At 41.4% G+C, this 60,948-nt stretch overlaps 1 protein-coding gene across 2 annotated transcripts; it reads left to right on the top strand.

Annotated features, from left to right (window-relative positions):
• The first annotated feature begins 687 nt into the window (after window positions 1-687).
• On the top strand, window positions 688-41,819 carry hipk3b (homeodomain interacting protein kinase 3b). Of its 2 annotated transcripts, none has more exons than XM_073463931.1 (16): window positions 688-998; window positions 10,219-11,551; window positions 24,478-24,601; window positions 29,453-29,572; window positions 29,998-30,084; window positions 30,740-30,924; window positions 31,014-31,173; window positions 32,700-32,823; window positions 32,912-33,033; window positions 33,120-33,244; window positions 33,572-33,739; window positions 33,827-34,159; window positions 34,253-34,399; window positions 34,517-34,782; window positions 35,888-36,027; window positions 36,932-41,819. In XM_073463931.1, the coding sequence occupies exons 1-16, from the start codon at window positions 926-928 to the stop codon at window positions 37,400-37,402; spliced, it is 3,978 nt and encodes a 1,325-aa protein (XP_073320032.1). In that variant the 5' UTR covers window positions 688-925; the 3' UTR covers window positions 37,403-41,819. The 2 variants fall into 2 exon arrangements, with proteins under 2 accessions (XP_073320032.1, XP_073320031.1); XM_073463930.1 differs by having other exon boundaries at window positions 33,572-33,748.
• The last annotated feature ends 19,129 nt before the right edge of the window (window positions 41,820-60,948 follow it).

The following is a 60,948-nucleotide window of genomic DNA, read 5'->3' as shown; positions in this document are numbered from 1 at the left end:
CTCTGATCATAGCGATCAAGTCCTTTATTCCTCTTGTCTTTTTAAGTACCTATAATTTAACATTTCACAGTATTATCCAAGTTTCTTTTCTTTTTTTTTTATACTTTATTGTGTTCATTTCAGTTAATTTGACACTTGCTTTACATAATCACATAGTCTGCATTTCTTTGAACACATTTTTGTTTTTGTTTTTATGTTAATATAAAGTATTATCCAAGTTTCAAGTGTTTTATTGCCAGGAGCACAACAAGCACTGGCTGTGGCAATGATTTTCTTAATTGTCAGGCTCCCTTCAACAATGCTCAAACAATATGTATATAAAGAAAGTAAAAATTAGAATTAAGACATAAGATGAGCAGAAGTTAAATTATAAGAATGGAATAAACAATATACAAAAAGTTTTGTTATAACAACAAATTATAATGTCATAACCTAACAAGATAGTAAGATAGTATCACATTATAACATGAAACATCTCATATAGCAACATGATAATTAGTATTTTTCAGATTTTTCCTCTATTGTTTTGCGCTGTGATCCACATGGATGCACCTCGGCATCCTGGATCTTTGTGAATGCGTCTGCTCGATGATCGACTACTCTGGTCTGACCGATGCCGTCAGTTCACAAACATTCGCTTGCAGTTGCTAGAGAAAAAGGGACATGTTAGAGGCTGGCAGGCCCGCGGAGCCGCACGTCTAGTCGGGGTTACGGACACCCTTTCAGAGATGGGCTACTTCGCCCAAAGAGGACGGAGACGAATTTGAACTGCGTAGCTACAACCTGGGCTCGGTGTGGTGTTTCTGGACGCTCGTACGCAGGAGTTATTTAATGTTTAAAATGTGGGAGATGGTGTCGTTACCGAGAGCGAGCTCTCCCTTCCTGTCGTCTAGGACAAGATGGCAGCAATGCAGGCGAACTGTGCATGGTATGGATTTATAAGTCCATAACATGTTCAGAGAAGCCCTGGATTATACTTATAGTGACTCTATGTGAAGGTAAGTGGTGTAGCGGAGGCTGTGAAACGTGATATTTGTTAAGTTTAACATACGAAACGATACTTTATATGTGACGTAGCTAATACGAAGTCATAAGTTAGCTACAAACTTAGCTAGCCAGCTTTTGGCTCTATAATGTCTCAACTGTTTCAACATGAGCTTTGTACGTAGCTAGCTCTGTCAGCACTTTGCGGTCATGAATTCACTGGTGGTGAGTTATTTTTGTTATCCTGCCAAGCAGCGGTAGAGATGACGTTGGTGGTTATTATGAACGTGAGTGCAGTGTGCAGTCTGGTGTTTGTTATTTCTGTGTTGTCACGGAGACCCGTTGATTTCTTGCTCTTGCTAAGTTTTATCATCAGCTAACTATATTAACTAACCAAGGTTGGTAGATTATTACCATTATCCTGAATGTACCACATGGATCGAGTGACTTCACTTGTGAGTGCTGTATTACTTCATATGTGTGGACGTTAGCTAACATCAGACTTCGTAAGTGACTCCGTTAACCTAGCGAAACATTGCAAGATCATTATGACTCAGTCATAGTTAGACATGTTAGGTAAAAACAAGAATTACACGTTATTGGTCTTAAAATGGTCAAGATGCCTAGTAATGTCACCTGTTACTAAGCTAACTATAGATATCAAACTGTAAGTTCAATTGTAAAGCAGCATTTAAGGGATCTCATCAGTGCTTTTAGTATCTGTCAAAACTTTGCTCAGATTCTGGCTAGGTTACTTCATTTCTCAGTGTGGAAAACCAAGAGTGGCTGCCAGCGAAATCCTGGACAATGTTTCAAGTGCCTCTTGATATCGTCAAGTATTTTGGTCACATTTTTAGACACACAACTTTAAAAAAAAGTCCATTCCTCTTCCTTGCTATCTCATCCTAGCCAGTTTAGCAGATAGAAACACTGGACGTTGGAGTTAATCTCATGTTAATCATACTTAACGTGGCTGTAATAATCAACTTGGTCTTTTATAGTGGTGGTTTCGTGTTATAGAGGAGATATAGGGTTATTGGTTGAGCTCCTATATGAAGGTTTCGACATCACCGTCACCTACCAGCAAAAAAAAAAAAGTCCCCTATATGATTATAGGAAAGATTGTTTTGGCTACAGACTATATATGTGACAGGGAGTCATAACTTGGTGTTCGTAGGCCCACTGAAACTCCTTTTTTTTGGTGAAATGGTGAAACTGAAAATAGAAATTTAAGACTCATTGTGCTGTGGGGCTCTGACGTTGTAGTCAATGTACTTTCCCTGTCCTGTATCATGGTAGCACTTCTTCTTTTGTAGCCATGGAACTAAGGAATAACATAGACCTATTGTGGGTTTTTGTTTTGCTTTCCTATGCTAAGCTGAAAAATTCCAGTGGTTATGAAGCAGACATGGCCGCTTAGTTTTGTCCAATAGGGAGCTTTCCTTTTTTTAGATGCAGTTCTTGTATTTGGAGCAAAGATACAATAGTACCAAGGGGCTATCTGCTAATGTTCACTCAGATTTAGTCCAAGTTACGTAATAGCATATATCCATTCTCTTAAGTAGAGATAAGCTGGTATTCAAGTTTAACAACTTACAGTTTGTAAAACAGTCGTAAAGCTGCCACCCAGTTACTATCTGTGAATACTGGCAGCCTTTGAGTCGACACCGTGAGTAGAGTACGCCACAGTACTACTCTTTGTTTCATTCCCCTTTGCATAGATACTCCTGTCTGCTCTACATGTGTCACATTCAACAGCTTATCACTATCAAGGCCACCAAAGCAAGTTCGTAGGTGATAATGAGTACAGTACTGCCGGAAGAAAGTCCGCACACAGTGTGGCCAATAACTTAAGGTGTAAACTGTGATTTCCTCTAGAATGATATGTATTGGTATATAGGGCTGCACAATATGGTAAAAAAGTGATATTGCAATTATTTTGACAGATATTGTGATTGCAATATAATTCATGATTATTATGGATGATTTGTTTTTACAACACAATTTTTCATTGTCATTGAAAAACTAGTAAAATCATGATGGTGTGGCATTTCTTTTTTATTGCATCTTGAGAACAAGCTTTGTAGGCCAGAGCATCTCTGCAGCACTACAGAATTTTATTAAAACACTGTTTTGTAACACATTTACCTTTATAGAATAATTGCAGTTCTTGTGATTTGGATATTGCACTTAGTCATAATGTGATTTCGATTATTTTGCGATTAATTGCGCACCCCTATTGGTTCATAATGTTGGATGTTAATGGGGTCATTGAGGCAATAGGATTTGGGAAACTGTGTTGCCATGTCATGTCATGTCATGTCATGCTGCACTGATCTGCAATGCTTGGGGCACACGCTCATCTGTATTGTATTGTGGCCAATTTAAGTGTCGTCATGTTGAGGTGTGAGCCCAGACACGAGGCAGTAAACAGAACAGAATGATTGCGAGTTTATGGTGAGAGTACCGTGACGAGAAGATGTGAGGTAATATACGTGAAATTACAAAAGTGATGGGCGGAAAAAAGTCCAGTATCCCAAGAAGTAAACATGTTTTCCAGCACATGGTACATAATTACATACACGCATCCAGTGATCTGGTCAGGGCCCTGGATTTTCATGGTAGATGCTTTTGTGCAGTAACTGGTGAAGAAAGACTATCTTGTTTCCAGTAAAACTGCTCCCTCTGCTAATGTGTTCATGGCTGGTTAAAGGAGAAGTGTAACAGTTTGTGTGGCTCTATGATCAATGTTTTGCTGATCGATATACAGTAAATGCTTGATGTTGCGTGTCGTATTTCGGTGTGTGCAACTTGAAGACAGTTGTTCATACACGTTTGATAGAAGTGATAATGGAGTGGTATTAACATGTGCCTACAGATTCATACAAGCATAATTTAAGTAGACTAACTGATACATGCTTTTATATCGCATTCACAAGCCCTTCGTCATAATGGTTGACTGCACAGTGTATTTCCTGTGTACAGGGGCTTATCCAACAAGGAGAATACTGCTAAATGATAGTCATAAGTTCACAGTCAAAATACCATGTGGTCACATGCTTGAGAAAATAGAGGGCCTTTTTATCTAATGCGCATGGAAGATCATGTTCACGAGACACAGGCAAAGCACAGCAGTGTGTAGGGAGGTTGTGCCACTGTGAGTTAACACACCAGCCCCTGCTTACACTCAAGGGATAGCAACAGCAGGAAGCGGAGAGGAACTGAAATTTTTGCTCTCATTTCAACCATAAACAGTCTACATTTGGTGTCCTCATTTGACCTGCGCACATTGAATTATTTCATAATGACTAACCATTTTCTGGGTCACACTGGGTGGGTAACATTAAAATCATGAGTCGCCAGAATGAGTTTATTCTTTAAACCGTAATCCAAAAACGTCAGAGGAAATTCCTTGTTGCTGACCACTCAAACAATCACAGCTCGACCCTTATAACGACTACTTTGTGAGACTCTTATTTGTTGCCTAAGTTAACCAAAGATATGACGATGTTTACCAGCACAAAACAAAGGATTAATGCTTTGTCAAACAATGCTACTTAAAGCCTTCATGGTGTGCTTAGAAAACAGTTGTGCTGACTATGGATAAAGTGGAAAAAAAAATTTGCCGTTAGGGTTTGATCATATTTGGACTAATGTTCATGTGTGATGCTCCAGAAGCATAATAAGGTTATAAGCCACTTGTTTACTTTAGTAAGCATACTAGCTCAATTCTGTTGTTCTACTCATTTGGACTTGTATTTTAATTGTCATCTGTATTCTATTTGCTTTTTGTACAGAAAGCTGAGCTACCGAACAGAATGCATGATGATGTTATCACCCAAAGTGTGAATGCTTAATGCGTCTGTTTTGGTAAGCTGTAGGATGGCAAACATTTATAGCTCACATGTTCCAGAGTTTAAGCTCCACTGACAACAGCAACACTGTGTTTTGTTCTTAGCTGAGAACTCAAGCCACATGGCCATGAATAGCTCCTGACTGACTTGCGGTATACAGCACACTGGCCTTGGGTCTGATTGTCTCTCATCTGTGACTATTACTGATGGAAAGAACGTTTTGAGATAAGCAGTGATGTTGAGGTGCTGTATTCATCTGCCTCTATTTTAAACACATCAGTAGTGTTTCACCCACACTCAACATTTAACCACGCCTTTGCTTTGCCTGACTGCACATAAACTAAATAATACATTATATATGGTATTCATGTGAATATTCACAGTACAGTAGCTCATTAAAACAGTGATACAAAAAGTATTTTATATTGTTGACTTTTTTGGAAAGGTTTTTTAAATTAACACAACATTTAAATGGAAACACAACCTTTGTCTGCAGATTAGATTTGGCCCGTTAATTTGTTTTTCCCCAATGGGGGAGAAAATGGGATGGAAGGATTACTTTGTTTTGTGTTTGTTTTTCCCTCACAACATGGTGTGGCTATCATCCCGCCTGTTTGTCTTCTCACCTACTCTTATTTTTGTGTCTTAAGACATTGTGGACAGGTGTCTAGTGTTTATTTTCTTGACAATTTAATTTTGAATGGGTAAGGGTCAGAAGTTCAACCGTGAGCAATTACTTAGCAGCTCAAGGTTGCTGGAAAGGTTCTTCAGCTTTGAAAGTAATGCGATGCCACAGGAGGAGCCTCATGGCTGACCAAGGGAGTATCTGGCTTCAGATGGTAATAATAGCAGCAGCTGCCATTCTTTTGCCTTTGAAACAACAAAGGCTGTCTGCTTCACATCCTTGTGTTAGAATTCTCCTGACCATTTAGTGATTGTATTTGTGTGGCCAGGGAAATTAACTGATGCTCAAGTTAAGTTAAGTTTAGTTTTAAATTCAATTTGGGTGTTCTGTTACACTGAGCCGGTATTCAGATCTAGACATCTTGATTGCTCAGTTGGTGAGAGTTATCCAAGTGCAGACTCCCCCTGTCTAGGGACTCTGGCACCAGACAGTACACTCTCCATCTCTAGACCAGTCAGTTAACATTCCCTGAGCATTGAAATGAATCTCACAGTAATGTTGTATTTCATTTGGAAGTTTAAAAAAAACACACACTTTGCATTGGCTCTGCAATGTTGACTTTGGCCATTGCGATATCACAGAGAAGAAAACATGAGGCAAGTTAAGTAAATGCTGTAATCTCAGATGTTCTGTTGGTAATCTCTATTTAGCAAGCACATACTTAAAAAGAAAGAAAAAAGTCCAACACAGCTCGTGGGTCTCTATTCATGATTTGGTACTCAGGTGAGAGATACATTGCATCCCAAAACTGAGCTCTGTCTGCAGAGTCTTCACTTTAAGTGTCTTGGGTGTGTTCTGTGTAGGGATGCAGTGAATATAGATTTTAATGGTACAATTAAAGTCTGAGGAAAAATCCCAGTTTCACTTTGTCACGATTATAATGAGTTAATTTTTGTCAAAACACTATGGCTGTATAAAATCACATGAGCATTTTTGATCAAATTTGATAAAAAATTTTTGTCCCCTCAATATTTCTTTGTTGGCTTTTGTTTTTAACATTTGCTGTCTTTCGAGACAGAAATAATACAGGAACCAAATAATACAGTACAAAATAATAGACGTAAAGTAAGTAAAGACAAGGTGTTCGACCTTTAGAAGCAATGTTTTTCTGACAAGTTTAACAGATTGGAAATCCGTGCTCTTGAACAACTGGCTTTTCATTCTTTATGCATCCCAAATCCTCATGTATTGATGATTTAAGGCTTTTTTTGTTTGTTTTTTGGTAAAAACATCAGTGTTGGGTCCCCTGGCCATTTAAGCCAATGCTTTCTCACGGAAACTTGTGACATCTACCCTGCTGTATGTTGATGAAGGTTCTCAGTCATCCAGGTCATAGCACTTAGAATTACTCTGCTGTATGTGTGCGCAATCCACAACAGTTCATGTTTATTACGTGAGTTGCGTTCTCGTCTGTGCAGGACTTCCTAGTTCTGTCTAAAACTGTCTTTGGCCCCATGGACAGATCTGCAGTATTCACATGGGAATGCTTCTGTAGAACAAAAAAAAAACAGGAAAAGCCCCATGTTACCCTGTTACAGTCCCTATTTTGCCTTTGTACAGCATGTGTGGTGTTTCCTAATAGTGTTCCTTTCTCATATTTAAAAATGCATGGGGGGCTATCACAGGTCAACGAACCAATCACCAACAGTGAGCCATGCTCAGTTGGCGTAGCCGGATGTTTCAAATTTAGAGAGGCACACAACGGGTCTGCACAATTACGTAACTGCAGAGGTTTGTGAGAGTGCAATTGTGGCGCCCAGTGTAAGAGTATGTTACCCCCAACCTCTTTTTGAATCATCGGATTCAAGTACAAAAACACATTCTCTCTAAAACTGTCTTATGATTCAAACACAAATGTAGTATGTGCTGTAGGCCTGACAGCTGCCTTGTGTCTGTCTAATTGAGACCCAGAGTCACAGCAGTAAAACATATGTTAAAGCGTGAATGGAAAATTACTGAAACCACTCCGGCAACATAATTGACTTCTCCACTGCTTCTCCATTTCAAACACAAACCATTAGCCAAATACACCATGTGCTACCATCATTCTGTTGTTTCCTCATATCTCTTAAACTTTGATGGAAGTAGCCTGTTGAACAAATTATTGGCAAAGTGGTAATTGTTTGAAATGTATGAGTTTACGGATCAAGAATTGTAATACTATGACGCAGTGTGCATTGCTATCCGTTTTTTTGAAAGTCCAAATTCTGAATTCTACACATACTGGCTTTAATGAATAATGGAGGCCACTGTAGGGCTCTAAAGTACAGGCGACACACCATAAACAAAGGTGTGATAGACGCTTCCCCAAAAATAATTCAGCTATCTCAGGGCTAAGACAAACAAAGAATGGCAAGATATGCATGCACACATGAACGGGTCATGTAGATTCTCCAATTCATCCATCCTGCATGTGTTTGGACTGTGGAAACCAATGCTGGCACAGGGAGAGCATGCAAACTCCACTCAGAAAAGCCCTGGCCAGCCATGCCATAACATGATAATTAAAACGTGTTAACGAACAGTCTAGTGAGCACCATTACAAATCTGTTTCAGCTGTACGGCGTATAGAGTGAAAATGTTTGTGACACTGTGGTAGGCTTACAGACCAGACAGCCAGGACACTCATTTGTAGGTGTGCGAGTGTGGCCAATCTCAATTTCCCCATGGAGTGTTTCCAATTTTGTTTTTATTCATGACCAAGATGGTTGCCCTTTTGAGCCCAGCTTGGGATAATTTGATAAATTGCTTCTAACAGAGAAGATGGTAAACAGGACAACCAAACAGTAACACAGGGTGTGATTGAGCAAAGAGCTGTCAAGGGAATAGGCTGACCTTATCTCGCTGCTCAGAATAGAGTCAAAGCTCACAGCACTAGTGTTATCACAACACAAGTGTGTTTTCCAGCAAGGATATTTATTTTAGGGGCAACAGTCCCAAACACACGTGTGTTTTTTTTAGATAGATTTCTAGAAACATATCTTGTTTGAATGAGTTGGGGAAATAAGCTATTAGAAATGATGGTGGCACTTGTTCATACACAGCACTGAGAACACTGATTAATATTGATCTAATTTGGTTTTTACATCGGTAAACATAGTTCTGTAAATGCTCTGTTGATTAAAGTATGCAAACCTTTGCAGACGAGCTGTTTCTGTCTCAGTGAATGTGCCCGGAGATGAAAGTAGGTCATTGGCTCCAGTATGGCACACAGTCAGTGTCTGATAAGGTCACTGTGCCAGTTTTGAATACAGGGTTTGGTCAGGATCACATAATTGAGTTTGAGAATATTTCAGAAAGATGTGATGGTCTCCATGAGCATGAAGTGCTTCATCCTCTGTCAAACATGCGCACATATAGGCACACGCATAATGGGGAGAGAGGGAAAAACAAACCATGTCTTAGGTAATTGGAAACGTGGGCCTGATGATGCTTTGCGACTTCATTTTTCTCTCTTTGTCTGTCTCTTATCCTCTCTCCCTCTCTATTGGTTGCCTAGAGACCCACAGTAGGATGCATGGAAATGGCAGGAAAAGGTCAGGCAAACCTTTGAGAAGTTAGTCATCTACTGTGTGGAGGTGTTGGTGGGATTGCAGTGGATGGGGCAGGATGGTGAAGGTGTTCTAAGCACTCCACTACAACATGTTATCTTGCCCTCATCCATTTGGCGTATGTGCTTGGGGTAATGGGTGGATGGAAGTTAGTCAGGCATGACTAATTGTAGTTGTTATGTTCGTACACAGTCTTGAAAGTTTGGGAAATGCTTTATTTTAACTGTTATGTTTTCAAGGTTAGGAATATGCTTGAATTTGAATATTACCCATAAAAAGGCATATTTTTTAAAAATATAATCACAATCAGGTGTTTCATCTACACAATCATGCATGTAAATGAAAAATATTTGAATATTTGAAATGAAACAATTCTGTTGTCATATTTGTTTGTTGTCTAACACTAACCCAGAATAATCATGGTCAGAAGACACATTCAACGTTAATATGAAGAGCTGGTAAAATAAACAAAGGCAAAATATACACCAACATTGCTTGCTGTTGGTATAAATGAATTCTGTGAACCTGATTTTTCGCTGTTGAATTTATAGTAATTTAGATGTGATGATTTTAAAAACCTGGAATTTTTTGTTTAGGTTCCTTGAAAATACTTAAAAATGAATGAATTTTAATCTTAAAAAGCCATGCGAACCCCGGATTTAAACAACATAGTGGCATTGATGGTATCTGTCAGTTGTTTTGGACTGAGTAACTTAAACTCAAGCAATTAAAGACAGGAAAAACACTGGGAGATCTAGACTGTTTCTTTAGTTTTTCAACTGATCATGTAACTGCTAGTTTTTTGCAGTGCAGTTAGATTGAAGGGGCTTGTGGAACTTTAGTGTTGTGCTGGAAGCCAGTCATTTGTTTATGTTATCGGACTCCATCTCTAAACTAACATTAGCTACTGTTGCAGAGTGGAGAGAGACACTGAGACAAGGGACTTTTCACATCATTAATGAATCCTAACATTTGATACATGAATAAAAGAGTGATTAATACATAAAAAATTGATACAACTTATGACATTGAGCCTCTTTTAAGTGAGCTCCTCATTGTTCATTAAAAATGGCCATTTTTTGTAAAATCTTTATTTATCAGGATCCAAGCTAATGACCTGTTGCTTTATTCTCTCTCTCTGCAGGTATGGCCTCACAAGTCTTGGTCTACCCACCACACATTTATCAAACCCAGACAAGTGCCTTTAGCAGTGTGAAGAAACTCAAAGTCGAGCCCAGCAGCTGTGTGTACCATGAGAGGGCACATCCGCGGACTTATCTGAACAGCAGAACCCTTGGCATTGTGCACCCAACAAAACAAGCCCACTCGTTTGTGAGCCGAGACTTGGCTGTGGGCGTGAAAGTGCGTGGAGGACAACAGTACGCGGTGCAGACGGTGGTGGTGCGTGGCGTACAGAGACAAGAGCCCGGTAAGAGAGGAGGAGGAGGAGGAGGAGGAGGAGGAGGAGGAAAACCAGGCCCCGCTGCGGCCCAGCCGCGACAGGACGCAGGGGTTGTGCACTTGCAGGGCAAGGAGCAGCAGCAGACAGACACAGCAAGTGGGGGCAGCAGTGGAGCAACAGGGGCAGGAGGAGGGGGAAGGGGAGAGGGCTGCAGTGGAGGAGGCAAGGGAGGTGGAGAGGAGGAGGGTGACAGAGAAGAGAACTGTGGAGGTTTGAACTCAGCCGACAGCTCTCAGAGATGTGGGCTGAAACGTAAAAGTGAAGAGCTGGATAACCGAGGGAGCACCATGCAGATTGTGGAGGAACTGTCAATGTTGCCTGCCATGTTGCAAACAACAAATGTGGGGAACGCAACCATGACCGCGCCCGCGGCCGTGGGGGCTGGAGGGGGCCCCTCCAAACAGGGTGTAGGGCCCGGGGGTGTGGGTGCAGCAGGGGGGGCAGGAGGAGTGGATGGGGACTATCAGGTAGTACAGCATGAAGTTCTGTGTTCCATGAAGAATACTTATGAAGTGCTGGATTTTTTGGGACGTGGCACATTTGGCCAGGTTGTAAAGTGCTGGAAGAGGGGCACAGGTGAGGTGGTGGCTGTGAAGATCCTGAAGAACCACCCCTCATATGCACGGCAGGGTCAAATCGAAGTTGGCATCCTCGCTCGTCTGAGCGGGGAGAATGCAGATGAGCACAACCTTGTGCGAGCCTTCGAATGCTTCCAGCACCGCAGCCACACCTGCCTGGTGTTTGAGATGCTCGAGCAGAACCTGTATGATTTCCTGAAGCAGAATAAGTTCAGCCCGCTGCCCCTGAAAGTGATCAGACCTGTGCTACAGCAGGTAGCCACAGCGCTGAAAAAGCTGAAGGGCATGGGTCTGATTCATGCAGACCTCAAGCCGGAGAACATAATGCTGGTGGACCCAGTGAGGCAGCCCTACAGGGTGAAGGTGATTGACTTTGGCTCAGCTAGTCATGTGTCCAAAGCAGTGTGCTCCACGTACCTCCAGTCTCGGTACTATAGGTGAGTACAAAAAAAAAGATGATTTTTGATTGTTGTTGACAAAGCAAGTTTGAGTTCAGTGTCTTTCAAACTAATTTCAGTCTCTTTTGGTGTCCAGACCGCCATAGTCAGGTTACAAAAATGTCCTTCCTCTAGCAAAACAAGGAAATGTCTCTGATACTGCACAACATCCTGCCTATTTAGGAGCCACATACCACAGACACTGAAAAAATGTGACCCTTACTAGCAGACTACAGACTGACTGTTCATGTCCCCACTGCCTGAAAAAGAAAAGGGTTTTATTCAAGACCTTAAAACAATAAGAAAAAGTAAATGTTTGTTTGACTTTCTGGTTGTATTTGCATTCAGGGTGAAGCAGATTTTGCCTCATGAGATGAAAGGATTTGCAGAGATTATATTATGAAAGAAAAAAATGAAATGCAAATATTTGACAATAATATACAAAGTGTAAACACATAGATTAAGTCACGAAATGTTGGGAGAGGAATTACTGAAGGCCATTTCAAACACATGTATGCTCTTACAGGCATGACATGACATGACAGTAGGAGCAGTGCATAATGTTTATGTTAGAAAGATGACTGTGTTTCCGACAGTTTTGGATGTGCCCTAGGAAAACCAGAAGGACAAATTACCTTTGGCAGTATGTTATGAGAGCTTTGGTTTTGATGAGAAAAACAGGCCTGAAATGGTATCAGCTGTTGAGTAAGAGGCAGGAGTGACCCAGTTCACTGTTTGATTTGTTCCTTTTCCTGGTTTGCATAGAGACTGAGGTGATATAATGTAAGCCATTTTGCCATTGATGACAATAATTTACATGAGGTTTTGTACAAATGCATGTCTATGTGTTTCTGTGTGTTTCATAAATGGTAACTTGTTTTGGCACAGTAAAGACGTGCACACAATAATGCCACGTCCTTCTAGTTAAACGCGACACGTCATTGGTCCCACAGACTTTATCTGATCAATTGTGCATGAGGAGGAATGCTTCTCGTCACCCAGTTTTTACATAGTAAATCCTAGCATCTAGGATTTTGATCTCGTCATGGCTATACATGCTTGTTGCACAGGTGGCGTGACTAATGGTTGTTAAATCATTTGAATTAAAATCTTGACAGCTAATGTCCTCTCTGTTTATTAGAGGTAGTGATTCAACCAAGTCATATGATAACTGACTCACTCCACTACATCGTCATTTTACCCTCTTTGGACATTTCCCAAGACGCAAGGAGTGAACTGTGACTGTCAATATTTGCCCTGCATACATACAGTTGCGTAAGTACTGCACTGTGCAGTCCCTCTGCTAGTGACCCACTGCTGCGAGGACACAGTGAAATGCATGTAATGGCACCATGCCACATCTGAAGCATGCTGCAGTGAGTAAACAGAAAAAATGTCACATTCAAGAAAATCTAGTAACTGTCACAAAATTTTGTTTTGACCAGCTGCTTTTCAGTCTTCCAATCTGAAAAAACAGACTTCCTTTAAAGCCAGTGCACCTGTTTACACTGGACTGGTAATGTCTCATGCTTCACTTGCACTTAAGTCACACTTTACATGCATAACTGTAACCTAAAGTCTATAGATACAATGCAAGTCTGGATATAGAATGTACTGATATTATACATACTGTGGGTAGTATACTAAAGTATACTCTTGTTGCTCAATGTCTGTGAGTCTCTACAGTTGGCATGTTAGGAATTAGCAAACCAAGTATAAAACTGACTGAGTGATTAGATTAACAAAAGAAATGGTGAACAAAATACCAGTAAACCTTGTTTAGGGTGAACCCAAGGGGCTCTCACATACGTAAAATGAATATTGCCAAAATACTCAATCTGAAATCTAGCCTAAACAGATACAATGGTTAAACAATGAAAATAAAGTGCGATTGAGCCTCTGTTGGATCGTAAAGATTTCTGGCAAGGAAGATGAGCATGTTTATCTTTTGAAGTTTTAGTGCATTGCGGTTTAGAGAAATGCTGCCGGCAGGACTAAAAACATGGTCTGATTCACACTGGTGGCACAGATCCACACCAGCAGGCCACATTTGCCATTGGAGGAAAGCAGCCCTTGTTCTTTCTCTGTCATGCCAGTTGGTTTTCCTCTCTGATGACAACCTGTGATAGGTATGATGCTCTGTGAATGATTGATGTAGATTGTGGTTATACTTTGCCAAAATATTTTTTGTTTACAGCTAGCTGGCCTGTTGATGCTCATGTGCCATCTTGAGCCTCCTCCACTCTCACAAACTCTTTGTACCTTGCCCTCCCACATGGCAAACGCCGTCAGTTTCTAAAAGTGTACATTAATTTCGTAGTGTCATCATCAAATTTGTCATTTCTGAAGTTTGTGGCAAAAGTGGTATCACCCTCTTACTCATTGACATTTTCTACCTTTAGAAGTGTCAATGTGAGCAGCAGTGGGAGAACATTCACTCCACTCCCCTCAAACTACATCAGTGAAATTGCAACTGGTTTGAGTACCCTTTATTGTCTCTAACAAGGAGGGATCCTGTCATCCTAGTTTTGGCAGGGGTTGGCGTGTTGGATTTTGCTGTGTAACACAGCTAATGTTGCTGTCATTTTATGCAGCATTGAAGCAAACATAAATGGGTTTTGGCTTACCAACTAAATTACTCGAAGTTTGAACAAAAGTTGAAGTTAATTTAGATCTAGGCTTAAGACTTATACATTACAGCAGTTTGTGTTAATCATGAACCTTTGATGTGCACTCTCCCTGTTAGAAATGTCTGCACATTATGTTTTCAGATAACAGTTTCTTACAGCTTGAATATCTCCTACTTAAATGGTGAGATTAAGTCAGTTGATTTTGTGGTACATACTTTATTTTTAGTGCTTTTTTGTCTTAAATCTTGGTTTCTGAGGCTGGGAAGAAGTAAGCAGGATTTGTGAGCTACATTCGGGTCAGTGCTAGGCTGTTTTAATGAGAGGCATTTACATGGCATTTGAATAATTCTCACTGCCTGCACACTGAGCCAGTGAAGCAGTTTGCTCTGCAGGGAATTAAAATACTGTAGATGCAAATAGATTTGATGTCTGTCTGTATTTGCATTTACTGTAGATTTTCTCACTCACTAAACTGAGAAGACAATACTTGATTGACTTGTTTCCTCAGCCGTAGTTTTATGGAATCAGCGGGAAAAAAATACTCGTCAATGACACAAAATTATTGCATTCCCTTTCTAACCCACACATAGATCAATTCATTTGTGAACATTATCATATTGTTTTAAATGTACTTTGTTTCAAGAAGTTGCTCAAAATAGAGCTGTCACACTTTGCCTTTGTGGGGGAGGAAGTGAACACTTCAGCTGTTTCAACTCTATTTGTCACTTTTGTCAACCTCAAGCTTTGGTGGCCAGCAGTTTCTCAGAAGTCTTGCATGGTGTACCATAATACAACCTACATCAGTATCATTGCTGGCAAAAGAGTGCAAAATGAAGGTCCTTCTGGGTACAAATCATTTACACCAGTAGGCTACTATAGGCTACGAGCAGAGGGCCACTTTCCTTTAATACGGACTTCAGTAAATACTATATGTAATGTAAGAACTGAATATTTTATTTCTGATTTGATTTTCCTGTTATGACAAAATTGGTATGATTACAAGCACTAATAAATGGAAAATACTTAGTAAAAGCTGCATTTTTTCCCCCCCTGGCAGACTGGGGTATGCAAAGTATACTGTGAGGGAACAGCGTTGCTGAGGGTAAGAGTGAAGGGTTGCTTAAAATAGCTCATGGGACGCCGGCCAGTGGGCTTTGACTTCTATAGATGGTGAAGCACATAGGCAGCCAGAATGAAATAAGGACAGCTTGAAATACAGGAGAGCTCTCACTTACTTGTTCAAGGTCAACCAGCTCTAACGTCAGCTGTTTTGATTTCATATGTCCATTTGTGTTTGTCTGTTTGATTATGTACGCAGCACAGAATACGTGTTGGCCAGTAATCTAAAGTGGCTGCTGGATAACTTAAATCTATCAGCCACTCAAACCTATAACTTTGACAGATACGCCAGCCGCTTCCACAATTTACAAGCATTTGGACCGTGGGTTCTTGTCATTTGCCACCCTGGTTTGCACAGTCAGCTTAGTTGGGGCTCTCAGAAGTGACCATTTCCATTATGGTCTTAGATCCATATTCCACTTGAAAACAATCTCTTCATTTCCTTTATTAAGATTCTGGTTAGTGTTTGTTATTCAAGACTTAAGTTTTTTAAAGATTGTAATATTTTGTCAAACCTTCAGCTGATATTCGATAGTGACCTTTCACTGTAGTCAGGTTTAAGCCAAAAGTTCACACATTCAGCTTGGCTTTTAACAAATACTAAAAGACAAAATCATATATCTCCTGTTTTAGTCTCTCTTCACTGGTTATCAATAAGTTTTAGAATTGATTGTGAGATATTATCTTTAAAGCACCAATTGGTTTAGTTTTCAGTTATATTTGCTGAATGGCTGCTCCCTTATGAGCAGGAGCTCAGCTTCAGGACCCTTGTGGCTGTTCCTAAATCTCGGCTCAAGATTAAATGTGATTGGGCTTTTGCAGACATAATAGTAAATAATTTGGATGTGGATGTGCATATGGAGTGTGCTTAAACTTTTAAATTTACTTTTAATGTGACAACATATTGAAAATAAATTGCATTAGACATGTAATAGCAATATCACAGTAAACATGTGTTGTTGGTCTTATGCAACAGTTTCCAGTTTCCAGGTATTCATATGGCCGCAGTAGCTTGCAATCTGTCAGTTAGAAAGCACTTAAATTATTCAACAAGGTTGATAACATGATACTGTTTTTGTGGATCATCTTGTGTTTTATTAACACAATGTTATCAATTAGTTTTCAGTCCACTTTGATGCCTTGTCAAATCTGCATCCATACTCATTTTTGTCTTAAATTTACACATTTTCTTTCAACTTAATGTTGAATCTGAGATGGAAGCAACTCTCAAGGTTTACAAGAGTACCTCAAACTTGTGCTCACATGCTCAAGGCCTATTGCTTATCACTTCAGTCCAGATCTTTGTAGTGGCAATTTGTGTCACGCAACCATCATCTGGGCTCTGAGAACTACACTGCGTCATATTTCCAGCACAAATGACTTTGCTGGTGTTGTGCCAACGGTCACATTGTTTCAATATAATATTTTGTCACTGGTGTGAATAACAAAAGTGGCTGCATTTACCAGAGCTTTTAAGGAACCTCCTTATGCAAGGGGAGGTTACCCTCCTTCAAAGCTGCACATTTGTTGTCACATTAAATTAAATATGTCCAAACTTAACTCAACAAGCACTTGACTCACTAACACTGTGTGTTGTGGTAGAAATATTGTTTGAATAATCCTGCAGCATTAATGATGGTACCACAGTGGGCTGCTGCAGTTCACTTACATAGTTTACTGTGCACTGCTTCACAATAAATGCTTGTGTTTCTGGTTTGCCTGTGTCAGTTGGTAGTTTAATGAACAGTTCAAGCATAATAACAAAATAATCGAAAACGGCAGAAATTGCTTCAAATTTCAAGGTTAACCTTTTATCCTGAAAGTATGTGGGTCTTTGTTGTTGTTCATACATGACTGGCTTTTGTGTAGTTGTGAGGCTTGTACCTTGAAAATGGCATCCTTCATGGCTAAGGCCATGCAATTGGCAACTTCAAGATAGATGTGTACTAGATATGTACTAGAATTAGATATGTGGTTGTCAAGGCTTTAAATTGCTGATAACTTGCTTCTTTTGCTGTGTATTCTGGTAAATATTTGGCTTTAAGGAGGTTTAAAAGATGTATTTCAGGTTATTTTGACATCTGTCAAGGAATTTTCAGGTAGGTGTGCAAGAAATTTTTTTTTTATCGGTCTGTTACCTAAAATCCTGAATGGTGTAAGTACCCAGAGGCAAGTGTTTGGGTTATATTGTCCAGAGCCCAGATTCAGTGGTTGCAGCTGAATTCAAAATGGTAGAATAGTATAGATTTGACATGATAACATTTTTAAAATTTTAAAAGCACCATTTAAAATGCACATATCATTATGCACTGTCACTGTCAACATAAATCTTAGATGCTGTATATAATGAATTGACATATATATATATATATATATATATACACATATATTCTACATAATCGTCCACTCCATGTTTATCCATTTATTTATTAGCACTATTTGTATTGTTTAAAACTTACAGAACACTTGGATTCGCACTTTTTATCAATATGTTGTATTTTTTTTACACACTTGTATACATAGTGTACATAGTCCTGTCAATTCTTGACCTTTATTTTTATGCAAGTAAAAAACATAGTCGAATTCCTTGTATGTGTACACATACTTGGCCAATAAAGCTGATTCTGATAACTGTAGTAGTAGCTTAGTCCACCTGAACTGGAAAAACAGACTTTCTTTAACACTGGCTCCATGTCAGCACGTTGAAAGTTTAACATCTGTAAAACGTGTCTAAAGCCTTGTAACCTTAATCTAAGGTCTGGGCAGATCAGAGTGCAAGTGCTACCACTGCCTTTGCTACACAGCCTCTGTGTTCCACTGAATAATGCAGAGTGCTCTGAGGGTGTGTGGAATTACAGTTCCTGGAAGAGACGTGCGGTAAAGCTCCATTCTTCCATCACAGAGTCACCATGTTGTCAGTCTGTCTTTATGGCCGAGCTAACCTCAACTACAGTGTAGCTCAAAAGAGTTTATTTATCAGAACGAGCTTACTGAAAGGCCAGCGTAAGCATGCAATGACAATGACCCCCTCCCTACATGTAGCCACCCTTATTTGCTGTTCTCTGTGTGTGCTGGTAGGATGCCACTTTACACTTGGTTCCTCCCTGTGAGGACAGAGCAGGAAGGATCAGAGGACTATTTCTGGAGTATGAGATAATAGCCATGAATAAGAAATAGAGATAATTTTTCTGTTCTGCCAGGGCCCTTCTTGCAACGAACAAGACTCTTGTCTGCACTGTTTTTTTTCCAGGTGAGATAAAAATAATATACAACTGCAAAAAAGCAGAACTGCATATCAAAGGAACACTGACACTTTGGGAAATATGCTTGTTTGCTATCTTACCCACAGTCAGAAGAACACAGAACAGAAGATTAATATGAGTTTTGTATCAGAGCGCTGCGGAGTAGAGTAAGAGATATTACTGCGGTATATTTAGCCTATCTTGACACAAATGGAAGCAAAGGTAACAGTAAGCTGTTGTCTCATGTTAAAAATACACTTTACAATTAAACAAAAATGTTCACATGTTTTGTTACATATTAGCCAGCAAGCCAGGCACCAATACAGCCATTTGTCAATTGGGTTGTGGTCAAAGTAAGGACAGTGTGCGAATCTGGCAAGCCTATGATGAAAAGAGGACTGTTGACGTGCTTGGTGCTGTACTTTTTAACTTAGCTTTTAGTTTATTTGTTGTTCCAAAGCAACTGAAGACAAAATAGAATTTGACAAAACTTTAATAACTTCAATTGTCAATGTTGAATTGAATGAAGACATGAAAATGCAGCCTATGTTAAAGAAAGTCAGTTAAGTGATTTAGGATATCACGATAGAACTTATTCCCGATGTTTGAGGAGTTCTTCTGAACCTCTGGGTCGACAGTTTAGTGTGTATGGTCGTGTGTGTTTTGGAATCTCGCCATGCATCATGTTTGTGTTGGTTCCACTAACACAACAATTGCCTTGTGCCTCAGCCTCTGTGTGAGTTAGACACAGACAAACAGAGACGGAGGAAAAGAAGAGATGGATGGAGGAAGGGAGGCAGCTGTTTGAGGTGAAGGAGCAAACTGTTGAACTTGTTGACCAGGGACAGACTTGTTTTCATTGGTCAGAGCCTACCCACAAAGGAGCAGTAAAATATAGTGGACGCTTCAGGCTACGAGGAGAAAAAATGGCAACAGAATCTTACCATTGCTTGTCCCTGGTCGGGGTTTATTTTGTGATTGTTGCTCAATATCATACCTGCAGTGTGGGCGGGTTACACTTGGCACAGTGGTGTGCCCGGGCTGGGCCTGCTGTTACTGCTGTGCTCAGCATTGTGCATTAGAGTTTGTTAGTGATGGTTTCCATTAAAGACAAGCCAGCAGCCAATGCAGAGTTTGTTATTCTCAGTCAGGCTTCGTTCTGTGGTGACCTCACCAAAACTAAATGTTAGATGTTGCTCCACCTCAGCTTAAATCTATTAATTATAATCATTAAGCACACTCCTAACCATTTTCAACTTAATGAGAAAATCAAATTCTATGGTATACAGTTGTAGAAAGTAGGGCTGTAATCTCCTAGTCGACTGGTCGATTTATTGGTCGATACGTTCTGGCTCGACCAATAATAACCAATAATTCTGATTGGTCGATTTTTGGCGTGTTAATTACATGCTGCTGTGGCAGTGCGTAAACACGTAGCGGGTCCTCTCCATCCCAATGCTGTGTGTCCTGCATATGGCATATTTGACTTCATCAGGAGGAAAGTACCAAGCGCTAATGGGGGGTGTTTTCAGAGCACCCCTGTTTCACAGGTAACAGTGTGTCTTCAGAACACCCCCCTTGTTTTCACTATTTTGGATTAGCCCAACCCACTACAGACAAGAGATTGAAGAACGTAGTAGAAGGCCTAGGTCCGGTGGTTTGTTAAATATTTATTTATTTTTAAGCGTTTCATTTACAGTCATTCCTATTCTACCATGTCAAAGACATCAGCAGTGTGGCAGCATTTTATAAAAATAGAAAATGGAAAAAAAAAGTCGAATGCAAAGTTTGCAAACAACAGTTTGTATATCACAGCTCGACTACGAACATGGCATATCACCTAAAAACGGTAAGCTGACTTGTCTGCGCTAGGTTGCTCCTTATAACTGCAGGTGCACCCGCCCGCAATGGCAGCATCCCCTAGTTCGTGTCTGAGCCACGAAGCTGAGCTCCTGTGTTCAGTCTCGCTCTATGTGAGGACACGCACAGAGCGAAATCATAGCATCTGTCAATTATTATAACATGACAAAAACAATTGTCTAAATATTCCTCAACAGTTCTTGTGCTGATATCACTAGTTGACATAGTATATTTTCGGAAATCATGGGCTATGATATTGCGCAGATGCACGTGATGCAAAACGCTGTCTACCAAGAGCCCCCCATTGGTCGATTTTTAGTCGAAATTTCACGGCTTTGGTCGACCAAGGATTTCTTTGGTTGATTACAGCCCTAGTAGAAAGGGTAAAACTGTAGAAGTGAGCTGAGGAATGTCTTGAAAAGAGCGTCTGACAACGCTGCTAGCAGGCACTGAAAGCCCTTTGAAGATCTGTCTTTTTCCCCTCTGCTGCCTCTGGAGGTGTTTTTCACCGACAACAAATGAGACTCTATGGAAACCTTTGAACACAGTGATATTGTAGACAACTCATGTCTCGCTCATAGTCATTCATTTCCAACCTTTGAACGGCGCAGTAGTATCAGTCAGCAGACCTGATATGCAGCCTTTTGTCTGGTGACTGAGGAAAACAGCTTTCGTACAGAGATGTATTGGCAGTACATTAAAGCTTTAGAAGCAGATTGACTGCATTAAATTGATGCTACAGAGTTAATGCTACAGAGTTAATGATGTTAATGCATCCCTTGCTGTTGCTGCATAAGATATTTGTACATTTTAAATCAAACAGTCGTGCACTATATGTACCACTTTCCAGTTGCTTCATATTAGGCTATTCTGTATCTGTGGAAACTGCACCTAAATGTTTTGTATAGTCACAAAAGTTTAGTTGGTTGGTTTTAGTTGGTTTAGGTGCAGCTCTGTGGCATCAGGTCATCTGATCAGGGACACCCATTTATTTAGTGGTCATACACACTTTTCCTTTTAAGTGTTACATGGAGCGGAAGTCCATGCATGTGCCAGGCAAAAGACAGGACACCAAGTCCACCACCCTGCTCATCTTTTTGTTGTACCTGTCCGTTTACTCTGCAGCTCCTGCACGTGGCAGTGAGCAGTCACGAGGCTTTTTCTCCTCTTGCATTCAATGGCCCCTCAGCTTGTACGTCATATCCTAAGGATGGAAAATAGATTTGGTTTCACAGCGGGGCGGTGAGGCTTGAGTTGCGTTGATTAGGACGAAGCGGTGCGACCATGGAAACACCCAGGCCCCCCACAAAAAAACCAAAGGAGAGAGACCTGTTTTCTATTTGGCTCTCTTTATTTTACTCTGTGATTTCACATGTTGCAATGCTATTGTGCATTTAGCAGGGAAAGGGAAACAACAAAAGGAGATAAAGAACAGTGCACAATGTAAAGTCTACACTGAAGCACTCTGTATAATCTTTGGTTAAAGCTAAGTTATAAACAAATGCGGAAGAGCTTAAAATAGGGTAGCTCCGAAATACTCCCTTCTTCTTCTTGTTTTTTTCTGAAAACAGAACTGTTTCAGGTTTTGATTTCTGTGACTACCTAAGCTTATACTGGCATCATTATTTTGGTTTATGTATTTCTTCCAGGTTGTTAGATTTTGTAAACAGCCAAGGGCAATCTTAAAAATGTTTCACGTGCTAGAAATGATTAAATAATGCTGACGCATTGTATATCACATGGATACAAATGCTTTATTCCTGTCAGGGCCTATAATACTGAATTGTTTTTTTCATATTAACTCTGCATATGACCCAATTAGTTTGCTTTTTTCATGTTAATGTTGACATTTTTGAACTTCACTGTGTAGAATGATTTTTGTGCAGAGTTTGATAATATAAGGCTTTTTCACAATCATTGCTGAAAGTGTACATTTTCTCTGTGCTCATTGAAAATCAGATTTTAAGAGGCTAACCTATGAGCATGATTTTTGACAACACTAATAGTTAGGAAGCCTATGCTGGTCCAATACTTAACATGCACTCGTGTAATGTATAAACTTTAAGTTATACTACAGCCTCCAGTGCACATACACTGAGAGTGGACTTCTCAGTAAAGTAGGAGACATGTCCTGTGCAGTAGTTACACTTTTGAAATGCTCGTATCATAGATTTAGGAGAAGAAGATAATAGAACTTTTTTGTGGGCAAAATGTATCATAAACACATTATTTACTTTAAGAAAGAAGCGAGGACTGTTGTTAAAATCAGATTGAGGCTTGTATAGATTTCATCGGGCACATCTTGAATTGACAGAGCCAATAAGCTGCAGCTCAGAGGTTGAAATGAAGCTGTTGATGGACTCTGGCTTTTCCAGGGGGCAAGACGTTTTTGGTTACAGGGTAGTCTCTAACTACTAGACCAACCTGATGATGCCTCATAGTGCTTCTCAAGTTGTATTGATCAGCCTTATTGTATCCCTATTAGTGGCATGCCCTGATGAATGCAAGTGTGTGTTGATATGTGGCGTCTCTCCCCACCCCTCCAGGGAGAACCTGTCCCTTATAAATAGGACATGCCTGTGAGGCCCAAATGGTCGGCATTACTGCCAGCTTGGTGTTCTGCTGCTATTCTGCCTGCTGCACCAGCTGTTGCGGGCATTTGTTTTGACCATGTGATAAATTTGTCTAAAACTTATTTTAGCAGGTCTTAAGTTTGCTGTTGCTAGCCATATGTCCGACACCATTCAGTCCCATATGGCTCCAAATACGTCATAGAGTGGTTCTCTGCTGGATGCCTCGAGTTATGTTCAGTATGGAAGAGCAGAATTGCCTGAGTTGTCCAGCTGTCTAGGATGTCACTTGAGCTAACTTAAATCTCATCCTTGTCGTTCTTTAGATTATTTTAAAGTCCTCTGGATTCTTCCATGATGGCAAATATTTTGTTGAGGGTATATCCTGTATATATGCTGAACGGAAGTGAAATGATATCTCCGTCTCTCAAGTTTCTCCCTGAAGTCATTTTAGGGATGAGTTATTTTTAGCAATGCTATCATCTATGCAGGCAATAATGACATAATTGCTTTTGAAATAATTACAGTATTATAATAACAGCATGGTCTCAGTTTATTTATATTGAAACAATTATTAAGACAGTTATTGTGAATCATCACCCAGCCCTACTGTTGCATTAAATAAGGGATGCTAGAAAACCTAAACCTACATCCCTCATCATTTTAACCAGTTCACAATATTATTTTCCTCCTTTATCTGGTTGCCACTATTTAGACATTCTTCTTCACAAGCAGCATCTTGACTTGTCTAATAGGTATGTGCTGTCTTACTGATTTTAATGAGCTTGGAGGCCACTTTTGCACAGACAGACTCAGGCTACATCATGCTGTTGGTGCACTGTCATAGTTTACAGGCTTTGTGGTGTGTCCTAAACACAGAGTTCTTGACAGTTGTCAACATGTCTTACCTATATTGGTGTCGACAGGTCTGCGTCACCACTAGCTGTCCCTGTGACATGGTATTACAGTTCTATTATGTAGTGACTTGAAGTAACACAGAGCCAGTGTGTAGGCGAAGAGGTAGTGACCGTGCTTCTTATTTCCTATCATCCTAGAGCAGATACAACAGCCTGTCAAAGGTCTGATCCTGGCCTGGCTGACCTGCTAACCCACTGACTCAACCTCATGACACTCGGCGACTCCAGTGTGCACAAAACACTGGTTTACAAGTCACCGTTACACACGACTGGCCATCAACAGGAATTCCATGACATTTGTAATAAAGTGTTGAATAATTGGCTGAAGACATCAGCACTAGCTAGCTAACAATTATATGCAGAAATTTGGAAGTGTATGAAAATAATCATTAGCTGCGGCTCTAGTTTATGAATTTCTAGTGTTTCAAAGAGCTGTTTTCATTCTTGTAAAGATGGTACTAAAACACTTTATTTGACCATCTTTATATGTTAGATTATGTAGTTGTATATAATTTTTTAATGTTTTAAAATAACATATTGTTTTGTGTGACCTCAAACTAACAGTTGTGTCTTTTGTCCGTTCCACAGGGCTCCAGAGATTATTTTGGGTTTGCCGTTTTGTGAAGCCATAGATATGTGGTCCCTAGGCTGTGTGATAGCTGAACTTTTCCTGGGCTGGCCCCTTTACCCTGGGGCCCTGGAGTACGACCAGGTAAACAACCATCTTCTCACCACTTACTTTTTTAGCTCTTGGTTTATCATTGTTCAATACCTCATGTACACCTCCTGCTATCCTCTCCTTTCTGCATTATATGCACCGTATCCCAGCATCTCAGACTTCTAGGTTCAACTTCTGTGACTCAATCTCTCCTCCGTGTACCATCTCCACATGGAAAGTTTTACCCTCTCTTAAGTTCAGCCCCACCACCCCCTCAACTCAACCTAACACTGCCCATGTGGCTGTATACGTAGCGTTACACCCTGTGTTTCCACACAAGCAGTTATTTTTCTGGTCCCCTCTCTGTCCCTCTTCTTTCTCCTCTCCTCCCTATTCCATTATCCTCTACACTTTCCAATCAAGGCAGCCCACAGAGAAGTGGGTTCAGTGTGTTTGTTTTTGAGTTTGCATTCAATCCAGCTTTCTATTACAGGCTTGCCTTCAGGTTACTGACTCAGACGTGGCTCCCACTGTTGAAGTTTACAGGATTTGTGATCCATGGCCACTTTAGTCTAAATCTCCCAAAAGACGTGTTTCAGAGATTTTGTTGGACAGACAAGCTGACAAATCCTTAAAAAGGCAGACAGGAGCATTCAACAGCAGAGTTTAGGACAGATGGCTTGAAGCTAGGACAAGAATGCAACATTGTCACAGTGTGTGCAGTTGGAAAAATCTGTTATTTTAATCTGTGTAGGATCTAGGCCTAATACCGTTTTACGGATACTGGACGGATTTTCTGTATAAGGATGGCATGGATAGGAGTGAGAGGAAACTTTAGGGAAAGAATCTTTTATGCATAATTACACATGGAAAAAAATGCTGTGATGGATTGTTTGACTGAAGAAAGAGACTGAGGGCTCAAGTGATTTACAGTACCAAATTAGTGCAGTATTTACTGGTGCCTTGGTGACGTACCCACCTACCCTGAGGATTGTATCAGCTGGTGTCCATGACGGTGAGCAGAAAGGCATATTCTTGTGATTGATGGTATGTCTATTCGGGGCTGTTGGATGTCTGCCCCTCCCAGTAGAGCCCTGACAGTGTCTTCCCAGGACTAGACTGATCTGAGCTTATGTTGAGCTGCTTTACCCTGCCCCGGAGCCCTATCTACTTAAAGCCTGCCAACAGAGCCTCAGTCAGATCCTGCTCTGTCCCATGCAGCACCCTCCATTACAGCACTCAGCCCCACTGCACAGTGCTGTCATACCAGAGTGTTTTTATGGCCGGGCATCATTTTTCACTATCCCCGACACAGAGACAGGAGAGATAAGTCAACACCTCCGAAAGAGATTTGACTGGAGCGCTTCACGCCACCAGTCTAAATATGATAAATCTGTTTTTGCAGGAGCCAAAAACAGAGATTGCTGGGGGGAGCCTCTTGACTTAACGAGGGACTGCTTGGAGCTGATGGTGTGACGAGGGTGGATGGGTTAAGTTGGTATAAATGGGGAGTGCTAGAGACAATGAAACGAAAAGATAATAGGTGAGAAGGAACCTGTAGAATGTGGTATATAGCAGGTAGACATAAAAACCTACTGTATGTAAATGGATGAGAGACTTTGAATCCAAATACAGTCCAAGCACTTGCATTGTGGCAGGCCGACATCGTTTTAGATTTCAGCTTGTTAGACCTTGCACCTCTCAATTGTCTGCTGATTAAAAACACCTGCAGTTAATGTTCTCCACGATGACTGAACTTACCACCCTGGCCTGTTTTAGCAGGATAATTAAGCAGTAAGTTGGAAAGGCATCCTTGAGTATCCCTCTTTTAGCTGCTGTGCCTTTGAGAAGTAGTCTGTATTCTTTGCTGTTTTTTTTTTCTTTCTGTGACTTAACTGCACTTTGACACCCACCCCATACTGTGTCGCTGTGCCAAGCCTGCCCACTGGCATGCACACTTCCCCATTCGGTCATGGAGTTGCCCTATAGATGGGAAAACCAGTCAGTTCAGATTTCTGCTGTCTTATTTTGGTTCCTGCTGCTTTCTGAAAGCTTAAATTTCATGACGAAGCACAGAGATTTAAGCTTAACTTATTTCAAATAAATCATCAGTCATTACTTTTCTACCCTTCTTCTGTCTCTTACTGTCACTCAGAGCTCTATCAGAAAGAAAAATGTGATATTAAAGGACACAGAATTACTTTTAGAAGTTAAAATGATTAAGCAAAAGCAACACCACCATCATTTCTATTCAAACATGTTTGAAGACGAAATTGTCCATGATTCAAAAGCAACAATTAGGTCATACTTATCTCATACTTAATATGATTTTAATATGGTTTTACACCATTTGAGAATGCATCCACCATCATTTATTGGTTTCCACAAGTGAGACGAGATGAGTTTGACAGGTTGAATTGATAGTCATGAATTGGCACTGTTATCAGTCATCTATATATAAAGTATATATAGAACAGAAGTTGAAAATAGAAAGCTTGTAAATTTTTGATCACTTAAATAAATAGCCTGACTGGCTGTATGTCAGTAAACAGCTAGGCAGCTGACTGCTGGTGTGAGGTGTCATCCAGGGGCCACAGGTTGATCTGGCTGGAGCAGACTGCAACACCCGTCTTCCCCCTTTTCTTCTTCTTATCTTTCTGCGAGGGGTCTTGTTTCATGCCACACAGCATATTGTATTTATAACTCTGGCTCCTCCTCCTCCCTTCCTCCCCTCTTGCTCTATCCTTTCCTTACCTCATCCCCTAGTCACACCACCTTTTACTTTACTGGTGCAGCAAGAGGCTGCTCACCTCTTTGATGTGACAAACCTCACAATTCAGCCAGCGTCTTATTAAGAGTGGCTAAGATTAGCCCAGGAGCTGAAGTCTAGGGTGTGACTTCATTCCCCATATTTTTGTTTTATCTTTCTTCGTCTCCTCTTTACTCTCTCTGTGCTTTCTCAGGCACAGTATAAGTTGTGCAACCATGGGGGTCAGTGCACACTAATGCCGAGATCAAACTAATGTGTGCTCACTGAATTTTCTTTTCTTTGGGGCTTGGCCCCAACTGTCAGCCTGGAGGATCTGTAAGAATAAGAGGATGTAGGCAGGGTCAGTGGAAGCAAAAAGGATTTGGGTCAGCAGGGGTTGAGGCTCCAGAACGAATTTTTTTCTTGTAAGGTAGTACAAACTTTACCCCAATGTCAAAATTGTGGAAGAGAGTCATTGTACACCAGGGAGACAGGAGTTTGTGGGTGAATTATTCTAAGCCCAGATTTACTTTTATTTATTGCAGTGAGGCATATCATTGAAATGCATCTTTTGCAGTGCGCATTGTTATATGGACTGTCATAAAATAAATGCTGCTTGTGCTTCCTGTCTGCCCCGCAGCAGGCCCAGGCTCGCTAGATAGTTGTTTTGTGTAGCGGTAGCTTTGCACCAGTGATCTCACTGGTTTGTGAGATCTCTGTAGAGACACGCCTTCCAGGAAAAATAAGGGTTTTCCCGTCACAAGAATTTTCCCACCCACACACACACACACACACACACACATACTGAATGTGTTGTGTTTTTGTGTCTGTTGCTGTTTACATGATGTTGCTCAACTACAGCACAGCCATATTATGAACACGAAAGGAGGGGAATTTAGTCAGTGTAGTTCCAGAGGGAAATTTGTTGGTTTCAGTAATCCTTGACTGTGTTATGAATAGTCGTGAATGGTATGAAATACAGAAAATGAAAACAAGGGAGAGAGATTTTGGTTGATGTAAATCAGCTTGTGTTGGGAAAATGACTAATACCTAAATTAAATTAAATCAAAATAACCTAATGTGTTTTATGATACTTGGATGTTTGGGTGTCTCAATATAAACGAGCGAATCTTCACCATCCTAAGTCTCACAGACAATATTCATCATGCGCGCTATCAGAATCTTAATGACTGCATTTCTTTATTATAACCTTATGTTGCCAACTAACAGAGACATAGGTCACACCCACACACACACATTGCAGCATGTACACCTCAGTGACAGACAGTTAGAAGCTACTGCTCAAGCATCACATTTGCCAGGAAGGGCAACATAAAGAACAACATAAGGGGCTTCCAACAAAAACATTTTCAGTCTCTGTAGTCCACGTCTTAGATGTTAGGTGCCTCATGGAACTCTCTCAAATTCTCCACAATCCTCACTATTCACTAACTGCGTGGCTCTTTGCGCTCTTTGCTTCTCAGCAGCGCTGAATCTCTAATGGTTCTTGTCCTTTACACTTGTGTGTGATTGACGTCAGCCAGGCTTCTCACTGGACTCCTCTCATAAACCTGCGTGAGACACTCTTGCCTCGCAGCATCTGACTGACAAGCATTATTACGCAGCAAAGCATTTGGCATTGAGACCATAGGAACCTTGTTATCAGAGTATACATGAAAAGACCCCGACGCCTTCCAGAGATCATAAACACAAGCTGCACTTAGTGCAGGGGTCTTATTTAAGTCTAGCAATTCCTCAGGAATGTGCTATGTTCAAGGCCTCTGCAGCTGTCTCCACTGTGTACTGTACACATGCACGCAGTGACTTTGACTCTGAGGGACTTGATAGTGTGATGTCACTTTCACTGGCCTTGTAAATTATCAGTACATAAAAGTGTGTCAGTATAGGGTGCTCTGGTGATGTGTTAGTTTTGGAGAGTGTGTGTTTGATGGAGCAATTAACAACAGTGGGGAAAAAACAGCATTCGTTGTTGAAGTGACATGTTTAGAATGAAGATACATGTTGATCATTTCACATAAAATGGTATTACAGAGCTTTTTTATTTCACTTTAAACCAACGAAAATGGCCTTTTGCTTCAGCAACAAGATTTATATCTTTTTCTGCTCTCCCTCCCTTCCCTCCTTATGTCCAACAGATTCGCTACATTTCTCAGACACAGGGTTTGCCGGGAGAACATCTATTGAATGCGGGGACAAAGACAGCACGGTTCTTTTGCAGAGAATCTGACTCGCCGTATGCAGCATGGAGACTAAAGGTGAGGAGTAATTACACATCTGAAAAATATTGCAAATTTACTTATTACCTGTTCTTCAAAATGACTAACCATTTTTTGCTTTACTAAAAGCTAATGTTAAAAATCACAGGTTCAAGTCAGACAAAATATTAATATTATATAGTACATACTCATAGTCTGCTAGTCCTAATGCCTCACATACTGTGAATAAGCCTGAGGTCCTACAGTGACATTTTTCTAATGTAAAATTTATTAGCAGAGGCAATACATTTTGAGAGCATGAGTCATGAATGCCCAGCCTACTTCCCTACTTAGGAAGTTCTTCACAATTTCCTACGTAGCAAAAATGAACTGTCTTCTGGGAACATAAACTATTCAAATCACAACATAACTGAATGACTGCTTTACTGAATTCAGTTCTTACTAAATATGTTCTTCTTCTGTAGTCAACAGATGAGCATGAGACGGAGACGGGAATGAAATCAAAGGAAGCAAGGAAGTACATCTTCAGCTGTTTGGATGACATAGCGCATGTAAGTTCAGCTGCTCGGACCACATTGTACTTAACTGGACTTCAGAGGAAGTTCAACATCAAATGTTTAGAGGATGTAGGCGACTAGGGTTTACCAGAGGAAGTACATGTACAGCTGTATGAACAAAACAGAGCGTACACATCTTACTACTGGGAAAGAAAAGGTTGCCTCTAAGCTAAACTTTCCTTCAGTTAAATACTAAACCAGAGTTTAAAAAATGAAGGTTCAAGTTCCACTCACTATACTCACAGACCACGGGAGGAAATCCCCCAAGCAACCATCAATGCTTGTTGAGGTCTGTACTTTTTTAAGTCAGAGTAGATTCTTGAGAATTCATGCTCATGACAATTTTTTGTGTCATTCTTTAGAAATCAAGTCATGTTAAAAAAATCCATTGAGTCATCATACACAGAGAGTACTGCAATGAAACAGTTCTCATTTACCGTACTTTAGTCTTTTATGTAATTCTGTAGATAACAGTTAATCTGAACAGTTAATTATTATTTTTGTGCATTTGTAGACGTATAAAAGGGTACAAACATATAGACTAAAAATTAGGTGTTGTCTGGAAATATCATTAACAAGTTACAGAAGAAATAAAGATGGATACGTTATTTTGACAAGTAGTTTCAACAGTAAAATGTTTGCATTCCAGGTGAACTTGGTGATGAATCTGGAAGGTAGTGACTTGCTGGCAGATAAGGCAGACCGTAGGGAGTTTGTTGGCCTGCTGAAGAAGATGCTGATGATTGATGCAGAAGAGAGGATCTCCCCCGCTGAAGCCCTCAGCCACCCCTTTGTGACAATGCAACACCTGCTCGACTTTCCCCATAGCAACCAGTGAGTCCCTTTTTGCCCCAGTTTTTCGGACATGTCATGTCATTTTGACCTCCCTACCTAACTCTCCCATGTCAACTCTCTGCCTGCAGTGTGAAGTCATGTTTCCACATCATGGATGTTTGCTGGACTCGTCCCAGTGCATACGAGGCAGCCAACAGAAATAAAGGTCCTTTTGTCAGACCTGTGACCACAACCGCTGCTGCCTCTGTTAACCACCCATTCAGCAAGATTGCTGGTGTCCACGCTCAAGTAAGTTAATCAGGAGGTGTCTGCATCATGATCTGCCATTTTTATCAATGTGGAGTACTAGCTATATTATGGTAATAATCAATCATCTGGGAGTTAAATTGTATTTTAAAGCAACAGAACCAGCTACTACGTTTGTATATATGATATTCTATTACATTATTTTTTTGTTTTGTTTATTGAATTGGGAAATGGAAAAAAAAGACATATATTATCTGAGTGATGGAATAATCACAGATGGCGTGGGTTATTGACATGCAGTCTGCTGTTCTGTTCATCTGCTCCTGTGAAGACTGATCATGTAGACAATTTCCTCGCTGTTATTGCTTTCGTGTATGCTGACTTGCCCATCTTATTGCGTCTCAGCACGGCTGTCATGGCAACAAAATCACGTCATGTTTCTGAGGTCATGGCAACAGTGCAAATCAGTGTTGTTGCTGAGGAGAAATGAAGGAGATGACCCTTTTTAAAAAAAAAAAAAAAAAAAGCGTTTGATCTTTAAGATATCAGAAGCCACTTTACTTTGATGAAACATGGAAAGATGGCCAGTTGTGAGACTTAATTTGTAACACAATGTAACCACAGCTGGATATATGATTTATCAGTGTAGCTATAAGGGAGATATAAGAAGGCTGTCTCATTCCTGCTGAGCTATAATTTGTTTCCATCGAGCAGTATAATAAAGGGTAAATCTTCCTGTACAGGAAAATGTGGTGGCTTTTTTAGTATTATCCTCTGAAAGGCTGCTTTGTGTTTACTATCATGTGTGTGGGGGCAGGGCTACATGCAGGAGCTGCTGCAGAACAATATAAGCCTAGTTCTCGTTATTCAATAAATGTGATTATAGCCAGGCACGAGTGCAGTGTGAGTAGTGAAGCAGAGGCACATGCTCGACTGTTCTTTGTTTATCGCTCACTCAAAGAGCGAGTTCAACACTGTTTAACGACCTTTTATTTATCCAGCTTAAAGAAAAATTCTAACTCAGGTGAGATTGGATAAATTGGCCTCACAAAGATGGTTATTACCCTATTTGTCAATCAATTTATGAGCATGTTCATCCAGAAAGGCATCCAGTCATATGCAATATCATCAGATCAAAGGAAGCATTTTAAGAGTAAGGAAGTCTTGATGAGTACACATTAAATCATTTCCTTTGCTTAATGGAATCCGGTCGGTGACTACTTTTTTCCCCAGGGACTTGATTACTAAGCAAGTGGGTCTTACGTTCTTTTTGATTCACTTCCTTGAACTTCCTGGATTAGATCAGCCTTGTGTTCTAGGTCATGGTAATGATCTACCACAGGTGAGCCAAGTGAGCCAACATCTTTAGTCTGAAAAGCCAGGGTTATGCCTAAAGTTAACTGACTAACCCACTAATCTCTCAGTACAAGACAGGTTCCTAGACTCTGTCTGGCTGAAAAGCAGACTGCTCCTGACAGAGATGTCGCCATCTACTGGCTCTTTAATGCTACTGTTGATCATTTTAATACCTCAGACAAGTTCAGTCATAACCCTTTCTATTTTTTTAGGGGTTAGCCCCATCAGCCCCCTCAGTGATGCACCCTGGGATACCTCTGCAGACAGGAAGTGGTCAGTTTGGATGCAACGACTCATTTCAGCAGGCACTCATTCTATGTCCCCCAACCATTCAAGGTAGGACGTGTAAATCTTTATCTAACTTGTTTGATTATATTAGTAGTGGTTAGATTAAAAAAACTAAAAATATCTGTTGCCCCTGCAGGAATCCCCACCAACACAGCTAAAGCAGCAGGCTACTCTGTTCGAATGGAGGCTTCTGTGCCTCTTGTCACTCAAGCACCCCCCATCCAGCCCATACAAATAAGACCAGGAGTCATAACTCAGGTAAGATGGTAGCAAGGACGGGAGTGATGGCAATAGAGGTGAGAGAACAAAGACTGAAGACGCTTTTCTTGCCTGCATTTCAACAGGCCTGGTCCAACCGTGCACAGCAGATCTTGGTGCCCACTTGGCAGCAGGTGACATCAGTGCCCCCACCACCGACCACTTTGGCGTCTGATACTGTGGCAGGCTCACAGAGACTGGGTGACTGGGGGTAAGCAATTATTTGTGTCTGTTTCAGGAGAGTTACAGCACATAATCTTATTGACACATTATCCATGTCCTTTCTATGTATATATTCCTCATAGTTCCAATATATGCTATTATAAAAAGCAATATTTATGAGTGCTTTATTACCTTTAGTTGCTATGTACACCCTTGGGAATGTCTGTACTGCTCTGATACAGCACACTTGCTCCCCTGAATGTTAATGATCGATGAGTCATACATGTCCTTTGGGACCAGCGACTGAGACCATTTTGTCAGTAATGGTGCTAAGGGCTTTTGGCTCAATTTGCAATGTTCTGTTTTCTTAATGCAGGAAAGTGCGTCCCCATGGTAACCATTATAGCTCCATGATTGCACACCCTCAGCCATTCTTAACCAACCAAATGACCATGTCCACCCACCAGCCAATCAACATAGGCATTGCACATGTGGTGTGGCCACAGCCAGCTGCCAACAAGAGAGCTAAGCCCTGTGTGAACAGGTATGACATGTGAGTAATGGCTCTTACAACTAAACACACGTTCTCACAGTGTTTTCCCTTTCTAAAATTGATTTGTTTCTTCAATAGGGGCAGCAACTTCTCCCAAAACACAAACATCCAAAATTTAGCATGCCAGTCCCCAAAGATGGCCGATATAGCAAAGAATGTGCAGGAGGTAGAGGAGGAGGAAGCCAGGTGCCCAGAGGCAGGGCATACTGCTGGAAAGCAGCAAGGAACAGAGCAGGTGGAGGAGGACGATGAGGAGAACTGCTGTAAAGTGGAGCCAGACTGTGAGGAGCTTTCAGTTTCGCAGGAGCAGCGGCAGGCCATGGTGATCTCTGACCTAGCTAGCCCGTCTGTCAGCGTCATCAGTATAAGCAGCGATGAAGAGGAGAGCGCGCAAAGACACTCGATGGGGGAGTGAGTACTGACCGCCTGGTTCCTTTTAACAAATCTCTAAATTTGCTCTAAAAGGTTTTTTGACTTATTTTATTCATCTCTTTCTGCACACAGGTGTAAGGGTAGTGCAGATTGTGAGGCATGTCAGAGCACTGTCAGCATGGAGAGGGTCTGCTCCCTCAGCAGTCCAGACAGCACACTCAGCACCAGCTCTTCAGCCTCAGCCCAGTCCAGCACCTCACCCTGCAAACACCCCAACAGGTATGGTCAACACAACTGATTCAAAGAAAAGCTCCTTCAAATGTTATGCTTCTCCATCACACTGCAGCAAAGGAATCATCTCTCTAACTCCCATCCTTATTGGTTTGACTCTCGTAGTATGTCAGATGATGAACAGGAGAGCGGTTGTGACACAGTGGATAGCTCGCCCGCCTCGGATGCCTCCGGCCACAGCAACAGTCCATTCACACAGCGACGCTTCATCGCTGGCGGCAATCAGAACTGCGAGCCCCGTGTAGCGTGCGTTGCCCCGGAGACCGAGCCCAGCAAACCAACAGTTCGTACTGTTGTGGTGCCTCCGATGAGGGTACAGAACAATAACAACAACAACCCTGCTATCATCAGTGAAACACCTGGCCACACAGGTAAAACTGGACATGTGATACACTAGTGTGTCAGACTTTGAGTTGACCTAATAAGAGCATTAGATCTTTCTAAACCTAAATTACCAGATGAATGAAGCAGGTGACATGGCATTTTTTTTTCTGCACACTCATGTGTCTCAAGTACACACTGATGGTGTTATCCACTCAAGTGCATGAGTAGGTCATGCTAGCTCAAAGATCCAGTCACCACTGCTGCTGTCTGCTCCACAGGTCACATGGCTTGGGATTATGCAGTCTTTGTAGGCCACAGAGGTTCTCACAGGTGATTATGGGTGACCTGCCCTCACGTAGCCGCTCTGATCTCTCGAGTGGATATTTTGTTTGCCGTCAACACTCCTGACTCTGAGAGCCCCTTTATCTATCTGCGTGCATGTGCTCTTCTTAAAGCGACAGACGACATGCGGAATTGTTTTAATGTCCTGAAAAAAATATTTAAAACGTGGATGTAAATCAATGTTTCTTTCAGGTGTTAAAATGGAGTTACGCATGCTGTATGTAGGCTTTAAAACAGCTTTGGTCAGTGGGACATCACAGTGTGTTTCATTGATTTAACAGCTACCTTTGCTATAATGGAGGGTTCAACTCTAAATCCTCAGAGAAAATCATCCAGAGTCATATCGCCTCTCATGTCAAAGGCATCCCCCCCCCAACCCTAAAAATATTGCAACTAAAGCCGCACATAAAAGGGCACAGCTTGCTATTCTGGTGCTACCAGGTGTATTTTTAGCTGAGGGCCTGACCCCACTATAAGCTCTATGAACAAGCTTAGTTACCAACTCCTTTCAGTTCCCCCCCAAACATATCTATTTATAAACACCTAGATCATATTCAGGGGACAGATGCGACTGTATTTAAAGGTTTGGAGCTGATCAGCACAGCTGAAATCACTGACACGTCTACAAAGCTTCCTGACATAAATTTCATTTCTGCATTTGTGGTTGGATGAAATCTCTGGTTGTGCCTTTTTTTGCCTGCTAGTTACATTGTGATATTGTGAGACACCAAATCACCTGCATTAATCTATGTCATCTCCATCTCCCTGTGTTTTTCCATCCCTGCCCCTTTACTTGACATCCTACTTCAGTCTTAGAGTCTTTATGCCAGTCCAAAGGGCGAGGCATTCCTGGGCGACAACATCACCACTCCACTCCCCTCCTCAACAGGCCGCAGAAGATCACCCCTGCATTCCAGCCCCAGCAACAGCAGCCTATAGGCTTTGGGCAGGTGAGCAGATGTAGTCACGTATACGCCGCATATATCTTTTAAATCCTCCTCCTTTCCCAGGAAGGCATTACTGAATTCTTAAATAAGTTACCTGTGTTTATTATTCTACTCTTGCCATGTAATTTTTTTTTTTTTTTTTTTTTTTTTTTTACTGTATTCTGTTTTTTTCTTTCTTTTCCTTTTGGTTGAAGCACTTTGCAACCTTGTGCTATATAGATAAAGTTAATATAATAAGTTAAAACATTCAGTCCCATCTATCAAGCAGAATATTCAGTATAAGCAATTGTATGGTTAGAGAGAATTTGTGGTTATGGAAAATAAAAGTTGGCAGTGTTTGCTTATGGGAAGTCCCATTTTACAGCATTGTCAGGTTAAGTCATTTTATCCTGCATCTCTCCCTGTGCTGGAAAAAAGCGATAATGTTGGCAAACCAGAAAGTACCATAAAGTCCCAATTTCTCAAGTGACTATAGTGGCTTTGACCAAACTCTGTGTATTTAGGTGATAAGGAGAACAGAACATTTGTATTACAGATATTTTCCATCCATAGCAGAGGAGCAGCCAAGAGCACACTTCATACTGTGAATGGGACTTAATTCATCTGCCACAGTGGCTTTTGCTAACAAAGCTATCAGCTACGCTCAAGATAACACACAGTGGGTGGGTTAGGGTTTCCAACTGTGTTATTTTACCGTAATACTGCTTATTGCGTTGCCAGTAAGACAAAGACTATATTGTAATGTTAGTCACACACATTAAGATGAGGTGGATGTCAGAATTTGTGATGACTAATTAGAGACACAACACTGACATGTAAAAATGTGGAAACAGCAGCATCTAGTGGCTCATAAAAATAACTCTGATCGTGAATCTGATCATCCACATATTGTTCCTCTTTCCTTCAGGTGCAACATTTCGGTTCCTGCCATCAGGAATGGAACGGCAACTTTGCCCACCGGAGACCCCAGGCCTATATCCCTCCCACCATGCATGGGCATACCTTCACCCTGTCCCACAGCAGCCCAAACCACACCACGGGGCCCCACCCCCACCTTGGGGGCCACCCGCACTCCCAGCCCACCTTGCTGTCCTACCCGCCATCTGGTCCTCTGGTCACGGCTGCACCCGTGGCCCACCTCCTGGCTTCCCCCGTAGCCTCCCGTCCCGTCCTCCAGCCCACCTACAGCATCTCCCACCCGGCAGGCATCGTGCATCAGGTCACAGTGGGCATCAACCCCCGGCTGCTGCCCTCCCCCACCTTGCACCCCCAGGGCCAATTCAAGCCCCTCTTTCCCCCGCACTCTTACATTGCCTCGCCCGCCTACGCCAGTTTCCCTCTCAGCCCCACCAAAATAAACCAGTACCCTTACATCTGAGCACGGCTGCCCAGGTTCCCTTCATACCACCTGAGGGCTAAGCAAACAGGGCGAATTCTATCTTAAACCACAAACAACATGGTTTTCATTTCAAAACCATGGCACAACCACAGAGAAAGCAAGCTATTTTTTGATTCATGTTGACTTGGGTGTAATTGAACTTCAAGCTTTAAAAAAGAAAAACAAGAGTTCCAATGGTGGAGATGATTTGGGTAAAAATTAAGAAGGAAATAATGTATGAATGATTGAATGAAAGAATGAATGAGTAGTTAAACTCACACTTAATGTGTTTTGCACATTTGATATATCTTTGCATTGGATCTTCTACGAATACTCCTCAAAACAGGTAAATAATTGGGGTGGTGTTGAATAGTTAGGACTTTGCACCCCTGATCCCAGCTATTTTTCTATATTGCCTTCTTACGTGTGCAAGACACATTCATATTTGTAAAGCCATCCCAGTCTCTAGCTCTAGATCGACAGATGCACACATGTTGTCCACAGTGTATGTTGTACTGCGTTTGAAGTATTTGTACCTTTTCGGTGTCTTTTGGTGTTAGCAATGTCAAGTCAATTAACCGATTTAAATAGGGTCGTTCCTCACGCTGCATGTGGTCTTGCATGAGCAAAAATGTAAACGGAAAGATGCATAGACGTTGCTCTTATTGTTCGTGTCACAAGACTCGCTGCATTGTATAACTGTCCCCAGCCATAGTGCCTTACATATTTGAGGTTGTTAATGTTACTACTTATATATGACTATATCCATGAATATTAATGTACTGGACTGCAGCACTTGAAATTCCAATCAGTTGATGCATCCTATGTGTGAGTATATATATGCACATGTGTATATGTCCATGCATAGCCTGCATTGATGTGATGTATCGCGGATAGCGGTGCTTATTTTTTGGAGTCAGTGTATATTTCAGTGTGTAGTGAGTTACTTTTCTGTTCTTTCAAGAAGAACAGCATGCTTTGCTGTTGCGAATGCTTACTGTTTCATTAAAAAAACTGTTGTTTTTTTTTTGTTCTCCCTATCCCGAATGAACTAGTGTACAAAGTGCAAGTACTGAGTATTGCTTAATATTTGATAATCACTTTCTATTTAGTGAAACTCTTATTACGAACAGTATTTGTTACTGTTTGATGAAACTGCAATACAATCTAAATAGTCGATTATTTTTTTTCTTTTTCGTCTTCGTATTTTCATTTTGAGTGTTTTCACTTTGTTTCTTAGATGTTTAGAAGTGTGGTGGGCATGGCTTTGATTAGGTAAGGAAAAAATGCAAATTAATTCATGGTATGGAATCTTCTAAGCCTGAGCAAACCATGCAGTATTTGATATACACACATATATGGACATATATTATAGAGCTAGACTATTTAGTACAGATGCTTGATAAGGTGTGAGTTAATTGTGTGCAATTCTCTCATTTATGCATGTGTGACAAAGTTAACTTTTTCCCTTTACATTATACCATTTGTTAAAGGCTTAAGGCTTATCGGTGTCGACTGCTTATTTTATACATTCCGTCAGGGAGGATATATACATATATATATGATGGTACCACCAGGCTATATATATATGTAGATATGCTGTGCGTGCGTTTTTCTGTTCATTTTACTAGTTTTGTGTGTAATTTTTTTGTCTTTTATTTTCAAATGAAGTTGCTTGTGCAGCACCAAAGACTGTAATTCATTTTATGAGCAAGGTAGCTATTCTGTTTGCATAGACCTCAGTTATACTGTAGTCGTAGAAATGGGGTTAAATTAAAACAAAACAAAAAAATTGTATTTAAAAAATGGCCGAGGTTTTGTCTAGCTTATTGGGCAATTAATAAGTCGTATCATTTCTTCTTGAATGTATCATAGATAAGCTGCTATATGATGATTGCCACTTCAATAGCTGTGAAATTAGGTGATTTCTCTGAGTTTAAACCTAGCGTTGCTATTTTTGTATAGGTCCCTAATTATCTGAAATAGAAGTGGTTTTGATTTTTGTGTTTTTGCGTTCATATTTGGAGTGTCATTGTAACTACTGTATTGCTGATGATGAACATTAGTTGCATTTGTTGTTTCTCGGGGTGTGTGTTTTTGCATCAGTATTTTATCCTTATTAACCTTTCGGGCTCATCACTGCATATAAATGATGTATCGATGTAACTTAATTTTTGTATGTTTTCATATTGACGTTTTGTACACATCTAAAGCTGTAGCTTGCAGGATTGATTTAACTTTTTCATTGTACGTATACTACCAGTAATCTTTGGTGTGTTACAGGAGCACTGTGAGATGCCAGAAAAAGAAAAGAAAAAAATAATCCGTTGCGTTGATTGAAAAGCTTCAGTAATGTTTCCACTAATTACACACAAACACACTCGCCACTAAGCACTCATACGGATTGTAAGGCTTGTGAGGGTTTGGGTGATTAGACCGTGTGTCCAAAAATGAATTCAGCCCAACGTTTCTGTTCCAAAATAATGTTTTACAACTTGTTTTACTGTTAAATTGATTTGAACAAATATTTATTGCAACCTTTTAACTGTTCAATGTTATATCTGGCTAGAATATCAGTTTCACTGTTGTGATATTCTAAACTGCCTTGTGTTCGGATCGCTCTCCCCTTTATGAGTGTCTCATATCAAGAACGCTGTTTTGTCAATGCAGAACTGTGGCCATCGTTACGTGTTCCTTACTGAAATTGAGACAGTGTGAGCAGCACTGTGTATGTGCCTTGAGATTCAGAAAGCGAGAGTTCGAGACGGTGATTCCTCACCGCTAATGTGAGGAGGGAGGCATAGAATCCAATAACAGCCCATTACCGGGTAGAGTAGACAGGTTTTTAACGGCCACACTCAAAAAAAAAAAAAAAGAAAGAAAGAAACCCACACAAAATAGGACTTCATCACAGTGTCATTCCAGGGGCTTGTTCTCCTCTGGTCAGCACGCAAACACGACAGAGGAAACGTAAATGGTGGTGGTGCTCAACTTGTTTAAGATGGCCGCCACCAAATCCTCTTATTAAAACACACACACACACACACCCACACACTTTGATGATATGACACTCAATCTTTGGATAGTCACTCTGGCTGAACAGCAGATGCAATACTTTACATTGTGCGGTCATTGCACCACCAAGTGTTCTTAGATAATCTCCATGCTTTACATAACTTTGCATGTACACCTAAGTTGCTTCACTTCGTCTGCCTAGAAGCTGTCTGCTCAGAGCAGCTTTTCCATCGTGCAAAAGTTAAGGCCGAGCGGGGAGTAACCAGAGCACGGTTGACAACACTGGCCTTGTAAAAACCAGAGGAGCCAGGAATAGTCTATCTGGATGTTTATTCTCTCTACGCTCTGTCGAGGAGATTATTATTGTGGTTTCGCTGCACAGTCAGTCATGAGTGCAATACTCCACATTTAAACACTGACATTGATATGGTTGGTATGTTCTTTTTGATAGCTTTTATTTCCCTTTTTGTATACTTTTAACGATCATTACTCCAGTATCATTTTTGGGAAAGAAAGCTTATGATGACGAGGCATGCACTTGGCAGATTAGTGCTTGAAGTAGTTCCCCAATAATAGGCATGTGAAATGTAATCTGTGTTTTGATTTCCTCCAAAGGTATTCACCAGCAATGCGCCTGCATAAACTCTCCCTTACTTGTTAGTTAAAGAATGGATGCAAGAGGAGAGAAATCTTAAAACTGTTTTTGATTTTCCACACAATTGACACCTTGGTTTTATGGATAACTTTTTGTTCTTTTTGAGGATTCATGTATCATTTAACAGATAAAACAGTCGTTTGTAAAATTCAACTTATGACTTTGATATCAGAAAAAAAAAAAAATCCTCTGCTGCGGTATTATCCTTTTTAGAGATGTTAATTCAGGGTCTGTATTAGTCTAAATGTGCTACTGTGTAACTTTTTGATTTGATGAGGTTTGTTTTATTCGAGCTCTTATTTTTCAGTTTTCTGGTCATCTGTATCAATTTCAGAGTTAATTCACACTGCAAGTTATGGAATCATCTGTTTAGATTGCTCATCAAATAGACTTGATTATGAAAACTGTTACTGTTTTAATACCTGTAGATTTCTTGTGGCTTTGTTTTTGTTTTTGTTTCATTTGCTTTTTTAATTTTGTGCTACACTAGTTTGCCATGTAGCAATTGCACTGTGCAATATTTACAGTATGAGGACTGGGAAAACTAACTCTATGGATGTGATGTCTATTTACAGTTTGCGATAGTGTTTCCTCTCTAGTTCTCAGTGATTTAGGTGTGACCAAGCCTTCTCTACTTTGTCACATTAAGCGGGTTTTCCAGGTGACTCTTTTGGTGAGTGTCAAAATAAGACTTTATGGTGTATTATTGTTAAGATTCACTTTGAATTAAAAAAATCTATTGATGCAGCTCTTTTTGTCTCCGTCTGTTTTTTGTTCCATCACTTATTGATTCAGGTGAATTTCTTGTATTGAATGCACGGGCCAACACGGGTGGAAGTAACTAATTACAGCTACACAAATTTTCAAGTCTGTAATTTTACTTGTACTTAAGTATGCGCATATCTTAACCTTTCATCTGCATTGTTTTGTAGCCAATAAGGCTCTCTGATCACAAATGGGCCAATGAAAACCCTGACATAATGACAAAACACACAGATCTCCCCAGCTGGCTCAGGATTGGAGAGGTGACCACTGAGCAGAACAGAACAGGAGCTGGGAGTAATTCAGACTGAAGATTTGGAAAAACAAACCCCTTTGATTGAATGTCTGCTATTGATAATAATAATGATAATAATGTCAACGGTTAAAAAGTAACTAATGCTCTGAGTAGTGTGAGAAGAATACTTTGTACTTTCACTTAAGTATTATTTTAAAACCAGTAGTTCTACTTGTAATTGAGTAATGCTTCAGTAATGTAACTGTAACCTGTAACCTACATGATCACCACTACTGCAAATTGTACACCACATCCTCAAACAATGCTGTTTAGTAACTCTGGCTCATCGTGTGTCAGTGGTTTTCAAACTCGTACTAACATGAGATGGTTGCAACTGCTAATTATTTTTGACTGTTGATCAACCCTTTTGTCTATAATATACCAGACATTGCTAAAAGAAAGAGTGCGTCACAGTTTCCCAGATCCCAAAGTGACGTCTTGAAAAATCTGTCCGGCCAACTGTTAAAAACTCAAAAGATGCTCCATTTTAAATCCTACTAAACAGAGAAAGACAGCAACCGCTCACATTTGAGAAACTGGAACCAAAGACTGTTTGGTATTTATTTTAATCTGTTAAATATTTAAAAGATGTATTGATTATTTATTGCTATGGATTCATTTTCTGTCAATCAAAATGTGAATTTGTAGACTAGGGCTCCCCAGAAAAATTACTGGGAAGTTGAACATTTCATTGCACAATTCCATTATAACTGTACTGATGAAGCTCATGTAATATGACTGAAAGCTGCAGAACAGCTACTACATGGAGAAATGAGTAATATGGGGGAGCACGTCAGTGTTCACCATTGATTCTGTGTAAAACAAACACAAATATTATTGCTAAATGGATTATTCCATTATTGTTTTTACTAATGTAATACATTATGCAGCAATTATTAATATTATTTTCAACACAGGCTCTGTTGCATGGGGTTTGTCTGCCTGTAATGTAAAAACCAGGGGCCTTCATCTGTCTCATCAGTTAGTTTGTGTTTCTCTGGGTGTGTGCTGACACCTGGTGGAGATGAAGAGGTACCACAGCCGGTGTTATTTGTACACACTCAGATATTAAAGAAACGATTATTGTAATGATCAGGACAGGCCGTACATTCCTGTTAATGGAGGTAAAGACAAAAAAACACAAATACTGAATGTTAATCCATGGATGTATGAACGAGGCTAAAATTGACCGTTTTTCATATGGAGTTCTGTGTGGCGTCGTTCACCAGCAGAGGGCGCCCTACAAGGCTGCACGCTTTGACTTTCCGCCGACAATTAACAGCAGGGAGGCTAATTTACGCGCTTTGACCAGGGGGCGGTGTTTAAATCCACCACCCCACCGGCTTCCATACCTTTACATTCGTGTCTTAGCGTCACGCTTGCACGTCTTAAATGTGTGCCATCCGTCTGGAGCGGCTCGGTTTACCCGCCAGCAGCTACATGTCAAACCTTTGGCAAAGTGTGCGCGCCGCCCTGCGCCACACGGTGCTGATGGGTGGACCGAGCGCAGCGGAGCGATAGGGCGCATTTCTTAATTTCCCTTCAACGCCGCGTCCCCCCCCAACCAACCAACCAACCAACCCCCCCACCCCCTCCACCCTCCAGCCCTGGACACACGACGAGACCGCGGGACCGCTGTGCTTCCCGTTCACACACGAGGATCGATCCAATGTATTATTTACGACCGAAACTTCAGCAACTTGTCCACTGGATATGGCTCCCGGTCTGAGGAGTGGGCGGCGGACAGGTCACCCCAAAGTAGTGGTGGGAGCCGGCGGCGGAGCGGAGCCCGGCGGGTGCTCGCCGCGGAGGAAGGATGCCGGAGGAGAGGGGAGGTGTTTGAGGACCAGGTGGAGAGCCGGAGCGGCGGGGATGCTCCCGAACTGTCTGCTGTCTGCGGGAATGCTTTTACTTCTTGTCCGGTGCGCTTTAGCCGCAGAGGGTAAGCACGTCTGGTTCCGAGGGAGAACGCATGCCGATGTGTTGCTCTAACCTGTCTTGTCACATCCAGGCGACACTGCGAGTGACATGTAACAGAATGGGTGGGAGAAAAAAAAAAGTGGTCTTTTGTTTCGCACAGGCGGCGTGCTGTAATCCGCACATTTACTGCTGCTGGCTGGGTTGCACGACTCACACAGGCTGGCCGGCTGAAAAGCGTGCCATACCATTGTATAAGGGGAGGGAAAACAACTTAACTATCCACGATCCAGGCTGCATGCATGAGGCTGTTGTTGCATTGGCATTTGCGCAGTCAGGGAATGTGTCCAAGCGGCTATTATTCAGGATGAATCCCCCCCCCCACATCCCCCGATGACCGCACTTACATGATATGTTGTATGGGAGACTGTGCTGCGCAGGGTTTGCTTTATGTGATGTAACTCTCTCACCTACTAATCTTTCCACCTGAGCCTCCTGCTGCTGAAGCCCCACTCTTTTGTCTCTGCCATCAGATTGCACTGCACAGACCTTGAACACTCCGCTTCTCCTCTGCAGATGCTGCTGGACTCATTATTCTGAGCCCATCTCAACCCTCAACTTTGCCCCCCCCCCACCACGTCAACTTCTCTTTCCCATTTCTTCTGCATTTGGCATTTCACAGGGTTATTAGACATTATTCTCGTCTGTGACTGAGCTCCAGGGAGTTGTTGTGGGGATGCAGTGCAGTCACAGGACAGTCTGTGTTCCAGAGCATCTGGGTCAGCACTAATGACACACATACTGAAGCCCACTGTAGGTCTTGTCTGTCTCTGGCGGCATGAGAGGCAGCTGGGGTAAGGTTGGCCGACATAGCTGCAACCTTCGAAAACCAAAAGAAACAGACCCGACTGCAAAACGCAGGCTCCGATTTGGCAGCGTTTGCTCGAGGAGATGCTCTGGCGTGACCTCCCAGATTTAAAACGGAACAAAAGGAGGTGTTCTTTGCCATGTGTGTAGCTCCATCACCTCCCTCCAGGCTGCAAACTGTGATGTGGTGGCGATAGTCTCACCTCTGCTGATGCACTGCTACAGTAGCAGAGTCTCCTCTTCTCTCCCTCCCTCCCTCCCTCCACCTCCTCCTCCTCACAGTCAGCACATCCATTCTTAAACACACGAGCCCAGCAGCAGCACCCAGGCCATACGGTACATGTTGGCTGAAAGAGGCATACCGGTACTTCTAGCGCTCAGCTCGTCAAGAAAGTGTGCGCCTCTGGTTTGCTGAGATTGAACGTTGGATTCTGTGGCTGACTGAGTGTTCACAGTAGCGTCCGTGCTGTCTTTTAGCAGTGTTGTGGGGTTTGAAACATGGAGGATTCACTCTGTCCTACACTAGACAGCAACGTTATGTAAAGGTCCACAAATTCAAGAAGACATAACATTGGCGTAATGGAAATGTCCTTTTATGTGTCAGCATTAGCCGCCGTGCATTTTCTATAAATCTGACTGAAGCAAAAGCCTCCTCATTAAAGAGCCATCTTCATGACAGCCAAAACAAATCAGGGCTCTTCTTGCTGGAACAGTTATTTCCTACCTGGAGCAGTGAAATTACACGTGGCTCAATCATTTTCTTTGATTTGAAAGTAATCTCTAAGCTTTGGCTTACTCCAAATCCCCTCTATCCGCTGTTCCGTATAGATCTTTAATCTGAGACTTTATTCAGCGAATTAGGGTTGATGCTAATTCAGATATTGGCCTCGTTAAAGGGTGATGTCACCATTTTTAACATTAAAGTGTGTCAGCAGGTTTTGGGGAGTACTGCTGCATATGTGGAAAACAAGTCATGTAAAGGCTTTTGTGGATCCAGAGGAAGCTGGATGTGATCTGATAAATTGCCTCCAGTGATGTCACTCAGTGGCCAAGTTGCATTGTGGGTAGCGCAGGCACCAGGTTTTGAAAAGCACACTGGTCTTGCATTGCACTCCTACAACACGTGGACAGAATCGATACAGCAGAACCAGAGATATCACCTTTTTTTATTCCATACATTCTTCTTCCTCCCCTAAACCTGGTGCCTGCATTACCCACAATGCAACTTAGCCACTGAGTGACATCCATGGAGACAGTTCAGCAGATTACATGCAGCTCTCTCTGGAGCCACAAAAGGGCTTTATCCTACTTTTCCACGTGTTGTAGTACACCCCAACACCTGTAAACACACTTTAATGTGAAAAATTGGTGGCGTTACCCTTTAAGTGGATCACGTATCGGCGTTGGGTAGGAGGTTGAGGGATTGGCCAAAAAGTTGTGTTCTTGTATTATTCAGACAGTAACCCTATTAGGAGATCAAACCTCAACAAACCACACAGCCACGAGAAGAAATATGATGACCAGAAGGCCTACGTGTGATATGGACCGTTCATACATCATGGCGTGCCTTTGGGTGGGAAAAAAAAATCACATTTCAGACGATTTGGTTGATGTCTATAATGGACTGCAGGGCGAGTGTAAATCAAACTGCAGCTGTCCCGTTGACTGTGGAGGCAATCTGGCTTAGTAATTGCTTTTGTGTTGTTATATTAGACAGCAAAAATGAAACTATAAAACAATAAAGAAACCATAAATGATAAATGATGCATTACAAAGTTGAAGTTTACACTACTACACCTAAGGAGGGTTCGGGGTAGGGTTACACCAGGCCTATAGGATATGTACTGTACCTACGTTGCATCACAGAAATGCCGAACTAAATGTCAAATCTAGTTTGTTCAACACTGACATGTTAATGTTAATTTTAGTTGAAAACATAAAAAAAATAACAACAGTTAACAACAGAATGTGAAGAAATAACAGTGTTTACGTTACGACGTCTGTGTATTCTATTGTAGGGATATCTACTGAAGTTAGCATGCTAACCAGCTAGCCCCGGCCCGTCCTGGTCCGAAGCTCCTGTGCTAGTGGTGCAAACAGCAACACTCCTCTGGTCCCCGAGCTCCCGGTCCGTACTGCTAGCCGCACAGCTAACTGAGCTAATAAGCCAACAGCAGCAACGGTTAGCAGCAGTTAGCGGTTATTCTGGTGATATGCTGCCCCCTATTTTTTAAAAATATGAATTTGACAGATCACCAGTTCTTACATATTACACCTTTAAAATGTATAATGTCCCGCTCAGTACAGCATGTATCTTGGTCCGAGTTCTTCATTAAAAAAATAATCCAAGGGATGCTATCAAGATTGTTTGTGTTTTAAAGAAAATACTATGAGCTAAAAGATCCTAAATCGATCAATATTCGGGCTGCAACAAACAAATCTTTTCATTATTGATTGATTTGCTGATTATTTTCACAATAAATCAATCGAGATTGCGAAAATTGCTCGTCACAATTTCCCAGAGCCTGAAGTGACGTCTTCAAATCGCTTCTTCAGCCCAACAAACACGAAAAAGAAGCTGGAACCAGCAAACGTTTGACGTTTTTGCTTGAAAAATTACTGAAATGATAAGTCGATTACAAAATAGTATATATAAAATATAAGCATAAACGTAATCGACTAATGGTTGCAGCTCTGGTCAGTATCAGTACCGGCCCCTAAAATCCAGTATCGGTCGGATGACACTGCTCTGTCTGTGTGCGTGTCAGATCTACTGAGTGAAAAACGTCCTCAGTTGCTGTGAGCTGGTATTATCCTGACTCACAGCTTCCTCCCGTGTGAAATCAGTAAAACATGCGGTTTCTATGGGAACGCCAATTTTTGCCCGCCAATAACCATTTCCCCCCCTAAAACCCCTTAACAGTCAGTAGAGTAGAGAGGACGGTGCAGGGTGCAGCGTGGGTATCCTGAGTAATGTGGCTGCGAAGAAGAAGCTTTTTCCCGCAGTTAGATTGATCTTTAATTAGCTGGCAGGATCTCTGGTCTGGTTTATTGCTTTCTTATTAACACAGCTGGTGAAATTATGTTCGGCGGCGGCTCGAGGACACACGCTGAAGAGCGAGCTAAGCAAAGGCATCTTTGGTCCTTCCACAATCAAATGACTTCCCTCTGACGTCACCTCTGTTTACTCTGCAACCCGGCCGTTGCTTATGAGTGCTGACAGCTTGGTTTTGACAAGAGTTAACCTTAGAGACCTTGCTCTATGAGAAGCTTTCCCTGAGCTGTTGCCAGTCATCACTTTCTGCTTAGAAATTCATTGAAAGGAGACATGACAGTAAGATCCAAAGCCATTTTCTATTCGCATTGCAGTCTTTTTACCCATAAAGTGACTGTTAAGTGAATGGACCGGGGAGCCGCACACCACAACGTTCTTGCAATCGTGCGGTTCGGTATCTTGCACCTTTCCCTCCCTCTGTCTAGATTAGCCTTTCTGGCGGTGTCACGATGGTTAATGGAAGAATAACCTCCAGGAATTGTTTTTTTTTTTTTAAAGAAACAGCAACTATGACTCACCCTTTGGTCTGATGACCTGTCTACGTGCACTCTGCGTTCTCTGGAGCACACAGAGGACATGATCTCCCTGTTTATTTCCCTCGTTTCACCTCATTTCAGTGATTTACTGTACGGCAGTTAATTATGTTGTAGGTAAGCATGTCAGCAGGGTTTAAGATGTATGCGTGTGTGTGTGTGTGTGCAGTCAAGATAGATGGTTTCTCCTGAGGTGGAGCTGCCTTCAGCTGTGCCTCTGCGAGTCTTTCATTTGTTTTGCGCTCCATCGCGATGTAAACATTTGTCTTAGTGAGCAGACAAATATCAAATTGAAAAGTCAATTTACAAAAACAGCGACGATTTAAAAAAAAAAAAGAAGCGGTGTTTATAGTCTATTCGCTCCTCTAAATCTGTTTGCTTTCGCATGTTATGAATGAGTGTTGTGTGATGTGATTTAAAATGAATTCATTCTGAGAGTAAAAAGAACATTCGTTGTTATCCATCTCCGCTCTTTTTCATCCTGTCACCTCTTAAAGAAAGTCAGGAGGTGTGCAGTCTTTTCTCCGTCGCCGCTGCAAAAACAAAGCAGGCAGCTCTGCTACAACACATAGATGTCAGGATAAGAAAGACAAACAGGCTTCTAATTAGTATCTTGGACCATCTGCCTCGCATTATCCCTCGTACAGCTCAGTGCAATCAGGGGATATTGTGTTTGTGTGGTGTATGTGTGTGCTATCTCCACGTTTCCCTCCAGTGTCTCTCTATACCTCCTTTGCCTCTCTGTTCTTTCGTCCGTCTCTCTGTGTTTTGGCAGTTTTGGTACAGGTAGACGGCGGACAAAAAAGCCTGGCTCTGCTGCTGCTCGATGAAGGACAGCAGGCTGCCTGATTTATTGGGACACGCTGTGTAATATACCACACTGCTCTGCACAAGGCCAGTGTTCATCACACTGCATCACACAGGGCCACAGCAGAAGAGAGCATGACAAGCCTGAGTGTATGGGAAATTTAGGAATGTTGGATTTTAGATAATTTGGATTCGGGGTAGACGGATTATTGGCCCTAGCCTATTATGGGGCTGATATTCCTAATTTTTCAGATTATCTGTATCGATGAACTTTCTGTCAGATTGCCAATAAAATAAACTAATTTAAAAATGTGCTGCTTCAGATCTGATTCAGCATCCTGTCACACAATGTCCCGCCCACAACGCTATCTGATTGGTAACGCGTCACAATTATTAGCCTATAAACACTGAATAATCACAGTATGCGAAGTAACTATAAAGTAGCAGAAAATGGAAATACTCAAGTGAAGTACCTCAAAATTGTTCTTAAGAACAGTACTTGAGTAAATTGTACTTCATTTCTACTGTAAATGAATATCGGTTTTCAGTCTCCTTGCTTTCTAATAATCAGTATCGGTCAACCCCTGATTTGGATGATAGCCTGCATCTTTTAGAAGGAATATAAAAACTATTAAAACTAATGGTATGAACGTAAACAAGGTAGCAGCTCTTACCTTTGTTTTTGGCGGGGATTTAACCATTTTAACGTCAGGGCCACCTCTGCCAGGGATGTCAGCAGTAATCGTTTACCGCAGAGAAAATATTATCCGGTAACGCTAAAGCCCGCCTAGGTAAAAAGGGAAGCACGCTCAAAGAAGCTCAGTGTGGGAACACTTCCCCCAGAAAGTCAAATGTAAGTTCCATTAAGGTGACGAATGGACCAATTATTAATGTTTTTGGTCACACCTGTGCTTGTCCTGCTTTGACATGCTGTGAAAAGGGTCTATTCCTGCTTATTTTTCGCCTCCGCCTCTTCGCCAGTGCCATTTGAAACTTTTACTTAACGGTCAGACATCACGGTTCGTATATCCGCAGTGCTGAGCCTTCCAGTTTGCCCTTTTTGAATGATCAATACAGACTACTGCCTCCTGTCGGAAATGATGAGTTATTTCCTCTTACGCAGGCGCAGAAGGTACGAGCTAGTCGAATGTCGGCTGTAGTCTTCTGTGGCGTGGTCAAGAGCTTCTTTAGACAGAGGTGATGTAAGGCGACGCAACTCTTGGTCTTTGTCGCTGCTTATTTCACGTCGGTCAGGTGTGTCTGGGCCTTAAATGTATGCAAAGAGATAGACCCACTAGAAGTTTATCATCTTTTTTTAAGGAACATGCTAAGAACAAATCTGGGATCTTCTCTTTCAGGAACCCTCTTCTATAGAATAAGAAATTTGAAAATGCCCTAATGCACTTTGTTTAGCTTAATGAGTATCTAAAGACCAGTTACTCACATGGGGAAGACACATCAGGTGAACCAAATGCAGATTTCTTTTTGGTGTTTGCAGGTCCTGCATTCCCACACAGCTGTTGTCCTGGCTCATCAGTAATCTGCTCAGGTTGTAGATGGGCATAGCTACACTGGATGTCACCACACTTTATATAGTAATAAGGATGACAAAGGTGTTATTTGTCTCGCCCTGAGATTCAGGTTATGCTCGAACAGTTGTGTGTAGGGCCTTTAGCCTGGGCACAGATGGGGCCTGGACTCTGGTGGTTTTTGTCACATTTGATCAAGTGAATTCCTTCTCTGTTACTTTGAGTGATTTCGTGAGAAAGTGAAAGATATGGAAGTTAAAAATTTACGAAGATTTTTTACCAGAAGTGAATGAGGCTGGATCAGCCCAGGATTTAGTGAGACAGAAGGACAGTAAGAGAGATTCGCCTCCTCACAGATGGGGTCATCAGTCACGTTTAATGGTGTCACTGTCATCTATCACTTTTAGTTCTTGTCCACTGTTGTTATAAATGGAAATGCTAAGTGTAATGCTAAGTGTAGCTGTAGGCTTTGCCTTTTTTCCACACAGATGCCTTTGTGGACTGTGGCATTTATAAGCTAATCCCTTTGAACCACTGGAGGAGGGGACATGAGATCACTGAGACGCACGAAAACATTCATTACACTGAGCCTTCAAAATGTTACAAGCTGAGCAGCTGGCAAAGAGTGCACGCAAACACTTACACAATGCACACAAGCAAGGAAACTCTTGCTCCTCAGTAAATCTGAAAAAAGTGGAACGATGGCAAGGTGAGCAAGAGTTAGCAAGAGATACATCGGCCAGTTAGTGGCTCACCATCGGCCCATCGCCCATCTTTAGAGTAGGGCTGGGCTGATCGCCAATGGCCGACAGTCATTGACAACAAACCCTTCACCATTGTAACATCATGATGAAAGTCCTGCCTGATAACAGCCCAGCCCAGAAAATACGTCAAACCGTACGTTAACACAGGACGAAATTCAGTTGATCTAGATTTAGTTTTGTAGATTGTAACCTTTAATTTAATGGCATTTGATACCCTTACTTTTACGAGTGAGCTGCAGATCGTCTACAACCGCAAACTTGATTCATTTATACAGTAAATTTGCGGTGATAAAGGAAAACGGTTATCTTTAGCTCAAAGAAGCTACATAGGAGCTGCGTAGTAGCTACTTCTATGTGTTACCGCATACGGCCTCTTCCTCATTACATGTAGGTGTATTCATTTGAGTCAATGTCCATATAGAAAATACCAGTGAATGGGACATTGTTGGTCCGTGACCTGTTTTTTGGTCTGTCTTCTCATGACTACAAACCTCAGAGCGTTTACATATTGTCATGTAAATGTGAGGATGCCCTTTGTTTGTGTGCTCTAATTGGATTGTGTTGAAACTGAGGCTGGGCTGGGAACATTCATCACCTATCGACCTACAATAGAATAGCAGTGAGATCATATGAGCGTAATGTAAAATTCACATACAGTTTCCTGCCATATAGCATCATCCATCTGAGAAATACTCAGTGCTGAAGTATTAATTTCAGAAAGCTTTTTTCTTTTGCATAACAGACAACAATATGAGAGCTCCAGTCTTAAACACCGCTTGAAGTGACCCCATGTAACATCCTCAGCCCCGAGGCAGAGAACGGTTGTTTGTGGTATGCTAATGCTCTGAAACATCAGCGTCTCACTCGCGGTCTGTGGAGAAGCCTTTGATTTTAAATCCCAGTGTCATCACAGATTCGGGGACGCTCTCTCCTCTCGTATTTCTGGCTTTGCTGAAGCAGGTTGAGAGCTGAGGCAACGGTGACAGCGTCAGCGAAGCGTCGGGAGCGCCGTGGAGGGCTGAGCTGAACTCGGAGAGCATTAAAGAAAATGTTCAACAGTTTTTAGAAGCCTTTCTTATTAATCAGTTATCAAGCTGTCTCAGGACTTTTAAAAAATGTTCTCCTGGCAGGATCCAGAGGCCGTTTTATTGCTTATACTCTTACTCACACTTGGAGGTAATTCAAATGACTTCACAAACTTAAATATGGGATGCTGTGAGAGATAGATTTAAATGCGTCGAACTGTAGTCATGCAAGGGTAAAACCTTAAAATGTGTCATGCATTTTGAATCACGGATAGGACACGCTTTCTGTTTCTTTTTGTTGTTTTTTATTACATTTTCCCTTAGTAAGAGGGAGATTTTCTTGCACACACACACACACACCACATATTGAAATGCACTCACTTTTATGCACATTCATAAATCTATACCACGTAGCATTTGTTTGATTTATGCCCTTACTTTAGTGCTCTGAAGTCACCCCCTTAAGTCTTAAAATGAGACGGGCTGTTCCCCACAGGCCAATTCATTACTGGGATAATCCGAGTGTGTAGCTCCGCTGCCTCTGGAGAACTAACCCTGTGCAATACACACAATCGCACACAAGCCAGGCCTCTACACATGCTCCAGCTCATACCCCATCTGTAAGCAAATGTCTATGGGAGCCTCAGAATTTGTTTCCCTTCATCCTTCATGGGTATCTTATTAGTCCGTCCTCAGAGATTGTACCGGCGCGTGCGCATCCGTGCGTGTGATGTGTGCCACAACTCGCCAGTCTCAGCACTTTGTAACCTGCTGCAGAGAGGGAACATTGCTTTTGTTATTAAACTTTTTTTTTTTAATTGCGGAGCTGCCGCATTGTACGTTCCTTCATATCAAGCGGATATGTTTGAAGCTGTAAGCAAGTACACCTGCACAGGAGACACAGAGCTCGATAATTGAATTACAACAATGAATGTCTGTGTGTTTCGTCTACTCAACTGAACAAACAAACCAAATGAACAGTTTTACCACATGCTACAATGTCATCGAAATGCAGTTGAGAGTGTGATTGTGTGTCTTTCTGACTCAACGCTTCTTTTATTTGTTGTCTGTGAAGGTCAGGAATATCTCCTCGTGGTATACATACATCTCAGTGATGATATTGTTACCTAGGAGACAGGCCTCTCCTTGACAGTGGACGTCATTACGCGTCATGGAGCCATTAAGCTGTGCGGACTAAACGTAGTGGGGGGATAGGGAGGAAGTTTAAATTAGAAGAATGACAGAATATCCAATTCAAGAAGTAAGTGTGTGAGGAATGAGGAGGAGGAAGTGAGGCTTAGGGTTGATATGAACCGACAGACTCTCTTTTGGGGTAAGAGATTCAGACTGATGAAGGAAAACTTTATATTTCACTGGCGAAAATGTGAGTTTTAATATTTTAAATCATCCATAAAAGAACTACAAATCAAGGTGTGCGGAAGGCAACAGTTTACTAGTAGATATGCGATAAATTGCATACAAAAAAATATTCCATTTCCTCAAAGAAAGAGCAAAAGACCATAATACATTTTTACAATCTTCCCTTTTTATGCTTACACTTTAATCTATGTGACACCACAGATGCACATCAGAAAAAAATGTTCCTATCTTGATACGTACTGATCTCTCATCCTGAAAGGAAGCTGCTCAAAGGAGGCCACCTTGCCTTGTTGGATAAAACTATTCCTGAAGTGGCTCCCGTGGGGACGTCCATCCTCTTAATAGTATCTGTCTGCCCACCATTAAGCCTGTCTGGGATAAATCTGTAGCGATTCAGTGGGCCACTGTGAGCGGATAGATAATCTTGGTCAAAAATCTAAATGAGGACTGGTAAGCGCTGAAATAATTATGAACTTTCTGCCAAAAGCTGAATGAGAAGATATTCTCATAGCAGATGGCCTCGTCTGAACTCTGACACTTCCAACAGTTTGGATTATTTGTCCGCCCACATCCTGAATTGTGTCCAGCAGAGTCCGTTAAGTGCCTTGAAGTAGAGAAGCTTTTTGAAAAATGTCCTCTGTTCTCTGCATTAAGCATTTTCAGTGATAGTCCCTGAAAGCTGCCTTTTTCTGACAAAGTAAACTGAACTGAAGAACTGGTTGACCCACACAAAACAAATGAGGTATCAGGTATTGCTAAAAAAAAAGTTTGCTCTTGGAAGATTTACCTTTTCTGCTCGCAACAAATGTTTCCAGTCCATATAAATTGTCCTACAAAAAGTGAGGAAAGAGGTGTAGCTTTGATAATATTTTATTTTATTTTATTTCGGGGGAAGGGTTGTTCTGAAACGTACCAGCCTGAGTGATGATACTGTAGGTATTTGTTCTTTGCAGCTCTTTCTGGCATCAGACTTACTTTGCTGTTTGTCCAACTGCAAAAACTTAAAGATACAGCAGTAGCCTAGAGTCTAGACTAGTCAAGCTGCATTATAGGAAACAATCCTGGTGGTTTAATGTGCATCATATGCTGCCAGTGTGCGTCACACGTTCCCTGACTTTGTCTAGCCAGGCTCTCCATCCACTCTGAAATGCAACTTTTCTAATGCCAAAGTACTAAAGAGCTATACTTCGAAGAAAATGATGTAACTTAAAATATATAGTTTTAGGGCAGAAAATCAATTTCAAAGATCCAGTATGCCTTCCACTTAGGACTGGGCAATATATCCACATTATATCGTTTGGCTTTCCTTCTTAAGTCTGTAGGAAGTAGAGCCTTTTCTGTGCTTTTCTAACCAGTGTGGTGATGTTTGATGACCATGATGTTGTTGAGCACTAATGTAGAGGAGGTGCGTCTACCACTCCGAACTGTCTGGGGTCTGTTTGTGAGGAAGTCCAATATCCAATGAGTGTGGTAAGCTCGCCCAGACTATTTAAGTCAGTCCCACGGGTGAGATTGTATTGAATGCCGAGCTGAAACCAACAAACAGCATTCTGACGTCGCTGTTCTTATTCTCAAGGTGTGTGAAGACTGAGTGGAGGGCAGGGGATATGGCATCCTCTGTGGATCTGTTGAATCTGAAAGCATACAGGTGAAGGTCCAGGCTTGCAGGGATGTTGTCTTTAGTGTGCTGGAGAACCAGTTTGTCAAAGCACTTCATCAGGATAGGGGTGAGTGCCACAGTGTCATAAAAACTAGACATTGCAGGAGCGGTGTTAAAGGCTATATTACAGTAAAACGAAGCAATTTTCAGAACTAAAACCTGTACCTCTAAATATGTCGAGTTGGGTCTTTAATGAGGTTTTGTTTACCCACTGGCTCATTATATCCACATCACAGAGGATAGTTCCCACAAATCTCTGTTTATTTTGTGTCAAACCAAAAGTCATTAACAATATCGTTACAAAATATCAATATGAGGATCTGTGGTCAAAAATATTGTTATATTTACTTTTGTTGCCCTGATCCTAGCATTTATAAAGTGGTTGTGATTAGATTTCAAAATATGAATATATACAGTACATACTGTTTGTATTGTGTGTTGCGATACAGCCCACACTTGGTTCCCCCGATGTCCTTGTTTTGGTAACAATTGCAACGCTAAAGAACAATTGAAGGATTCATCTCTCTGTAACAACAGCAATATCACAATTCAAGACTAGACATTGGTTTTTTGTGCACCTTTTGCCAAAGCAATTCTGAATGTATTATCCATTGATTTTGCAATATAGCCATTACAGTAAAGTATCCCGGCCAGCGTTAGAAACAAAACCTGTTTTCACCCTCCACTGAACACTGTCATGTCTCACCTCTTGTGCTACTCTCTAATGAGACCTCCTCTCTCTTATCTAAGTGCTTAATTTACTTATGAAAGGTTTCATGAATTTTACTGTACATATCCGTTAAATATGCCGGCTAAGTGCTCTTTGTTTTCTCAACTGTTCTCATAATTAACTTGCTTAATTAGGTGTTTGTTTTTTCACTCAGCTGAAGTAGCGATACATAATTACTTCTAAATCATTTAATTGCATATCTCCACACTTTTCAAAGTGAAACGGAGTCTTAAATTACAACTTCATTGCAACAATCGAGTAGCCTAACTGACAGCAGACATACAGTGAGTTGATTTTTGGATGTGGTAAGCAACTGCAGCATGATTGGAAATGGTCAGCAGTAATTTAATGTATATGTGTAGCATGTAAAAACACCAGAATGGCTCTCGAAACACGTAAGATGATCGTTCGCTGTGGAGCTCACATGCGTCTTCCCTGTTGTAAATATCTGCAAGACTCATTAAAGACATGACAGCGGGATCCTATATGGCCACCATGACAGCAGCAGCTGCAGTGTGACACAGCCGCTGGCCCTGCGGTGTTGTGGTGAACTGAGGGTGTAGCTGAGGCCGCTGTTTGAGAGCTCATCCATCACGCTGCCTGCTGGAGGAGGTGGTGATCTCGGCGTTTGCTTTGACTGTGTGGTGCGTCAAGGTTGAGCGTATGATGGCTGTGATGTAAAACATGAACAGTGTTGTCAGTGTTGAAGCTCTAACATGATGTTTGACTGGTCGCTCAGCTGTGTTAAGGTGTATAATGCAGCCGTGTCATGTTTTTGTTCTCAGCTGCAAACCGTATCTGTGAGATTTTCTCTGCTCTTGTTCTGTCTGTCTCCCAACGTGGCCAAGAACGGATGGGGTTGTGTAAACTGTGATTTGGTGTTTCTTTTCTGGTCGCAAGGGAAGCAGCTTTAGTTTTTGAAGAGCAGAAAATATATTAGTGAAGACAGCAAATTATAGTCTTGAGTTTAACTGCATGGACAAGCTATTGCCCATTTAATAATTCTCACTGACTCACCAGCTCTTTGAAACACAATCAGCGGGCATATTATTGACTAGTGGCTCCCGGTGTGGTTTCCATGCACCTCCAGAGAAGCATGAGCGAGGGCTGCAATTTACGATTATTTTCATAATCTGCCAATTGTTTTATTGATTAGTTTGGTCTATGAAGTGTCATAAAAATGTAAGAAATGTCCATTAAAATTACCCAGAGCCCAAGTACACATATTTGTTTGAATAGATTTTTATGTACAACTAGCAGGTAAATACCCCACAAAAATCACTGTGCGGTAGTAGAAGACTGATGCTGGATTGACTCCACAATAGCAGCCAGTTAATAGCCTGGCCTGAAAAACGTAGACGTGGGAATGAAAAAAAAATGGGTGTCAACTGTTTGTGTTTTATCCTGTGTGGTTTATTGTGGACAACAACTGGATGCGGCATTCTCAAAAAGATAAGTGTGTCTGTTTTGTGTATTTTTTTGCCTTTCATGGAAAATTCGACATCGTCAATGGATTACCGGGAGCACATAGCGCTCAGCCCAACTGTATGGCGACATGGCGAGTTGAAAGAGAATTGATGTTGTTGGTTGAGGATGGGTCACAGTCGTTTTTTCTTTCTTTTTCTCGGCTTTTCTTTTCCGAACACAAGACCGTATCCTACACGCTGCTTCTGACCCCATTATTACCTCCGCCAAGGAGGTTATTTTTTCACCACTGGCCCTTTGTGTGTTTGTTGGTTTGTCAGCAGGATTACACAAAATTTAGGGAACAGATTTCCAGGAAACGTCGATTCTCGATCCATATTAGACCCCATTAACTTTTGGTGCAGATCCAGGAATTTTATAGAGTGTTAGGGTGTTTGTTTGTTTTTTTTTTTTTTTACATTTTCATTAGTTTCTCTGGGAATAATGCAAGAAACCAGATCATAAGTATTTAGGTGGCTGGTATGTATGAGTGGATAAAGGGGACTGTTGGGCTTTGGCGGAGGTGTGCGCTCTACTGAGTGCCAGTCCAGTTTGTTTGTAGTCTTGTTGCCAGAAGTGGGCCCCTAACTCCCCTTCCTGATGACATCACACAGGTTGTGGAAGGTAACACGCTATGATTCATCATGTGGTCTGACATGCCTCTCGACTGAGTCACGGAAAGAATTCATGACATTATAATCGCCTAACCGGACACAGTGACCATCTTATCAAACAAAAATATTATGTAGTCTGAGCACAGCAAGAAAAGCAGCAAATAATCTCATTTAAGAGGCTGTAACCACATTTTTTCCTAAGAGGTTAGTAAACCTATATTGTAGATTGTAATATTCTGTTAATTAGCGCAAATGTTCTTATGCTTTGAGCTGTCTAGAAGGGGAATAGCTTAATATTGAATTGCAATAACTTTAAAGAGTAATATTTATTGGCCGTATAAAAAGTTTTATGTCTTATTTACAGTCAAATAATCAAAAATCCTTTTTCTAAACCAAAAACTTCCTCACGCTGTCAGCAAGTAAAACATGAGCATCTTAATTTATGGCTTGCTGCTTGTAGTGACCCGAGATTATAGAGCCTTGTGATTGTATTACATACATTTTGACATTCTTGTGCTTGACTCAAGTGTGGATTTCAGAGGGGATCCTGGAAGCTTAACAGGCTTATCCCACCTTGTTATCCCCCATTGTCGTCTTCCCTTCATCCTCCTCGTGCCTCGGCTAACCTTCCCTGCACCACGGCCAATAAATACGGTCAGGGCCGGTGCATCTGCTCAGCATCGCGCATTAGTTAGTGGTCTCCAGTCTGGAGGTTGTGGAGCTCTCAGGAGGTCATTAGATAATCGCCGAGAAGCCTTGTGCCAAAAAATTGTTATTTTTTTGGTTATGTGTCCAATTTTTTTTCTGCCATTCTGCATTTTCTTCTGCAATACTGAATTAATTCCAGACACTAGACGTGTGGTAGTTAATAACATGGAACAACGTGGAGGTAAAATCATCTGCTTGAGCTGCCCACCACCCTGCATGTTTGATTAAGGTGTAGGAAGGTTTCACAAGGTGGACTACTGCAATATCGTTGTCAATGTCATGTCACTTAAGAGCCTCTCAATTCATGATGGCCTTCTTTTACATCATGTTTATGTTAATAGACTCCAGAGGCAATTTGGTTTGACATGGCAGGCATGAATTATGTATCGCCGAGAAAGAATCAGTCACTTTATTCGCAAAATACAAATAAACGCAGAGACATTCTGCCTTAATGACACTGATGTCAAAAACCAGGGGTGCGAGATGTGTAGACGTTTAGGATGAACAACCTAAAAGTAAAACAATTTTGGTTAATTAGTATTATTAGCATAGACAAACAAGACCATTAGGAGGTTTATGGCTGCCTGCATTTTTAATGATGTTCTTTCAGGGTGGATTTGTGCAGATCTCCTGAAGAAAACAGGAGGAAAAACTATTGTGTATTCAGCACACGCAGTCTAAACGCTCATAAACTGTTGATGCATTTGTTACTTATTATGTATTGTTAGGAGATCTCATCCTTCTTCATGCTCTACAAAGCAGACACACAGAGGGAGAGGAATGCCAAGGAGGGGTTACAGGTTGCAACATTTATCAGAGAAAGCAACACAGTTTATGGAAAAAGTGGTTTGAATTTTACATGAAAGTGTACAAATAGTGGAAAATGCTACGTTCTCCTCTGAGGTATATAGGCTCACATTTGTGCAGGAGGTTGGCACAGGACATATACGTCTGTCACTTAGCAGGATGAGCTTTGACTTCCTCTGAAGTATCTCTGAGGGCCCAATTAGAAAGTCAGGGGTAAAGCTTCCCAACAGTGATACCGGTGTTCTCTTATGTTTCCTAGCGAGTGTCACAGGTGACCAAGCCATTACTTCACCTACCCTCCCTGTGATGTATTGGTCTTTTGAAAAGCAGACGGCAGGCCTCAAGCCTTCACTGAGGTCACTCTGCAGGGACAAATGATTTATTCATCTATTGTAGTGATGTTTGTTGTTTGTAGTACTGCACTGTGAGTGTCTACAGAACCAGAGCAGATGTAAACATGAGAAGCAGTGCTTGTACGCATGAAAGTGAACCCTTCTCAGTTGGCTACTGATCCGGCTCCTCTTTCAAACAGGCCCTTGGTTTTCTATTTCTATACTTTTCTAATTTAGGTTGAGCATATAATAAGACATCATGATCCAATTCTGACACAGCTGCAGCAAAAGAAAAGACTGTTAGGCGATCCCTGATCCTATTGATCATATCAAACATGAAACTTTGTTGAAGTAAATACAACCTTATTCAAACTGAGGACACTTTATGTTTTCATGGTTCAAACATGTTATGATAACATTTGCAAAGCTGATGTTTTAAAAGGTGCATTTGCGTGCTCATCGGATGGTCCCATTTCCCAAGTTGGGAAGCCGTTCTTCTGACTTCAGTGTATCCATGAGCTTTTCAGTCATAATGTGGACACGATGCTACTTTTGTCCCAGACTTGCTGCTGCACCAGTACATCCCCTATCACCACTAAAATATTGTTTTACATGACTTCTAATGGT

Source organism: Pagrus major, chromosome 4, assembly GCF_040436345.1.
Source record: "Pagrus major chromosome 4, Pma_NU_1.0".
Lineage (NCBI taxonomy): Eukaryota > Metazoa > Chordata > Actinopteri > Spariformes > Sparidae > Pagrus > Pagrus major.
This window is presented reverse-complemented; position numbering and strand designations above follow the sequence as displayed.

Coding starts and splice junctions, on each gene's coding strand:
- hipk3b (XM_073463930.1), top strand. CDS start 926: ATGGTATGGATTTATAAGTCCATAACATGTTCAGAGAAGCCCTGGATT. Junction 24,602..29,452: donor GGGCCCTGGAGTACGACCAG/GTAAACAACCAT, acceptor TATGTCCAACAG/ATTCGCTACATTTCTCAGAC. Junction 30,925..31,013: donor GACTTTCCCCATAGCAACCA/GTGAGTCCCTTT, acceptor CTCTGCCTGCAG/TGTGAAGTCATGTTTCCACA.